Here is a 71,878-nt window from a genome sequence, read left to right on the forward strand (position 1 = left end):
GGTCTCAGGAATTGCTCAGTAGATAGCCCTTCCGACCTCCCTAGCCACTCCCTCCATGCTCCTCCCCTCCAGCCTCTCTCTCCATCTTCCATCCCATACTCCCGGTCAAGGAGAAATGGTGCTTGTTTTGGTCCAGAGCCAGCCACAGAGTGCAGAGCTGCATTTCTGAATTCTTAGAATTGGCAGGCTAAGGTTTGAGGGGTAGGGACTTCAGTCTCATGAGGCTGTGCTAACAAGGACAAGTACAACTTGGAGGGGAATGCTAGAGGAGGCTGAGGCTGTCAGGAGAGTCACAGTTGAGTCACAGTCATTTACTCACTAAATGTCACCTATTGAAGAGGCGCCAAGCAGTTTGCCCCGCTCTGGAATTACGAAGATCACATGTTCCTTGCATACATCTGGCAGCAGTGGGAAAACCTCAGAAGTTCCTGTGGGATGTCTGATTTCTATTGCAAGAGGCAGGCCCTCCTGGACACTCGCTGGGGCGTGTGAGTTGAGTGACACTTCGCATAGGTTACTCAACCTCTGCTGGGCCTCAGTTTCTGCATCTGTCAACTGGAAGATAATAATCCTACCACCTCATAGGTTTCCTTGGTGAGGGTTTAAAGCACATAGAACAATGCCTGGCTGTGTCTCGTGGCTCATGCCTGTAATCCCAGCACTTTGGGAGGCCGAGGCAGGCGGATCACCTGAGGCCAGGAGTTTGAGACCAGCCTGGCCAACATGGCGTAACCCCGTCTCTAATAAAAATACAAAAATTAGCCAGGCATGGAGGCAGGTGCCTGTAATAACAGCTACTCAGGAGGCTGAGGCACGAGAATCACTCAAACCCAGGAGGTGGAGGTTGCAGTGAGCCAAGACTGTGCCACAGACTTCCAGTCTGGGTGACAGAGGGAGACTCTGTCTCAAAAACAAAACAAACAAACAAACAAACAACAACACCAAAGAAACAGTCAGGAGTCGGCATGGAGATCTGAAACAGACAGAGATTTTTTAGTCTGCAGTCTGATGCACTAGATCCAAGCCGTTATTTGACATGTCACCCAACAGGTGAATGACCGTATTTTTCTGACTAGTCCCCTCCCTCCCTTCTCCTCCTCTCCATTTTCTTCCCTTTCCCTTTTCCTTACCTCTCCTTTTCTTCTTTCAAGCTGTCTCACTCAGCTCAGGTCCAGCTCAGACTGAAGTACAGTGCCATGATCATAGCTCACTGCAGCCTCCAACTCCTGGGCTCCAGCAATCCTCCCATGTCAGCCTCCTGAATAGCTAGGACTACAGGCATGAGCAACCATGCCCGGCAAATTGTTTTTAATTTTTAATTTTTTATAGAGAAAGAGGTCTCGCTCTGTCACCCATACTAGAGTGCAGTGGTACAGGTCATGGCTTACTGTACCCTCAAACTTTTGGGCTCAAGCAATCCGCCTGCCTCAATCTCCCCAGTAGGTAGGACTACAAGCCAGTGCCACATGTCCAGCTCATTTTTTAATTTTTTAATTCATAGAGGTGGGGTCCTGCTATGTTTCCCAGGCTAATCTAGACCTAGGAAACTCAAGCAATCCTCCATGTCTCAGCTTCCCAAGAGCTGGGATTACAGGCATGAGAAACCATGTCCAGCCATAACTAGTATTTCTTCAGTGTTGAAACCACAGCTGTGACATTGCCATCTTATATAAGCAGGGTTGACCCACCCCACTGAAAATGTGTCTCTCTTTCTGCTGCCTACTCCCCTTCCACCAAGGCCACGGAACCCTCAGCCAGTAACCCTGCAGCCTCCTCTCCCTCATCTTTCTCCCTCTGGGTGAGAACAAAACTCCAGAGAGCTATCAACCTGTACAGAGTCAGCAGTCAACCCCCTCAATTAAATTTCTCAAATATTTAGTGACCAAGAGGCCAGCCTTTGTGGGAGGATAGAGATGAGTGAAATCTAGCACAAATCATCCCTGTTCTCTCTTAGAAGCTCTCGATCTAGTGAGGAAAAGTGATGTCAACAAAAAATGACATTAGCTGCGATAGAAAGCAGTGTGGACTACAGCCGGGACGCCTCCGGATGTGGACTCAGTGACAGCTCTGCAGAGATAGTGAGCATCAGTGAGGTCTTGAAGGTGAGTGTGTGGGAAGGGCGTGCTAGACAGAAAATGCAGAGGAACAAAGATGCAATGTTGTTGGAGTGCTGTCTGGGTCTAAAAGAAAGACCGAGGTGTGTGTGCCTGGGTGTGTGTGCACCCGTGTGTGTTCGTGCCTGCAGGTATGCCTGCTTGCATACGGAGTAGATCGGAAGTGTTTTTGTGATGAGTGTGCAGAGCAGGGGGTGGGAGGACTGTGACTGCAGCCTAAGGCTTGGAAGTGGGTGACTAGACTCAAGACTTTGCACGTGTGAGATGTTTTGGAATTCCAACTGTTCGTTTTTTGAGATGGAGTCTCACTTTGTCACCCAGGGTGGAGTTCACTGGTGCGTTCTCAACTCACTGCAACCTCCACTTCCCGGGTTCAAGGGATTCTCCTGCCTCAGCCTCCTGAGTAGCTGGGATCACAGTCATGTGCCACTATACCCGGCAAATTTTTGTATTTTTAGTAGAGACGGGGTTTCACCGTGTTGGCCAGGTTGGTCTCAAACTCCTGACCTCAGGTGATCTACCCGCCTTGGCCTCCACAGTGCTGGGATTATAGGCGTGAACCACCGTGACTGGCTGGATTCTGAGTTTGTTTTGGGGGCTACAGGAGTCCTGTGCCCTAAAATGAAGCAACCAGGTCAGGTCACTTGTTTCAGGAGGTCATTTCGGAGACATTACAGAGGATGATTTGGAGTTTGCCAAAAGACAAGGACAGGAACTGGTGTTATTTTCTGAACCCCTATTATGTGCTAATATCACACTAGGCAGTTTATCATAAGTTATATTTGTTATAAGAAACTTATCTGTGTTTAAGAGAAGAAACTGAAGCTTACAGAGTTAAATAGCCTGCCCAGTGACACAGAGTAAGGAAAGGAATGTAGAGGAGAAAAAGGGATTCCAGAGAAACTTTCAAGATAAAATATTATAGGACTTGGTGACTGATCAGATGTAAAGGCTGAGGAAAATGTGAGAAAGAAGAGTTGAGAAATAAAAATTTCTTTTTTTCCAGAGAGCAATATAGCAGTAGCTACAGGGGAAAGCGGGCAATCTAACCTAACTTAGGATAGAGACTGAGCATGCTTTGGGTGGGGGAAGGAACGAGATTGAGAAAGAACTCAATTCAGTTATAGAGACCAGAGTACAGATGGGGTGATTTGCTTTGGAAGGAGACAGGAGAATGTCTTCTCTGAGAGAGAAGGGAAAGGACTGAGAACAGAGGAAGAGAGATGTCTCTGGTAGGGTGGGAAGCCGAGGAGCTGAGGTCTGGCGGCTTTGACTCCCTCTGTAAAGCAGAGGGAACGCATCGCAAGGACAGAGCGTGGGGAGACAGCAGTTGCTGATGAGCTGCAGTCTGAGCAGAGGGACTTGGACAGTACAAAGAGGAGCGGTGTCATTTTGTTGGAGCTGGGATTGTGTGCTGCTCCTCTCTGGAGTCCACCTCTCAATGGGCACTGAGAACACTGATGTTCCCAGACACACTTGTCCCTGCCTAGGTCAGCACAAGGAGAGTGCCAATGATTTTACTCTCCAGCTCTTTATGTTTTAATTCTATGCAGATCCTGGCTCAAGGTGTCTAGGTCACTCTCAGGAGTAGACCAGGTTACTGGTTTCCTTGTGTACAGCCCACTTCTACCTTCTGTCAGTCACACATTAAGCATCTTTTGGGTGATCCCCTCAGCGGAGGAATCCATTCGCTCAGGGGACTCTTGCAGATTTTTACCAGTTCACTCCAGGCTTGGCTGTGGTGGGAATCTCACCTCTAAACTGTGAGGATCTCTTTCTATAGTGTCCAAAATAAGACCATAAAGGAGATAAAAAGAAACTAGAACTTGCCGGACAAAGGAAATTTAATCAAAAGTGTTACCAGTATGAACATGGCATAGAATCCACTGTTACCAGTATGAACATGGAATATAATCCATTAAATTCTCCACTTAAAACACAAAAAAATTAACTGGATTAAAAAAATTGTATCTTGTTCACGAGAGAGGATACAGAAATGTTAAAAATAAAAGAACAGAAAAAGATATCTGTATCTAAAGCAACTACATATGATGTAGCTATAGTAAGTAATACCAGAGAAAATAGTTTTTGAGGCCCGAAGCATTACCAGGGATAAAGAGAGTAATTTTGTATTGACAGAAAGTTCAATTCACCAAAAACAGCAATTCTAAATTTGGTATACCTAATAACATAGCCTCAAAACATAATAAGTGAAAATATATGAAACTGAAAGAGAGAAATGGACAAACCTCTGCTGGATCTTTCATGTGAGAGATCTTAAAAACCCTTGTGAATTTGTAAACAAGCCCACATAATATCAAAAGGACACAGACGATTTGGACAACATGACTAACAAAACTGACCTGTTTAACATGTAAAGAATCTTGCACTTATATGCAGAATATGGATTTTTTCCAAGCGCACGTGGAACACTGACAAATATGAATTGTATACTGAACCACAAAGCCAGTCTTAACAAATTCCAAAGTACTGAAATCATAAAGAGCATGTTTTCTGACCAAAATAAAATTAAGCTAGAAATTAATAACATCAAATAACAAATCCAACAAATATTAGAAAATCTTCATGTTTAGAAACTAAAAATTCTACTTCTAAATAACCCATGGGTCAAATAATAAATCGTAATAGGAATTAGAAAATATTTTGAACTAAATGATGAAAATACTAGATATTGAAATTTATCAGTTGCAGCTCTACAGTACTTAGATGGCAATTTACAGCCTTAATGCATCTCTAGTATTATAGAAAGAAAAGGTTAAAATGAACAAACTAAGCATCTCTCCCAAAAGGCATGAAAGTAGTAGTAAAATGAATCCAAGGAAAAAATAAGGGAGAAAATAATACATTAATTAATGAAAGCACAAATTAATTAAGTAGAAAACACACAAGAGAGGGTCAATGAAGCTAAAGTTGTTCTTGGAAACAAACAATAAAAGTAATAACCCAGACAAGATTGACAAAGTAACACTAATAACCAATATCAGGAAAGAAAAGAATGCATTATTATAGTTCCCCCCAAATTAAAAAGATTGTAAGATGATATGATCAATTTTATGCCAATGAAATATAATATTTACATGGCATGGAAAAGTTTCTAGAAAAATAAAACTTACATGAAGAGAGGAATTCTTTGTCTGCTTGATGGTCTCAGCTCTCTCTCCCTTCTCATTGATCCACTTTAGTTTAGCAGTACTAAGCTGGTTTGAAGGGAAAAAATACAATTTTTTAGCTGATACAGGTGCCATTATGCCAACCTCATAAACACTTGGTGGCAATATTCCACATTCTCCTGTCTACCAGCAAGGCTGATTCTTTTGCCAAGAAGCTTTTACTGTTAAATATTTCCTCCAAATATCTGATGTGGCACAGAGAAAGAATGTCTCTTCTGGAGTACTTGCTACCATGTGTCTAACTTGTCCAGCTCAAGAACGTGTTTCCTTGAAATAAAGAGAGTTTGGGAAGTTGCAGACATTCCGATGCATTGTTTGTAACTTTTCCCAAATAAATCTTACTTTATGCTTATACTAGTGGTATTTGTCCTCAACATCTGGCTTAATTTTATCAAAATTGACACAAGAAGAACTAAAAATCACGACTAATCATGGAATGATTAAGGAACTTGAATTCATAATGAAACATTTTGCCATTAAAAGAGTAACAAAAAACTTCCAGGCACAGATAGTTTAAACACTTGTTATACCAAACACTTCAGAAAGAAATGATGTAAGTCTTACACAGACACTTCTGGAGAATAGAAAATTAAAAACAGCGTACCTTTCCCAACTCATTTTATGAGGCTAGTTAAACTTACTATAAAAAATAACAAAGACAATGTAAGAAAACAGGCCAATCTCACATATTAACATAGAATAGACTTTAAAAACCATAAGCAAAACTATTAATACATCAAGGTCAGCATTACATAAGAAAGAATAACACATAATAACCAAATTAAGATCATTTCAGAATGTAAGATTGACTTAACATTAGAAAAATCTATTACTGTAATTCACCACACTATAGGACATAGTAAATGCTGTTAGTGTCCCACTGATATTCCTTCAGAACTTATCAGTTCTGTGCATGCAGGCCCCAATTTCAACTGTCAGCACCTGTAACTATGTCTGACGGCATTATCAGGCTGCCCAAACATATAACAGGCTAAAAGTACCAAATAATTAGCAACCAACCTTCGAAAGCAACCCTCTACCCATGACTGATGGAAGCAGATGGAGAAATACACAAGCTGCCTTGTTCTTTTGGAGAGGACAACCCTAAAGCATGTTATACATTCTTACAAAGTCCCTAACAGTATTAAGCTCCAGTTGCCTATAAAGGTGCCTATAATGGTAACTTGTCTAATATCCCACTGTGAAAGCTGTCAGAATGAAAATGGAGTCACTTGTGTTAAAACCGGACAAACGGAGCCAGGGAAGGCCACAAAGGTAGAGTTTTTATATATGAATTCCTGATAACAAGAACTATCACAAAAGACTCTGTAAAAACCACAACCTTGCACAAAGGCCACTGTAACCTTACACACTCACAAAAAATACTTCTGCAAGGACATTTGCCCAGCAAAAGCCTGACCAGCCTTGGACTGTTGCCACCTTTGTTACTGATTGCTGTAGCCAGGAATTATTTCTTCAAAACAATTTATATAATCCTTCTCATTTTGCCTTTACCTTGCCACGACCTCCTCAAAAACACACAGTTTACTGTGACACCTGTATTCCCATTGCCAATGCTTGTTCCCTAAATAAATATAATTTCCTCTCAGAGGGCTTCTCTCTGTTATGTAGGCTGACACCACCTTTTATTGGCTTCTTTCCTTTCTCTGTCTGCCTTACCATTCCTGACTGGTGTTTCCTGAACTTATCTCCCAAATAAACTACTTGCTCTTAAATTCTAGTTTCAGGGTCTACTTCTAAAGAAAGCCAAGCTAAGACAACAGATTAAAGGAAAAAAATCACGTCATTAAAATAGATGAAGAAAAACATCCAATCAAATTCAACACGTCTTCATGATGTGTCTACCTAAAACATAAAAAGAAATCTTACTTAATGGTGGGATGGTGAAAGCTTTCAACTGAAAACTGAAAGCAAGACAAAAGTGTTCTTAAATAAAGGAGAAATGGAAACTGAATTGAGGAGCAAAAGACTTATCAAAAATCACCAAATATATTTTTAAAATAAATCAACTAAGACATTCCAGAAATGAAAAGTATCAATGTCTTCCTTTTTATTTACTTTTAATTGAAATACAACTCACAGTAAGGTACACACATCTTCAACATACAGCTCAATTAATTTGCACACATGCATACCTATGTACCCACCTCCCAAATCAAGATATAGAAAATTTCTAGCACCTCAGAGGGTCCCGTGGTTCCCCTTCCCAATTACCCTCTCTCCCGAAAAGGTAACACTATTCTATCACCATGGACTAGTCTTGCCTGTTCTTGATTTTATATACTGGAATTGTACATAGTTATTCCTTTGAAACTGCCTTCTTTCACTCAGTCTTATGTCTATAGGATTTATCTGTGTTTTTCCACGGTAGTGGTACTCTGTCCTTTTTAAAACTCTGTTTAGGATTCCGTTATATGACTAGATCATGACTTATTTACCTATCCTACTGTTCATGGGCATTTGTTTCCAGTGTGGGACTATTAAAAGAAATGCTGCCATGAACATTCTTGCATGGACATACACACTCTCTGATGTCTGTATCAAGGAATATAACTGCTGAGGAAGAGGGTGTTTTTACTTTTACTTTTAGCCAATAATGCCAGATGGTTTTCTAAACTGGATACAGCAAATGACACTACCACTAGCAGGGGATAGGAGTTACTATGGCTCCACATACCATCACTGAGTAACATCAGTCTCTTTCATTTTAACCATCCTAGCAACAATTCTAGCGATAGTTCACTGTGGTTTAACTTGCACCTTTCTAGACTCACGAGGTTTGAGCATCTTTTAATAAGCTTATTGGCTGCTTGGATGCCCAATTGTATGATGTAACTGCTCAAATCTCTTCATCATTTTTCTACTGAGTTGTGTATTTTTAAATTGTCTTGTGCAATTCTTTATATATTTTGGGTATAAACCCTTCATCAGTTATGTGCAATAGATACCTTCTCCTGCCGTATGGGTTTTTATTCCCTTACTTGCGTTTATTGGCTCTAATGAATGTCAGCTGATTTCCCTGCAAACTTTTTAACTGTTCAGTAAACAGTATACAGAAGTTACTACGTGCCAGTCCTGTTTTCAGTGCTTTACGTAGATTAACTCATTCTATCTACACAACAATCCATCACGTAGACACTCTTATTACCCCCATTTCACAGATAGCACAGTTGAAGAAAGGGAAGGGCAGTAATCTGCGCAAGGTCTTCTAGTGGGGTAGGCCTTGAAGCCAGGCTGTCTGGCTTCAGAATCCACAGCTATTGGTATCCACGCCGCACTGTTTCTCCCAGGCTTATTGTGCTTGTCCAAACTCTATCAATGGGCATTCTTTGAAGTATAGTTCCTGATGCAGTCTGGGGAGGATTTTCCTTTGGCCAGGAGCCTAAAGCACTACACATCCAACTCCAACTTGAAATAAGTTGCCTGTAGTTTTTCAGACCCAAAAAAGACTGTGAATTCAGGGCCCATTAAACCCCAGCCACTCAGCCCGCGGCTAGAGATTCTCGGGACTGGTTTTCTTTCTTCCTGTATTCTCTTCACTCCTTCCAAAAGAGCTCAGCGCTTATCCTGTCTTTGTGCAAGGCAGTCTCTTTCCTGATTCCTCACCATGTGTGGGGCCTAACATTTCTTCCTAGAAATGCCCGTTCATCACTGTACTACTGACACCTGGCCTCCCGAATCCAGACACGTCCCAGCCCTCCTGGACTCAGGTTGCTGCCCAGCCCTGCCAGCAGAGCATTCCGTGCTCCCGTAGTCTCATCATTCCTTTGCATCTTCCTTCGCAGTCCACCCTACTGCCAAAAAGGAAAAGCAAGAGGATTTTAACACTATCATAGAAATGGCAGTGGAAGTCAGTGTTTCCGCAGGCTCTTGGGCCTGCAGTAGAGAGGAGTGGCTGGCTGTTGACTGCCTTCTGAGAAGGTTGCCAGGACTACAAGGCAAAGGCCTGTGGGTAAAGGAGAAAATTCCAGTAGCAGGGAAAGGCAGTTTGCAGAAGAGAGTTTACCAGCTCCTGTGACAAGAGAAGTGGGGCCTTGGCACGGCTGAGGAGATGAAAAGGTGCTAACCCAAGTGTTACTCCAAGTGTTCTTTCTAGGTGGGATGGAGTTCTGTCTATCATCAGAAAAGGTCTCACGGGAGGCTGGAAGCAGTGGCTCATGTCTGTCACCCCAGCACTCTGGGAGGCCAGGGAAGAAGGGTCACTTGAGGCCAGGAGTTTCAGACCAGCCTGGGCAACATAGTGAGACTTCGTCTCTACAAAAAAAAAAAAAAAAAAAAATATTAGCTGGGTATGATGGCACTCACCTGGGGTCCCAACACTTAGGAGGTTGAGGTGGGAGGATTGCTTCAGCCCAGGAGTTAGAGGCTGCAGTAAGCTATGATTGTTTCATTGCACTGCAGCCTGGATGACAGAAAAATACCCTGTCGCTTAAGGAAAAAAAATGAGACCAAGTGGGGTTGTTCTCTACCAACACTTTTTGGTCATGAAACTATGGTAACATTGGCCCTACTAATGCTTTTGGGGATTCTGAAATCTACTCAGCTACCTACTTCTCACTATTTCTTAGAGTTGCTCCTTCTCTATCATTCTCCATCTGTATTAACTGAAGAAGTAAAAGTTGGAAGAATCATCTTTTGTCCTAGACTGCAGTTGTGTTGAATCTGCCCTGAATGGAGTACTGGGCTAGGAGAGCCAGGCCCAACTCTGTCATTAAGTATGTTAGGACAGACATCTCAGTCACACAGTTTCTCTTGTACATGCCCACCATAAGAGGTACTGGAGGTTGACTCTGAAGGCCATTCTAGCAGCCACTGGCAGCGCTTTTCCAGGTTGCTGCCCGCAACCAAGGACTCAAGGCAGGGAAGACACAAGATCCAGAGTATTTTACAAGGGGGCACTGCCTCTTCTTATGCACAAGGTCAATGAGTTTTCACTGAGGTAGGCCTGGCAGCTCCTAGGAGCTTCCATTGTGAAGTGGCAACACATAGGTCATCTGGGTATGACTGCAGAAGTCAAAGATATTAATTGACCCTCATAACAGCAGGAGGGGGTATAGCTCAGGGGTGGAGCACTGGACTGCAGACCAAGAGGCCCCCAGTTCAATTCCAGACACCCCCTCCGCATTTTCTATTTTGACATTTGTAGAAAGTAAAAAGTTTTGTTTTCAAAGTTTCTCTTCTTATTAAATAATAAATCATAAGTGTTAAAAGTAATAGTTTCTTTTAAAAACTAACTTCTTTCAAGCCTCTTTGCTTTGTGCCAATAACTCTTTATTAAGCCTTATCTTATGTAGCTGTTACATATAAAAGAATAAGTATATTCTGTTTTGTACTTTAACCAAGATATTTGTGCTAAACATGCTTACAAGCACGTTCTAGCTCACATCCTATGTCCCTTCCTCATTAAAGAATGTTATTACTTTTCTAAATCTTTTCATAAGCAACTTCCTCTTTTCCTTTCTTCTCCATTACTTTTACCTATTTAAAAAGGTTTTAAATTGTTAGCCAATCAAGTTTAGTTTAAATTATAAAGTCTAGCTGCAGCCAATAGAGACAAAACACAGTAGTAACGACAAGCTACATAAAAGATAAAAATCGTTTCCCTCCATTGTTCAAGTGTATTCTGACCATTATTCCATCTGCGAAGAGCACCCACCCTTTCTACAGAAAGTAAAATTGCCTTGCTGAGAAAACTTTTTGTCTAAATGCAAATTTTTCCTTGCAGTACCAGAAACCAAACATTTTATTTCTAAATAAACATTTTACTTATAACACAATGGTGGCCCGTACAAGGATACATTCTCCTCCTCTCTCATGAAGACGTGCCCCACTGCCTCATTGCAGGGGCCTCAGGGGTAAGGAATCAAGTCACACCCGGTGCAATGAATAAACCTAGACACTCAGCAAGGCAGAAAGAAACCAGCCGGCGACCTAGAGTAAAAGATCTTCACATATCACGTGGACCAGGTAACCTCATGCATGAGCCAAGGAAGGAAACACCAGAAGAGCTGGTAAAGTATTTCATTGGTGGTCAAGACCAAGGAAAGAAAAGCCGCAGGGCAGTGAAGCATTCCCTGGTTAAGATATACCACGGAAAGAGAAACCACACGGGCAATAAAGCATTCCTTAGTTAGGACTAAGGAAAGAAAAGCTGCAGGATGTGAGTGAAGTATTCCTTAGTCGGGGTGTCTTGGAGGTTAAAAAGAGGTGAAAAATCTCCATCAGGGGGAGATTGAACCTCACACAAACCTCTGGTAGTAGGAAAACATATTCAGAACTTCCCTTTCCCATCTTCTCAGGGGAAGAAAGAGGCTAAGCTCCACTCCCGCTGGCCACTCCATAGTGGGAGGGGAAGGAGAGGGGAGAACAGCAGCGTGGGTGGCTGGCAGAGGCATGAAAAGACCAGCAGAGAGAGAAAGAGAAGAGCAGAGACAGAAAGCAAAAATCTTTTGGCAAAATTTTAAAGTTTTCTAGAAGAGGTGAAAGAAGGAAGACAGGGAACTCAGAAATGCAAAGAGAAAGAAAGCAAAGTCAGTACTTTAAAGGAGAAGGTCAAAGTAAGTATGTAAGGGCTGTGGATGTGAAGGTAAGGAGAAAAGACAAAGGCACCCTCTAGCCCAGCGTTAATGACTTGTGCAATTTATGCCAGGCATCTGCTGAGCCTCTGGGCCAGCGGCGGCCCGGGCCCAGACTGCGGCCATGAAAATCCCACCCAGCCCAAAAGACTAAGTAGAAAAGAAAAAGGAAATGAGATGACAGAGAAAGAGAGAGAGAGAGAGCAAATGAGAAAGAGAGAGACAGAGGGAGAGAATAAGTGATAGAGAGGCTGAAAGAGAAGAGATTAGAGAAAGACACAGAAGGTGTGACTGGGGAAAGAAATAGTGTAAAAAGAAGTCAGAAAGTTGAGGCATGTGAAAGATGGTCTATGAAAGTCGTAAAAAATGTTATAATAGGGAATTCATGCAAGAAATATTGTATAATTTAAAATTATGCATCCTAAATGTAAAACTATTAAAGAAACAGTTTATGTGCAAAGTATGTAAGGAAAGTAAAACATACTTTTACTAAAAGAATTATAAAGAGGCAAAAAAATATGGATTTTTACCTACATTAAAAGGTTAAAAAAATAGGTGCTAATGAAAATTCAAAAAGAAAATAAATATTATTAAACCAAAGAGAAACATTATCCAAACCCCTTATAAAGGAAATCTTGCTCCATCTACATCAAAAAACCCATTAAGGGCCCTCCAGCACAAAGTTAATAACAAGTTTCCACCTCCAGCGGCTCCTAGAGAGGCTGCAGCACAAGTTGATGAGGGGACCTAACCTTGAACAGACACTTCCTGTACAGGGGAGGGGGCCAAGTGGCTGTTAGACAGCGCAGCCCCGCCCAAGGCCAGGGGCCAGACAGCGAGGACTCAGGCAGGAGCAAAATCTGAAGGTGGCTGGGTGACTCACAAAGCCCCTCATACCCAAAGCTGCAACGCACAGGAGCAGTGAAGGCCACAGGGAGGTCGAGACCTTAAGAGGGGGCAGGGCTGTTGCACCCCCTAGGCAGCGCTGAGCAGGGATGGAGCAAGGGGTGTCACCGTGGGGTCTTGGGCCCCAAGATACGCAGAGTTCTGACAAAATAAGGAGCCCCAGAGAGTCCCTCAGAGACAACATAAGTAAAAATAAAAAAAGAAAATTTCTCAGCAAAAAGGCACTAGAGATGATAAAATCAAAGAGACACCTATAAATTGCCTTACTTATATTCCACTGCTAATGTCCCCACATTTAAAACAAAACAAAACAAAAAAATCAGTTGTTCAGAAATTATATACTTAGTTTATCTTCTATGTTTCCCTTCCCTCAGAACTAAAAGTCTTTTAACACAAGTACCACCCCTAAAATTTCTGGTAAACCTGCACCAGCCTGGAGACCATGTCATCATCAAAAGATAAAAAGAAAAAATAAAAACAAAAAAACTCAAGCCAGCCTGGGGAGGACCCTACCTCATGCTGCTAACCACTGAGACTGCCATTTGCACAGCAGAAAAAAGATGGACACAACACACCCAAGTCAAGAAAGCATCATCACTGTCGGAATCATGAGCCATTGTTCCAAGGTCAAGCCCTATCAAATTAAAGCTAAGAAAAACTCAATCTATCTTTTCTTTTTCCTTTCTTCCCTTTACTCCCCATCTTATTATTAATGTAACTAGATCTAACTCACCTCAAGTTATCACTTTTGATGCCGGTTTAGTTATACCTTATAGAGATTTACATAACCAAAAGACAGCTTACTACTTCAAAAAAAATATCTTCGTCCCTCTTGGACTTCCTCGGATTGGGAAGACATAATGAGTTCCTGTAAGGATTTATAGTATAAGAGCCAACAGTTCAAAAAAAAAAAAATCCTAGAGAAAATTTTGAAATGCACTTTATTGCTAGTTCAACTTCTCCATCATCACTCCTCCCAAACACAGTGACAAAACCAAAGTCTCTATAGTAAAAGAAAATCTAAATCAAACCACAGCAATTAAAACAGGGTATCAAGATATAAATGCCTAGCTAAAATAGACTAAATATTCTATCTGCACTCTAAATAAAAGCAATTGTCATGCTTGTGTGCATAGTAGGCCAAAGGCCCAGGTTGTCCTCTTTCCACTCAGATGGTCCTCTACAACAAGACATGGACTGCATGGTGGCTCCTTTTCAAAATCCTGCAGCTTGGGATAGTGAACTGTGCCAAACTCTCTCTCTGCTATTTCCTGAAGTGCAGTACCCTGTGGGTCAGCCGCCGAGGGCCATCCAGTCTCCATCTTCCAAGACCAATTTTACCTCGTGTCTCCAACAACAAGAGAATAATTTGGCGTTCCTCAGAGACTAAACAGGATGCAGTGAGGTCAAGCACTTCCAAGAGCTGACTCATCAGTATGCCCTTATTCATCCCGAGGCAGATGTACAGCAGTATTGTAGAACACCTTTACTAGACACCCTGCCAAATAATTAGAGCAGTACTTGTGCTAGTTCAATTAACTATTCTTTTACCCTGGCATTTCATCAACCAAAAAAACTTTCTTTTAAAAACTCAAGCAAAACAGCTAAGCCAAGACATGTTAAGAAAGTTTAAAGAGAAAAAAAAAAACTATAAAATCAAGAGGTGCGAACTGTAGAAAGTAAAAAGTTTCCTCTTCAAAGTTTCCCTCCTTATTAAAGAATAAATCATAAGTGTTAAAAATAATAGTTTCTTTTAAAAACTAACTTCCTTCAAGCCTCCTTGTTTTGTGCTAATAACTCTTTATTAAGCCTAATCCTATGTAGCGGTTAGATAAAAAGGAATGAGTACATTCTATGTTCTTGTACTTTAACCAAGATATTTGTGCTAAGCATGCTTACAAGCATGTTCCAGCTTGCAGCCTATGCCCCTTCCTTATTTAAGAATGTTACTTTTCTAATATTTCATAAGCAACTTCCTCTTTTCCTTTCTTCTCCATTACTTTTACCTATTTAAAAAAGTTTTAAATCGTAAGCCAATCAAGTTCAGTTTAAATTATAAAGTCTAGCTCTAGCCAATAGAGACAAAACACAGTAGCAAAGACAAGCTACGTAAAAGATAAAAACTGCTTCCCTCCATTGTTCAAGTGTGCTCTGGCCATTATTCCATCTGCAAAGAGGACCCTTTCTACAAGTAAAATTGCCTTACTGAGAATACCTTTTGTCTGAATGCAAATTTTTCCTTGCAGTACCAAAATATGAACATTCTATTTCTAAATAAACATTTTACTTTATAACAACATTTTAAATGGGTGCCTACATTTTAACTTCTTATTAGACACTAGGGTAAAGGTTTCATTTTTTTCTGAAATCAGCAAATGCTGAGGGTAGAAAGTGGTGGTTCTTAACCCCAGATATAAATTAGAATCACTTGAAGAGTCCATAAAAGTGCGATTTCCCAGGCCTCACCACAGATCAATTAAATCAGAACATCTAGGGTGGGGCCCAGGCATGGTAAAAGCTCCGCAGGAGGCTCTAGACTGTAGCTAAGGGCAAGACCTCACTTTAGCAGAGCTTCCAAGAAGTCTCCTTAACCCAAGGCTCCTTCTTCCCACTCTGCCTCTTCTTAATCATCCTTAGGTGAACCCCAAATATCTAGAGAAAGGTCTCAGTTAATTAGGAAAGTGTATTTTGCCAAGGCTGCAGATGCGTGTCTGTGACACTGCCTCAGGGGGTCCTGACAACCTGTTCCAAAGATGGTAGGGGCACAGCACAACATATAAAATGTTTTATACATTTTAGGGACACATGAGCTATCAATCAATATGTGTAAGATGTACACTCGTTCGTTCGGAAAGGTAGGACAATGCCAGGCGAAGGTGGGACAACTGGAAGCTGGGAGGGGGCTTCCAGGTCATAGGTAGAGAAGAGACAAAAGGTTGCATTCTTTTGCATTTCCGATGAGCTTCTCTAAAAGAGGCAGTCTGAAACAAACAGATTTATCTCATAATCAGAGAGGTGACTTTGAATAAAATGGGAGGCAGGTTTGCCCTAAACAGTTTCCAGCTGGACTTTCCCTTTAGCTGAGTGATTTGGGGCCCCCAAGATTGATTTTCCTTTAACACTTATGTGGACAGCACTTAAAACTGGACCAGAACAGTATCTTCCAGGAACAAATGCTGTTTCACCATTTCCTAGTTGTCTTAATTTTTCCTCTTCTTGATCTAGACATTCTCTCTGGGTTGGGGTGGTATTGGTCTTCTATTTCCAAGACAAACCACCAGGATCTACAGCTCAACGAATAAGCCCTTATAAGGCCAAGAGAGTTTGCAGAAGATGAAATGTCAACATGTTAAAGTATAAGTTCTACGTTGTGTTCAGATGTTCCAATTATCAAAGGCAATTTTACGTCATAGTTAAGCTTTAAAAGCAAACTTCTGCAGAAGGGATCACTGAATTATATCAACCATCTCAAAAACTAGAGGATGTCATAGTATTCTATGCTCTAGAGAACAAACAGCTTTTTTTTTTGATACAAATCTTAAAATTCATGGAGGTTCAGCTATACAGCATAGAATTCAGAAGCACAATTCATGATTTTTAGTATCCCTTATACTAATCATGTTTCATGAACCTTTTTAAAAACTACCTAAAATACATTTAATAATTCTTCAGATTTATGTAAACAATGTAAGTTTATACTTTAGATAGGCTAAAACCAAGTTCTTGTAATAAAACTACTTGAAAGCAGGAAAGTCTTACTATCTTTACATTGAATGGCAGGAAAACACATCAGAGAAGCAGACATTGAAGACAGAGCCTGGTCAAATGTAGTGTCACTTGAGGCACTAATGTGATCATTTAGCAAATGGTGCTTTGCTCTACTCCCCTGAGTTGAAAATATTCTGTATCCTGTGACTTTCCTTATTAGTATAAGATGTAGTGGCCTGAAAAACAGAACTTCTTTTATTTTCAGTGATGTGTTTCATAATTTCTTATTCATTAAAGCGGATTCCTTTTAAGAAGAGATGTGAACTTTTTATTTAGTATTTTTTTTCCCTCCAAAAAGTGGCATTGGTAACTCAAAGGATAAATGCTACAGGGGATGGACACCCCATTCCCCACGGTGAGCTTATTTCACATAAAATGCCTGTTTCCCAATAGCTCATGTACCCTATCAATATATATACTATGTACCTACAAACACTTACATTTTTAAGAAGTACCTTTTGCTGTTCCAGTTTCACACTTAGCACGTTGGCCTAGAACTTGGGTACTTGCCCCTTTCCTGTCCCTACCCTCCAATGCCTTCTGTTAGTAGAAATGGTCTCTTGGGGCAGCCTCCTTCCCATATCCTCATTACTGTTTCAGTTCCTCCACCCAAGCCCGCCAGCCCTCCGGCTACTCTATAAACAGTCTTCTTCCACCTTAACCTTTCCCTGCAAGTCTGCCTTTTTATCCATCCTTGTACACTCGAAGGTCAGCTTTCCCCTAAAGCCATCCCTCCCCTTCAACTTCCAGAACAGAGGGTGGGGTCACCTTCTCAGCTTCATTCTCTATGCTGTCTCTAAGCCCCAGCTCCTCTGCCATCCCTCCACGCTTCTCCTCTCTCAAAGCCATCTCCGTCCACTACTCTCTCACCATTAATGTCTTCTCTGATATTCTACACAGAAACATTGGACATTTTTAGAACCAGACTAACAATCCTATTTTCCTCTCCACCCTCTCCTTTTGTCCTCAGGAATGTCAAACACCATGGCAATGTGCTTCCAATGCTAAGGCCTCCCAATGCTAAGAGATTTCCTTCTTCACGGCTCTACAAATGTTCACAAACTCTACTCACTGCAGCTCTCAAGGTGTGTGGTGAGACAGAGATTCAGCATTTTCTACCAGTGTCTTCTACCCTGCTTCTTGTTTATCAGCTGAGCACACAGCTTCCTGGAAGGAAAACTGCATTTCCCAGACCCTCTTGGAGCTGTGAGGCCACAGGCACAAGGCTGGTCAATGAGATGCAGGTGAAAGTGATGGGTGTACTTACAGGAAAGACTTGTCTTTTCCATCTCCCTGCTGCCTGGAAGGTCGATGAGATGCTGATGTGGGTGACGGCATGCTGGGATGAAAGCCAAGCCAGCCAGGCAGCTAGAAAAAACTCGGGTTCTTGACCCTATGGAAAGCCATGCCTGGACCACCTAGCTGTGGACTTTTAAATGGTAGATAAGGAAGCTTCTGGTTTGTTTGCTGCTTCTGGTTTTACTTTAATCATTCAGTATTCATAGCCAAATGTGATCATCACTCAAACTATTCTCTTTCAAGATCTTAGAATCAGAAAAGTCCTTTAATGACACCTCTTCTGATGTTTACCTTTTCTCCTTACTGTGCCTCTCTGCTAATGAGCAATAATTCTATTCCTTTCTAATTCACCTCTTCTCCATTTCCCACCATGCCTGGTTCACACTTTGCCCTTCTTCCCAAGTAATGATTCCCAGCCTACCTCCTTGATTCTCTTTGGATGACCTGTTTTCTACCTGACTGAGAAGACCAAGATATAGAGTCCCCTCAGCATCCTCTGCTTCTCTGCATCTTCACCTTCTCCTTATCCCCTCCAGGGTAGGAGACAAAGCCTGGTTTTATCCAATTCCCTGCCAATGGATATTTAGATGGTCTCCAGTGTTTTGCTGTGAGGAATTAAAAAACCGCTATCATGAATCTCCATATACATGTGTCTGAAGTATCTATTCCTATAATATGCAATTATAGGAATATTTTCGAAGGATAAATTCCTGCAAGTGGTACTCTGTAGAGAATCATCTTTTTTTTTTTTTTTTTTTTTTTTTTTAGGTTCAGGGGTACATGTGCAGGTTTGTCACATAGGTAAACTCATGTCATGGAGGTTTGGTGTACAGATTATTTCATCAGCTACGTACTATGCATACGTATTATTTTCCAATCTTCTCTCCTTCCACCATCCACCCTCAAGTAGGTGCCAGTGTGTGGTGTTCCCCTCTCTGTGTCCATGTGTTGTCATCATTTATTTCCCACTTGTGAGAACATGCATTATTTGATTTTCTGTTCTTGTGTTAGTTGCTAAGGTTAACGCCCTGCAGGTCCATCCATGTTGCTCCAAAGGAAATGATCTCATTCTTTTTTATGGCTACATAGTATTCCCTGAATATGTGCCACATTTTTAAAAGACTTAAGTATTATTTTTTGAGTATCTTTTTCTTTGTTTTTTTTTTTTACAAAAGCAATTTGCTTTTTACTTGACAAATTATCATGAACAGTATTCTACGTCAAACACAAGTCTCCAGACACAGGCTCTGGTCTCCCTTCAGTGCCGGGGAGGGTGGTATCACCTAGTTACAGTTCTGTCCCCAGCCTAGCACACCTCACATGATGCTCAACAATTGATACTGTCTAAGAGAATTATCTGGATGACTTGAAGGGTCTCTCCATTTACAAAGGTCAACAAGGCCACCAGGGTGTTCTCAGCCAGGTACACACAGAAGTGATGGAGAAAGAAGTATCAATGAAAGGAGTGAACCCAGAATTCAGAGAAACAGAACCGGCTTAGACATCCAATCCAGCAGAGCTGGGTCTTGCTTTTGCTGTGCTGACACATCAAAAGGGTGTTAATTACAATATCTGTCTACGACTGGGGGTATAGCTCAGGGGTAGAGCATTTGACTGCAGATCAAGAGGTCCCTGGTTCAAATCCAAGTGCCCCCTACACCATTCTACTTTTAATCACCAAAGTAGGTCCTAGGTCATAAGCTCCTCCCAACCCACTCTGGGCAAAAAATGACACAGCCTATCTAATCTCTGACCCATGGCATCTATGAAGTGCAGACTCAATAACCCTCAGGTGATTTTATGGGCTTTAAAGTTTGTAGGGCACACCTGTCTCCTGCAGCCCGCTGGGTACCACTCCAGCACTTTTGTAGAGTTCTCCAGAATCTCCCCAGGCACATCCATGTGATCCACAAGAGAGGGCTGGGCCATGTCTCTAAGTCCTGCTGCATTCTCCACAGCACCCAGCTTCCACTGTGGCACAGGAGTACCTGAACCAGCCACAGTCTCATGCCCACCTCCGATGGGCATGAGAAATCTAATGAGCTTAGATTTTTGAGCTTAGAGTGCTGCACCCTGGACTTTGGCTCTGTGCCCTCAGGTTCTGGATTTCCCATCTGGGGCTGCTGCAGACTCACACCCTGGCCTACCCAGACCAAGGACTGGGGGAGAGCAGGATTCTGGGAGGCTCTGGGAGACTGTGGGCAGGGAGCGAGATGATGGAGGAAGTCAGCTGGGACTTCCCAGAGGACTGACCTGATCCCATCAGCTTCTTCTCTCTCCTCCATGCAGACAGATACAGATCACGGGCTCCTCAAGGAAAAGGAAGCTGGAGTCAGATTCCAAAATCAGTAAATAAAAATAAGAATAGGTAAAGGGTACCCTGATTGGAAACTTTTGGTCTGTCCTCTAAGGCTCATCTCATTATTATGTGATGAAAACCTTGCAGTCTGTAGTCTTTTGGGTGAGAGGAGCACACCATGGGTAGTAACTGTGGTCTCTCAAGCCCCCTCTGATGGTGGTGGTAGCTGAACAAAGCAAGATGCAGGATGTGGTCCTTTCTGGAATATTCTGATGTTCCCAAAAATACCAAACCTCCAGGAGCTTCACAGATGCAGCAGAGCCACCAATCGTCCCAAATTATGTGGATATTTCCCACTCCTCAATGCAGTTTCCAGCCAATGGCTGAAGGGCCTATTAGGGGAAATGTGGCAGGAAGATTCACAGTCCATGACTGGGTATTGTGGCAGAGTTCTTTTCTCAAGCTTGGCTTTCTCGTCATCAGAGCAGGCAGGTTCTTTGAGCAGATTCAGACCGGGGTCAGAGGCCAGGAACCTCCATTGTGCCAGTTATGGTGGTAGCTCAGACCTACACATCCAGGGGACCACAATGGCTCCCCATTCTCAGGCCTAAAATCCTCACCACTGATGAGTCACAGCCAAGATCTGTGTGGCACAGACCATGGAATAACATTTCGCGGTAAAGTATCACAGTGCTTGGCCTCTGATACCCTAGGATCCTCCTAGCCTCACTGAAATCAGGGGCTCCCTTTCCGCTATCATCCCTCCCACCAGCATTTCTGTCTACAGGGAACAGCTACTATAATTCTTTTTACGAATGTAGAAGCTCCACACACCTACGTATTTTTCAAGCCAGGGCAAGTCACGTGTGATAAATCCACTCCAGCTTACCTACCCCCTGAAGCCTATAGATTCTTTCTACATTATAGCAAGAAATCCCTAGTACCTCAAATGCATTTATAATTGGCCTCCTGTGGCCGGGCGCAGTGGCTCACGCCTGTAATCCCAGCACTTTGGGAGGCCGAGGCGGGCAGATCACGAGGTCATAAGATAGAGACCATCCCAGGTAACACGGTGAAATTCCGTCTCTACTAAAAATACAAAAAATTAGCTGGGCGTGGTGGCGGGTGCCTGTAGTCCCAGCTACTCAGGAGGCTGAGGCAGAAGAAAGGTGGGAATCCGGGAGGCGGAGCTTCAGTCCACGTGGAATGGATCATACAGGGTGACACGTGAGCTATTTGCTTTGTTTAAACTGGTAGGACCAGTCATCCTGCCCAGAGGTCACTTACAATCTGGGAACTAGAAATTGGTCCTGATGGGACTGCAGGCAAAAGTTACTCAACTTTTCTACAGCCTGATATGGGCTTCTGGATTTCTATCCCCTCAAACTGCGTAGATTTTTATTACCTTCAAGTTTAATGAGGCCAGATTCCCAATCCACATTCCCTTCATGTTTCTGTAATCATTTATTATACATCCCTGGTACCAGCAAGGGCACTATGATTTCTAAAGAAGACGTCATATAAGGTGAGTGGAGACACAGAGGGCGATTGCTGACAGGATGGCGAGGAACTCATACAGTTCAGAGAAGCCCCCAGAGCCAGGCTCATCAAATAGGCAGGACCTCAGCCCACCCTGGCTAGGGAGCCACCACTGCTACCACAACAGACACTGGCTGCAGCCTCTGGCCCTACTGCCATTGCCAGAGCTCTGCCATCTCCAGAATGAATTCCAAATTCACCCTGCTTCTATGTAGGATTTAGTCTGCATTCATGGTATTGTTTAGGGGAATATAATTAGCCAAACTGAAGCCATTCCCAATGGTGCTGGTTAATTTTATGTGTTGGCAGGGCACAGTGGCTCATGCCTGTAATTCCAGCAGTTTGGTAGGCTGAGGCATGTGGATCGCTTAAGCCTAGAAGTTTGAGACCAGCCTGGGCAACACGGCAGAATCCCATCTCTACAAAAAATATAAAAATTAGCTGGGCATGGTGGTGCGCCCCTGCGGTCCCAGCTACTCCGGAGGTTGTGGTGGGAGGATCCCTTGAGCCCAGTAGATGAAGGCTGTGGTGAGTGAAGATAGCGCCACTGCACTCCAGCTTGGGTGGCAGAGGGAGGCTCTGTCTGCCTCAACAAATTTTCTTCTTTAAATGTGTCAACTTGGCTAGGCCATGGTGGCCAGATGTTTGTCCATACCAATCTGGATGTTGCTGTGAAAGTATTTTTTAGGTATGATTAACATTCAATCTACAGACTTTGAGTAAAGCAGATTACCCTCCAAAATGTGGGTGGGCATCATCTGATCAGATGAAAACCTAATGAGGAAATGTCTGCTGTCCCCCAAGAAAGGAATTTTGTCTCCACGCTGTCTTCAGGCTGGAGCTGCAACCTCAACTCTTCCCTGCTTCTCCAGATTGCTGCCATGCCCTGCAGACACGACACTTGCCAGCCCCCACAATGGCATGATCCAGTTTCTTAAAATCTATGTGCACACACACACACAGCCCCTATTGGTTCTGTTTTCTCTGAGGAACGCTGATTCACACACCAACATTCAGGGAGAGGACATATCTGACCTCGTACTTCCCTTAACCAGAGACAGGATCCTGTCTTCCACCAAGACTTACACAATTGTGAATTCCCCAAATGAAGAGGCTTGGGATGTGTAAGAAAAAAAGAGTTCTCCCCAGACCTGGCACTGACTTGCCTTCAAGAAATTGGGTTTCTCTAGAGCTTCTGGGGTCAGGGGAGGCTTTCTAGTGAAGACCTGACCTGCTTCCTATCTCTCCTGCTTTGCAGAATGAATCCATGTGCTGAAGAAAAGCTAAGAGTAGAATATCCTATTGTGATCAGTGAGCGAAAAGATATTGGGAGAAAAGCTGAGTGTTAGGAGAGAAGGTGAGGCAGGGCTTGCATGTCTGGCTAGACTTGCTGGCTCCTTGCTTCTAGCACTCCATTATCCTGTTTCTCTTCACTTGATAACACTGTTTCCTTTCAACCCCCACATCCTCTCCACCTGTTTGTTTGAGCACCAATAAATAGCGCCGGCTCCCAGAGCTCTGGGCTTTCCCAGCCTCCACACTAGTGATGGCCCACTAGTCCCACTTTCTCTCTCAAACTGTCTTTTTCTCATTCCTTTGACTCCGCCACTTTGTTGCCCTCATGACCTGGTATTGGGTCTGATCACCCCAAAAGAAAATAGGGAGGGGGCACCTGGATTTGAACCAGGGACCTCTTGATCTGCAGTCAAATGCTCTACCGCTGAGCTATACCCCCATTTAATTGCCTGTCTCCAGTAAGAACTATAAACCTGTATGGCCACACCCTGTCACCGTCATGAGATGTGTACTTGCTTTGTCACGATACACCCCCTTCCTACTCCACACCTGCTTGCCAGCTCTACTTAACCACCAGCATCCTTCCTCCTCCAGTGTCTGACTGAAGACAGGGACATTACAATCACTGAGGTTTACAGCCAGGACATCCTTCAAACTTGCCGAGAAGGGTAGGACTCAAAGAACTGGTTGCTCAACAGACCCTTTAAAGGTGAGGCTGGGCTGGGCAGAGCTGGGTAAAAGCAAAAGTTCTTGAGCCCCACTGGAGGACTCCTAAGCCAGACTCTCTGGGAAAGGACCTAGGGACCATGTGTGCTTCTAACCAACTCCCTGCAGCATTCTGACTCATGGTTTGGAGCTACTGGTTTAATGTGCTCCCTTACATGGTACAGATCTAGAAAAAATGACAGTATTTAAAATCATGCCCAAACAAAACATACCTGATTAATGACCAAGTCATGACAAGAATCCACATTCATGATAAAGGGCCTCCTTGCACTCAACACTCTGAGGCAGGAGTTGAACTGCCTTTTCCTTTACTCTTCTTTCCTCTTATCCTCCATTCGCTGAATCCCATGTGTCAGATAAAAGTTAGTAACCAGAAGATAGGATCCAATCCATGAAAAAGTGGTGAAGTGGAGAATCGGAGAAATCTGTGGTCACTGGGAAATGACACAGGACAGAGTGACTGAAAACATGTGGGCAGAGTGAAAGGAAGGGTCAACAAGTGACACTGTCTTGAACCAGGGACTACTTGATATGCAGCCAGATGCTCTGCCCCCAAAATGTGCCCTCTTATCTGTTTAGACTTTCCTGATTGACACTGTTTCACCTATGTTCCCAGGCCCAAGGATCTAATATACACTGTAATTTCTCATCATTTTCAGTGAACCACTGGCAACTGACTTCATTCAGACAGACCTCTATCTGGCTGTGAACTTACCCTGTCCTTCCCCATGGACCTATCAGACAACTTCTAGAAATCTTTCCTGCCTAGAATCCTGCAGCCTCCTCCTCAGTCCCTGTGTGGGGCAACAATTTGGAGAATTGCTGTTTAGAGCTGGAAGCTTCCTCTCTCCTCTCCTACTTCAGTTTTATCTTCTCTAACCTACTTCCCATACTCTCTCCACTTCACTTCACCCTCTGCACAGTGGGGTTACTTTGGGCCTTGTCCTACATTTTTTCGACTGTCTTCTTTTCTTCCTTCTCCTCACTTATTATTCCTTGCCTTTAAAAGGGAGACACTTTAGCAGAGGGGACCCAGTCCATGTTGGCCCCAAACCATTAGCTCAGCACAACTAGCAAAGCCAGGACCAGGCACGAAATCTATTTGAGCCCTGAAGCTCAGGCCTCCAGTATCCTGAATTAGGACCAGGATCTCTCCCCCATCAGGTTGGCAGAAATGTAATTATAGAAACTGGGCAAAGACTTAAGGAAACAGGTTCTTCATAGCTGCTGCTGGGAGCACCCGGTGGCCCTGGGGTACGCCTGGGGACAGCAATATGGCAACAGCAGAGACGATATCAAGCAAGCCTATGATATGGTGAGGCCATTGCTGGGTCTGTTTCCTGAAGTAGCATCCCCACAGGGGCACAAAGAGGCCCAAGAATGATCACTACAGTATCGCTTGTGAGCGTGAAAAATCAGAAAAAGCTTAAGCGCCAATCAGTGGAGGAATGGAAAATAAGTTACAATATAGTTGCTTCTGGAATATTAAGCATCTGTTAAAAGGAATGAACTTGATCTACATGTATCATGGATACGTCTGAAATAATAATAATGAGTGATAAATATAACGACATCTATGTAATGTTTCAAAACACAAAAATCCATATATTGTTCACAACTACCAATGCACACAGTAGACATTTTAAAATCTGGATAGAGGGCGGGTGCGGTGGCTCATGCCTCTAATCCAGCACTTTGGGAGGCCGAGGCGGGTGGATTACAAGGTTAGGAGATCAAGACCATCCTGGCTAACACGGTGAAACCCTGTCACTACTAAAAATACAAAAAATTAGCCAGGTGTGGTGGCATGCGCCTGTAGTCTCAGCTACTCCAAAGGCTGAGGCAGGAGGATCGCTTGAACTTGAGAGGCAGAGGTTGCAGTGAGCCAAGATTGTACCATTGCACTCCAGCCTGGGCGACAAAGTGAGACTCTGGCTCAAAAAAAAAAAAAAAAAAAAAAAAGGATGGAAAGGATAAACATAGACAATTCAGGACAAGTGGCTGCCCTAGGGAGGCCTAGGGGACCTAAATGGTATGAAAAATCCATTATTTCACAAACACACATCACACACATACACATACACACACACGTTTTAAATTACAAAGCATGGCATACATCCAGCAAGCAGTTATTGAATTCCTACTCTATGCTGGGCAATATTCCAGGTGCCTAGAATGAATATACGAAGAAAACACTTAAAAAGTTTTTGTACTTTTGAAACTGACATTCTAATGAGGGAGACCTGACATAAGATAAATGTATAAATAGGAAAGATATATATTACACGATGCTGTCTGACACGGAAGACCCAAAGCATGAAAGGAGGCCCGGAGTCCTGGGTGGGGAGGGGCTGTAGTACCGATGACAGGAAAGGCCTGAAGGTGGCATTTGCCTGAGGAGCACTCCCAGCAGAGGGCGCTGCGAAGGCCCTGGCACAGGGCGGAAGGGACAGCAACAGGGATGGTACAGCTGGGCAGAGAGTGAGAGGAAAGTGGAGGAGGTGAGCCGATGGTGCGGGTCAGACGGAAAGCCAGGACTGGGTCTAAAAGGGATCACTCTGCTGGGCTGAGATGAGACTCGGGGATCACGGCAGGGGCAGAAGGGCTGGTGACAACCTCAGCAAGAGACAATAAGCCTGGGTGTCAGAGTGGAGGGGACGAGGTGTGGACAGACTCTGGGCAAACTTTGCAGGGAGGGCCAGTAGGGTTTCTGGTGGAGTGGATGGGGATGTGGAGGAGGAGGTCAGAGAGGACTTCTCGGGTTTTGACTGCAAATGGAAGGATGGAGCTGCCATTTACTGGGATGGGGAGAATGTGGGAGGAGCAGGCTATTCAGAGAAGACAGGAGCTCAGCTCTGGGAATGTTTAGGGGGAGATCTATGAGACACTCAGGTAGAGATGAGGGCCAAGCAGCTAGATGTGTGGAATTTGGGGCAAAAATCCAGGTTCGAGGCACACATTCCTAGATGGTACGTGTGGCCCCAAGACCCTGGGAGACAATGGGAGTGAGGAAATGCAAGCAGTAGAGAGGGAGTGTGAGAACCAAGGGCGCTCTGGGGCTGAAAGGCTCCACGGGGCAACAGGAACCAGGGAAGAAAGAGCAGTGAAGGTGGGTGGCAGGTGCAAAGAAAGTGAGCAACATGGCAAGTGTTACGAACAGGCCAAGTAAGAAGACAGACCATTCAGCACCACGGAGGGCCCTGGTAACCGAGGTTGGAGAGGTTTTGGTGGAAGGGGTAAAAGAGTGGGAGGGAAGGGGCAGGAGACAGCAAGTGCAGATGTCCCCGAGGTCAAGGCAGGATTGCTTGTGTTGCCCTTGAGAAGGTGGCATGGAATGGGATGCAGAGCCAGGTGGAAGGGGGGCTTTGGCTGGAGAGTCGACAGTTTAGCAGTCACAGGAGTGAAGGCAGAGAAGGGGGCACAGGTGCAGGCAGACGGCATGGGGAGGGCTGTGCAAGTGAGTGGTGTATTTCTCTTTAATTAAAAAAAAAAGAGGGATTAAAATATAAAACCATTCTCAGCTGTGGGCCATACAGAAACAGATGAGGTAAATTTGGCCCTCAGCCAGTTGGCCGGCCCCTGGGCTAGGGAAACACAGTGTGACCGCATGGCAGAGCACCCACTGAAGTCACTGGTCGTGGATGTCATATGACACCAGCAGCCAGCTTACCTGGTTCTCTGCAGCCACGTGCAGCTGTTTGGCTGCAGGTGCAGAATACCGATAGATTTCATTAGGTGGATACAATGAACAAAACAGGGGCAAGGGCACTGAGGCTGTGTGCAAGGGGGGACCACAATGGTGGGCATGGAGGGAAATGAGGGGTGAGGCCAGTGAAAAGGCAGCAGGGTTGATGGCTTGCAGGTCTTGAAAGACTGGAAACTGCTGGAATCAGGACACAAGACAGGGAACTGAAGGGACGGCAGGAAGCGGCCAGGGAGTGGTGTGCTGGAGATGGAGATGGAGGTGTGGTGCAGTCACTGTTATCACAGTCATGGATGGCTGTGGGATGGGTGGAGGGGGCACAGGACCATCCACAAGGAGGCTGCCATGGCCAAGAGTAAGGGCAGGGAGTGACGAGAAGAGAGGGAAGGTCTGCAGAAACAGCAAAAAAGACGAGGCCTGAGACCCAAAGGCAGGGTCTCTAGAGAGGGAGTGAGGCTGGGAGAGACGCAATCGTGAGAGGTGAGGACCCTGTCCCCGGCGGGCCTGGGCTCAGAGGCAGGCAGGGAAGAGGATGACAAGCACTCAGAGGGCTGCAGTCCCCTGGAGCTCAGTCCAAGCAGGGAACACTCAAGACCTGGCAGGTCTGCTGAGCTCCAAGTCCCACAGGCTCGGTGGAGGGATGTGCAGGAGGTGAGGTCTCATAAGGGGATGGGCCAGGCCAAATGTGGCGAGGGATGAGCTGTGATTCCCAGCTCCTTGGATAAACGGGACAGGGATAAAGGCCACACAGGATCCCTGCCGACAGGCTCAAGGTGGACAATGGAGTTTGTCTCCTCATCTTGTCTACTGGTTGGTAGAGGCCATGGATGCTGCTGAACATCATATTATGTAGCCAAAGAGTGTTACGGGGTCTTACCAGCAACCAGCATATTTCCAGGCCCCTCTTTACTCTCGTTTAATGATGCTGTGGAAGTGAGGGAAGCCTCCACACACGGTGTAAATACAACGAAACCCACCCACCCAGAACCTCCTACCCAGGCTAGGAAGCTGGACGCACATGGGTTGTAACCCTCTTTTCCAGCCCAATAGTATGTGTTCTCAGCCGTCTTTCTGTCCTCTAGCATTCAGCACTGTCCTTGACACCTAGAAGATTCTCAAAATGCACCAGTGGAACTAAACCGTTGTTGCGGGAAGTCAGGGACCACAAACAGAGGGACCAGCTGAAGCCACGGCAGAAGAACACAAATTGTGAAGATTTCATGGACATTTATTAGTTCCCCAAATTAATACTTTTATAATTTCTTACGCCTGTGTTTACTGCAATCTCTGAACATAAATTGTGAAGATTTCATGGATACTTATCACTTCCCCAATCAATACCCTTGTGATTTCCTATGCCTGTCTTTAATCTCTTAATCCCCTCATCTTCGTAAGCTGAGGAGGATGTACGTCACCTCAGGACCATGTGATGATTATGTTAACTGCACAAATTGCTTGTAGAGCATGTGTGTTTGAACAATATGAAACCTGGGCACCTTGAAAAAGGAACAGGATAACAACAATGTTCAGGGAACAAGGGAGATTGGACTCTGACTGCCGGTGAGCCGGACAGAACAGAGCCATATTTCTCTTCTTTCAAAAGCAAATAGGGGAACTATCGCTGAACTCTTTTTCTCAGCAAGGAACATCCCTGAGAAAGAGAATGCACCCTGAGGGTAGGTCTATAAACGGCCCCCTTGGAGGCTGCCGTCTTTCATGGTCCAAGCCCAAGCCGCAAGTGCTCCCAGGCTTATTAGGACGAGGAAATTCCCGCCTAAGAAATTTTGGTCAGACAGGTTGTCTGCTCTCAAACCCTATCTCCTGATAAGATGTTATCAATGACAATGTGTGCGGAAACTTCATTAGCAATTTTAATTTTGCCCCATCCTGTGGTCCTGTGATCTCGCCCTGCCTCCACTTGCTTTGTGATAGTTTATTACCTTATGAAGCATGTGATCTCTGTGGCCCACACACTATTCGTGCACTCCCTCCCCTTTTGAAAATTGCTAATAAAAACTTGCTGGTTTTATGGCTCAGGGAGCATCACGGAATCTGTCGACATGTGATGTCTTCCCCGGACATCCAGCTTTAAAATTTCTCTCTTTTGTACTCTTTTCCTTTATTTCTCAGACCAGTCAAGACACTTATGGAAATAGAAAAGAACCCACATTAACTATCAGGGGTAGGTTCCCCCGAAAAACCATGAACGTCCTGATGATGACTGGCAAGTGGCCAGCTCGGAACATGCTTCTGCCCTTAGGAAAGTGCAAATCTGACTGAGATGAGATGATGAACATGGGGGATGCGTTTAATTTCACACAAGTGGAGCACAGGAGGGCCTCTAAGGAACACCATCTTTCTCAGTGTCAGACGAAAGGGAAAACCAAGGCAGGTGGGATGGTCAAGGGCGGGTCTTCTGGAGGAATCAGGGGTCGAGCCTTGCAGAGATGTGGTCTCCGTGGTCAAATGACCCAGCAGGTCTTCACTTTAGGAATTTGGTTTTTCTCCTGTGTCCACCTGTCCTTCCCTTAACTTTCAAAGGTGCTGACTGGCTCCAAGGAAATCTGAGACACTGATATCTGGTAACCAGATTCACCTTAAATAAATGTGTGCTTCTAATCATACTGAACCATAAGGCTGACCAAGGTGTGTATGTTCTACAACTGCTCCTGGCTTAAATTAAGGTTGAGGTCGGACGCGGTGGCTTATATCTGCAATTACAGCACTTTGGGTGGCCGAGGTGGGCAGATGACCTAACATCAGGAGTTCAAGACCTGCCTGGCCAACATTGGGGGTGAAACCCTGTCTCTACAAAAATACAAAAATTAGCTGGGCATGATGGCGGGTACCCATAATCCCAGTTACTCGGGAAGCTGAGGCAGAAGAAATGCCTGAATCCAGAAGGTTGCAGTGAGCTGAGATCGTGCCATTGCACACCAGCCTGGGAGACAGAGCAGGATTCCCTCTCAAAAATAAATAATAAATAAATAAATTAGACATTGGTTCTCAGAAGCAAGGCCGACTCTTTGCAAAGCTTTGAATTAATCTTGTTTTCAATACACAGTTGCCCCTTGAACAACATGGGTTTGAACTACGCAGGCACACTTATAAGTTAATTTTCTTCTGCCTCTGCCACGCCTGGGACAGCAAGACCAACCCCTCCTCTTCCTCCAGTCTACTCAATCTGAAGATGACACTGAGGAGGATGACCTTTATGATGCTCCACTTCCATTTAATGAGTAGTAAATATATTTTCTTTTCCTTATGATTTTCCTAATAACATTTTTTCTCTAGCTTACTGTAAGTATACAATACACAATACAAGAGCATACATAGTATGTGCTATTCCCTGTTCATAGTATCAAGACTTCTGTTCAATAGGAGACTATCCAGTAGTTAACTTTTTGGAGAGTAAAAAGTTAGATGTAGATCTTCAGCTGCTTGGGATTGGGGGCTGGCGCCCCTGGCCCCTGCATTGTTCAAGGGTCCACTATGCTCCTGCCTTCCCTCTCGGTGTCCTCCTCTCCCTCCCCTCATCTTGTGCCCGGCCTCCATCTCTTCCTAAAAGATTAGGTTTGCCGCCTGTTTCCCTAATAGAAAGTATTCATTTCTAGAGCATTAGTTGAATAAGTTAGAGGTTAAAACTCAACTATAAAAAACTCAGACATAAAACCTGTAACCTTCATGTTTCTCCTCGGCTCTCTCTGGAAAGATCACACCCTTCCTGGCCTTTCCATCTCTGTTTCCTGCACATCACCTGAGGCCTCCTTGGCCTTCTCCCAGCCCTTACCTGGACTCGGGTCCGCAGGAACATCTGGAATCTTGGGGCCAGGGCGGCGCCAGTGGCAGGGCTCCTTCCCTTGTTCAATCTGGGAGAGGACCTCAGGCTTGGAGATGGCGTAGTCTGAGGAAAGACAGAAGGTTAGTTTTTGCCATGTTCCAGTCAGAGCTGGGAACAGTCAGCCCAGGAAACCAACAATGGTCTAGAAACGAAATCTCTTGATTGTTATAGAGCAGTAGCTCTCAACCACAGGCAATTTTGCTCCCTGGGGACATTTGGCAAAGTCTGGAGACAATTCTGGTTGTCGTGCCCAGGGCTGGGGGAGAGGTGACTGGCATCTGGAGAGTAGAGGCCAGGGTTGCTGCCGAACATCCTACGATGCAGAGGATGGCCCCCAACACATAAAATCACCTGGTCCCAAATGTCAACAGTGCTGGGGTGAAGAAACTGCCGCAGAGCGTGCATATTAAATAGCAGTGCACTTGTGCTGACAAAACAACCTCATGTCTGCACTTGCTCCTGTCCTCTCTAACAGGCCTCGCTGCCCTTGGCTCCAGGGTCACAGAGAGGAAATTAGAAGAGGAAATCAGCCCAGGAAGAAACACTGTCCAGGCCCTTCCTGGGCAGGATCAAACAAGGAGAGCAGAGAGTAGTAGCCCAAAAAAATGAGGGAAGAGTAGTTTTGAGGCATGAAGAAAATGTCTGCTGCAAGAAGCACCATTGGCCCATGTTCTCCACTGACCTCGAGGCATGTCACCGTAAGGGCCACGCATGTCTGTAGGAGAAGGCTGAATTAGAAAGAGTCTTTCTCAAATGTGAGTCGATTACACATAGGCTCTGAGAGCAGGAGGGGTCTTCCCTGCTCCAAGTCAGCACCAATAGAAAGGTCCACATCTGAGGCCTGTGTAGGAGGGAAGCCACCACCTTTCCCAGCCTGGTGTTCTGGGACCCTGCGCACAGGGCGAAGGGAGCTTTTAACTCCATCACCCAGGGCTCATCTTTCACAGGAGGTAACAACTCTCAAGGTCAACGTTTCTGGTGATTTACATATCACTGTCATGAGAACAACCACGTGGAGAGAGAAGTACAGGGACTTCCAAAATCCCATAATGAGTGTCAGGCCTTACCCAAAGAGACCAGCGTCTTGCAGTTGCCCCTCACCACGTGCCTGTATAGCTCCTTCTGCCAGTCCTCCAGCTTGCCCCACTCCTGCTCAGAGAACTACAGAGCCACATCATCAAAGGCCACGGGCACCTGAAACCACAAGTGTCACACTCGCTCACCCACATGCTCACAGTCTCGGCCCCGTGGCCTCCCCAACCCCAGGGTGCCCCAGGGCTACCTTGGGGGACTCCCCCTTGCTGCCCAGGGGCAGCCACAGGATGCAGAAGTTCCCGTTGCGCAGCAGGTTCTCCATGTTCTCCAGCCGCCTCTGCAGCAGCCCGTACTCCTGCAGCAGGGTTCCCAGCACGGCCCATTTGCCCTCCAGCTGGTTCCCGAACTCCTCGGCTGTCTTCTCGCAGTCGGCCAGCTTCTTCTCGGCCATCCCAGTTCGACTTTCTAGGGAAAGCAGGCGAGCAGCCTGCCATTCAATCTTCCTCTCCATGGCATGAATGTTGGCTGCCATTGTCCACGGAGGAATCTTTCAGAAACACAAGAGAAACCGGCATCATTCATTCCATCCATTGTCTTCACTGAGCCCCTCTTTCCCTAGGCATGGGGGAGCTGGGCTGGGAGCCCATATGTGTGGACAAGTGGGGCTATCCTGTACCACATGCCAGGTCTCAGGCTGGCAATCACCTGTTTGGGTATGTTAGGTCTATGTCTGGGTGGGTGCCTTTACTCCAGGCCTCTGCAGCACAATGCAGACCCTTCTCACGGTGCTTACCCCCCTACACAGTAATTTCCTACCCACGCCTATACTGTGGGCTCCCTGAACATGGTATTGCATCTTTTCATACCACAGTCCTTGACCCAAGCCTGGCACTCAGTGCAATTTTGCTACGTACACAGTGACTTAGCATTGCTCGGTATTTTAGTGGGGAAATAGTAAACTGCAGATGTACTATAGCCCAGCCTGCACCTCCCCTCATGATTACACAGGAACTGTCTATTGACGATAATGCAGCAAAACAAACAAACAAACAAAACACAAAAAAACACAGCCGATTCACTGAAATGGCACAAACAAGAGTACTACTTATTTTTTGTCCCCTTTTAATATACATAAAAATCTAATAGCCAGTTCCTCTTCCCCCAGGATAGTCTCATTTTGTCCCCTTCCCATCTGCCCCCCCCCCCCACAAGCTAAAATTCCCATGACTGCAAATCTCCATCAGTCCAGAGATTTTTGACACTGCATGAGCCATACAAGATTCTTTCTCTTTCCCAAGTCCCACCCGCTCAACATAAAAATGATGGCCTCGATCATTTTTGTACCTGTACCAGGAGTGGTGACATACAGTCGGGTGATGAAAATGGACATATGTCACAAAGTTACACTTATATATGGGCAAAAACCATCTTAATGAGAGATGAGGGGCCTCCCTGTCCTTGGAAACATTCACATGGCATATCAGTGACCGGCAGCTGGGGACAAGAAGAACGAGCACATATTGCCTTGGGTGGGGAGCTGGACTATTTGAGCCACCCACTTCTGAAAATGGGACCTACAGGGCAGAGAGGAGCTCCTGGTACCCATGCCCAAGGATCAACGCCTCCTTACAACAATCTGCAAAATAATTCCTCAACAAAAGGTTGGCGATTATTTGCAAAATGAGTAAGTGGCTACTAGAAACCAGTGCGGATTCACTTAGAGAAAGTCACTGAGAACTAGAACGTGGGTGGACACCTCAAAAAATAGAGACAAAAGGAGAGTTTGAGCAAAGGTAGAAAAAAAAACTTGTCCAGCACAGTGCTAAAGGGCCTGTCTGGCTGTTTGAAGGAAAGCAGGACCTAAAGAAGGTAGGACTCTAAGGGGTCTTCAAGGCTGGAAGGTTCTGGACAAGCTGAACTGTTTCTAAGCGAAAACCCCAATGTGGGTGGGAGTCTTGCTCTCAAGGAGTAGGCGGCCCTGCAAGTACCCAGGTGAGCTGGCTTGGTGCTGGGTTTGAGTCCGCCCTCCACCTAAGGCCACTGTTCCTTCCCTCACCTCTCCTTTCTTAGATCAGTCCCTGTCACGTAAAGTCAAACGCCAAGAGTTTACTCCAGAAGCTTCCTTTCAACTGGTCACCAGCTCCCCATCCACTGAAATCCTCCCCATCCTCCACGTGCATTATTACGGTCTTTGTGTGGCATGAAAGGGACCTCTGCATAAACTACTTTATTAAGAAAATATTAGTCTTTTACAGATGGACAACAAGGTGCATGGTTTTCTTACAATTCTGATGGGGCCAGGAAGCCCTGTGTAAGGCCTTCACACTATGTGGTGGGAGGTGGCGACTGTGCGCTGCTCGCTCCAGCCCAGATTCTTACTGTCTGGTGGCTGGAATATGTGGGGCTGTCCTTAGACTCCTGCCACGGGAGCCGAAACTCTTTGCTTGAGAGGAGCTGATGGTAAGAGGAGCTGGATCCCTCACTCACTGCCCACCCGCAGGATGAAGTCCAGCCATGCAGGCCCCTTCCTAGTCTCTCTCTGCAGACTCCTTTCCCACTGCCTCAAACCAAAACCATCTTCTCCAGGCTCATGGACTCTTTTCTGTTCGTCAACACGCCCTGCACTGTCCCGTCTCTCTGCGCCTTTGCCCAGGCACTCCTCCCTCCCTGAAAGCACCACGGGTCTAGCTGGGCCTGAAATCCTAGCCTTCCCTAAAATCCGGGTCAAATCAGAGGCACAGAGCATCAGGCCAGGAGGGGTGGACAGCGGTACCAGGCGGCCCCCTGACGCTCCTTCCCCCGGAGCCCACCGCAAGCTTCCACCTGGGCGCCAGCACTCACCCCTTTCTGTTTTGCACAATTATTGCCCGCGTACCTGTCTGCTTGGTCCTTGAACACACAGCCACTCTGTGTCTTTTCACACTTCCAGGTGTGCCAGCCTGGGCAAGTTAACTTCTCTAGGCCCCAGGTTTTTCTTTTGCATGACAGAGATTAACACCAGTACCCATCCCACTGGCTTGCTGTGAGGACAGAAAGACAGACTATCGCCTCAACAGGGCTTGGTGCAGTACCTGGCTCTATATCCCCTTCCGCGCCGACCCCGGGGAGCTGGGCAAGTAAGGGGTGTCGGTGTATGCGGATTCGAAGCCACACAACTCCCAGGTACCACTAAGCCGCTGGGAGGAGCTGGGGGAGGGACCCACAGGCAAAGCGCCAGGCAGAGAAAGGAGCCTCGGGTGGAGAGACGCAGACTTAGGGTACAGCGGCTGGGGCGGGCGCAGGAAGCCCCGGAGAGGCCAAGGAACTTGGCGTGGGGCGGCCCGGGGCGGAGACAACCGTTCCGCCAGCGCTGGGGCTCGGCCCGCAGTGGGGGTCCCGGCTGGCAGGCGCAGTAGGCCCCGGCGGACCCCGCGCTCCGGTTCCCCGGAGCCCCAGGCGCGTTAGTACGGTCCGACTGCCGGAGCCCCCGTGTGCCGGGCCCGGGTCGCCCGGGGCACCCAGGCCACAAGTCCGTGCGCGCGCTGATCGCCCTTACCGGAGCCGCGGCCACCTCCTCCGTGGCCCTGCGCTGTCCGTCGCGGCCCGAAGAAAGTCGCCGCGGTGCTGCGCGCGGCCCCACGCAGGCCCGGCCTCCCAGTGCTCTCCGCAGACTGCGCCCGCCCGGCCTTGCCCCCGCCGCCGCTCCTCCCTGGCTACCCCTGCCTGGAGCCGCCCGCAGTCGCACCAACAACTTTAGCGCCCGGCAGGTCCACGCTGTATCCTGGGAGCCGGCGCGGCCGACTAAGGCACGTGAGGCTTCCTGGAGGCAGGCAGCCGCGCAGCCCCACCTGCAGCTCCGGAGGCGAACTGCAGGCGCGAAGCCCGCCTGGCCCGCGACCCGGCGCTGACCCCGCGACCCCTGGCCGACCCCTCACCCATCCCCCGACTGCCGAGTGCGCGCGCGCAGTCACTGCGCTGGCCCCGGTGCACTGGCAGGGCCCTCCCCGGTGACCTTGGGCAGTGTGGCCCCCTCGCCCAGCTGGGCCCTGGCGCGCCCGAACAGGCACTTCTGCCGCCTGAGGTCCGGGGCCTGGAGGTTTGGGCTGTTTTCGGGGGGCAACTATAACTCACCCCCCATCTGTGTTTGAAGTGGAATAAATACTTCGAACAATAGGAATATACCGGTAGACGCCACTTAACATTTTCTACCATGTGTTTACTACAGTAAATATTTTTTAATGGCATGAGCAATGGAACGCAATACCATCATTGAACATTTTGGGGAAGAACTTGGTATGGACAGATGTTCATGATACTTTAAGAGAAAAAGAGATATTTAAGAGAAAGAGATAATTAAGAGAAAAAGCCTGTCCAGAACGATCCTGTCTTTGTTTTGAAATTAACACTTTAAAACAATATATGACATGATATGTAGCGTTATATATACTCTATATATAGCGTTATATATACTATATGTAGTTATATATACTCTATATACGTTATATATATCTATAGTTTTGAAAGTTTGGAAGCATACATATGTCAACATAGACTAAGCAGTTTTCTTTAATAGACCACAGGCCTTTTCCCAATTCATGTTTTTATTTTTCAATAACAAGGACAGTATTTTTAAACAAGGAGAGAAAAATAAAAATTTAAAAGTCCTTAAGAGGCTGGGGATGGAGGACGCCTTGGACGGGCGCCCCCACGTGGTTACAGAGGCGCATTGCCTTTCAGATTCCTGGGCTGAGCGGGGCTCTTTCCAGCTGGGGAAACTGCTCCATGTGGTGCGGAGTCTACGGGGCTTGCCAGGCTTAGGGACTGGGATCTGAACATTCTCTGCTAGTTTCTCCTTTTTTTCTTTTTTGAGACGGAGTTTCACTCTTGTTACCCAGGCTGGAGTGCAATGGCGCGATCTTGGCTCACTGCAACCTCCGCCTCCAGGGTTCAAGCCATTCTCCTGCCTCAGCCTCCTGAGTAGCTGGAATTACACCACCACGCCAGGCTAATTTTGTAGTTTTTTTTAGTAGAGACGGGGTTTCTCCATGTTGGTCAGGCTGGTCGCGAACTCAGGACCTCAGGTGATCCGCCCGCCTCGGCCTCCCAAAGTGCTGGGATTACAGGCATGAGCCACCGCGCCCGGCTGTTCTCCCCTAGTTTCTCTTCATCAGTGTGGGCTGAATGTACAGCCCGGGCATCATCTGGGTTGCATTCTTGTTTGTGTATAAAAATGGAATTGCCCCAGGAGTCGTGTGGGGGAAGACCTTACTCATAGTGTTGCCAATGCTCCTGCATCCGACTTTCTTCTTCAGGTCACAGGCACTACCCAGCTATTCTCTGATGCCTCTCATCTCTGGGTGATTGTCCCTCAAATGAGGGGGTTTAGACATTTCCTGCCTGGAGCCCTTGGCATCGTTTGTCTTTTGGAGTAAATCCCACAGAGGGTAAAATCACCCTACTCACCCCATGAGCTGTAGGAGAATGTCCCCGGACCTGCCCCTAGGGTTTTTCCTGTTTTTTTCTTTTTCCCTTCAGCTCTTCCACGTGATTCCTTCCCCTCTCAAGTGACACATCTCCTCTGCTAGGGGTGGACCCATGTTTTATGGGTCTGAAGCTTGTGTAATCTGGAAGAACATTATTAAGAAAAAGCCTCATAAAATTACAAATGTAGAAGGAGGCACAGAGCTGGTGCAGGGGAGGCACTCTGAAGCTTCTTTAGCTTCATTGTAAGGTCCTGGATTAAAAAAAAAAAAAATCCAGCAGAGGCATCAAACATACCCAAGCATTGTCTAGGCTGGGACATGTGCACCAGGGATATTGTAGGGGGAACTGGGAGTCAGGAGACCCAGCAGTTCTGTCATTAACCAGTCGAGATCCTTGGGCAAGTCAGTCAGCCCTTGCCTCATATGTAAAGTGAGGAGATTGGCCTAGACCATTCTGCAAACATCCCTGAGTCCAGCCTTCCTTTCACCACTTGTTACGGGACCCAGTAGAAGACCACTGCTTCCACTCTCACTGTGGCCTTTTTGCGGGTCACCCTGCATGATAATTTACCTCTGTTATCAAGACAACAATGTGCTGATCAGTCCCTGCCCTGTTGCCTGGAAGATCCTACTCCCGGATTACCTTGGAAAAGGGGCTTATTCTTGTTAGAGGAGACAGAGGTGTTACCTCCATGGCAATATGGCCCCTAGGGGAACTAGTGCTTTCATGGTGTGTCCCATGGTGTGTCCTGGAGGACATGAGCAGTGGGGCAAAGTGCAGTCTGGACTTAAGTGACCATCTGTGTGTCTCTTGAAGGAATTTAACATCATCATAGAAATCACTGTGGAATTCAGTGTTTCCCAGGTCCTCAGATCAGGAGTGGAGAGGAGTGGCTGCCTTAGCTGCCTTCTGAGAAGGCTGCCAGGGCTACAAGGCAAAAAGCCTGTGGGTAAAGGAGGAAATTCCAGTAGGAGGGAAAGACAGTTCACAGATGGGACAGTTTACCAGCTCCTGTGACAACAGAAGAGGCAGGGCCTTGGCATAGATGAGGAGGTGAAAACGAGCTAACCCAAGTGTTACTCCAAGTGTTCCTTCTAAGAGGGACAGGGCTCTGCCTGCCATCAGAAAGGTCATGAGGGAGGCTGGACGCAGTGGCTCATCCCAGCACTTTGGGAGGTTAAGGCAGGAGGATCGCTTGAGGCCCCGAGTTTCAGACCAGCCTGGGCAACATAGTGAGACGTCTGCTCTACAAAAAAAAAATAATAATAAAAATAAAAAGTATTAGCTGGGTATGGTGGCACACACCTGTGGTCCCAGTTAGTTGAGAGGCTGAGGCAGGAGGATTGCCTGAGCCCAAGAGTTGGAGGCTGCAGTGAGCTATGATTGTTTCACTGCACTCCAGCCTGGGTAACAGTGCAATACTCTGTCACTTAAAAAAACAATGAAAAAGTCAAGTGGGGTTGTTCTCCTGCAACATTTTTTGGTCCTTGAAACTAGGTTAACATTGGCCATTTTAAGGCTTTTGGGGATTCCAAAATCCACTCAGCTACTGCCGTCTCACTATTTCTTGGAGTTGCTCCTTCTCCATCATTCTCCATGTATATTAACTGAAGAAGTGGAGCTGGAAGAATCATCTTTGTCCTAGATTGCAGTTGTGTTGAAAGTGCCCTGAATGGAATACCGGGCCCAGAGAGTCAGACCCAACTCTGTCATTAAGTGTGTTAGAACAGACACGTCAGTCACACGAAGTTTCTTTTGTGGGTGTCCACCGTGACAGGAACTGGAGGGTGACTCTGAAGGCCATTCTAGCAGTGCTTTTCCAGGCTGCCACCCCCACGCAGGAACTCAAGGCAGGGAAGACACAGGATCCGGGGTATCTGAGGAGGAGAGACTGCCTCCTGTTATACACAAGGTCAGTGAGTTTTCACTCAGGTGGGTCTGGCAGCTCCTATGAGCTTCCATCGTGAAGTGGCATCTCATAGGTTCCTGGTGATCTGGGTATGACTATAAAAGTCAAAGATATTAATTAACCCACACAATAGCAGGATAGGGTATAGCTCAGGGGTAGAGTATTGGACTACAGATCCAACAGGACACCAGTTCAAATCCAGATAACCCCTCTGGCTTTTCAATTTTGACATTTTAAATAGGTGCCTATATTTTAACTTCTTTTCTATTAGACAGTAGAGTAAAGATTTCACTTTTTCTGGAACCACCAAATGGTGAGGGTAGAATGTGGTGGTTTTATACATTTTAGGGAGACATGAGATATCAATCAATATGCGTAAGATGTACATTGGTTCAGTCCGGAAAGGTGGGACAACTTGAGGTGAAGGCAGGACAACTTGAGGTGAAGGCAGGACAACTGAAAGGAGGGAGGGGGCTTCCAGGTCACAGGTAGATAACAGACAAATTGTTGCACTCTTTTGAGCTTCTGAGGAGCCTCTCCAAAGGTGGCAATCAGATATGCATTTATCTCAGTGAGCAGAGGGGCGACTTTGAATAAAATGGGAGGCAGGTTTGCCCTAAGCAGTTCCCCGCTGGACTTTTCCCTTCACGTTAGTGATTTGGGGGCCCCAAGATTTATTTTCCTTTCACACTTAAGTGTACAGTACTTGAAACTGGACCTGTGGCTGGGTGCGGTGGCTCACACCTGTAATCCCACCACTTTGGGAAGCCGAGGTAGGTGGATCACGAGGTCAAGAGTTCGAGACCAGCCTGGACAACATGGTGAAACCCCATCTCTACTAAGAATACAAAAATTAGCTGGGCATGGTGGTGCATGCCTGTAATGCCAGGTACTGTGGAGGCTGAGGCAAGAGAATCTCTTGAATCTGGGAGGTGGAGGTTGCAGTAAGCCGAGATCACGCCACTGCACTCCAGCCTGGGCAACAGAGCAAGACTCCATCTTGGGGAGAAAAAAAAAAAAAAAAACAAAAACTGGACCAGAACAGCATCTTCACGAACAAAGGCTGTTTCAGCATTTCCTAGTTGTCTTAATTTTTCCCCTTCTCGATCCAGGCATTCCCCCTGGGATGGGGTGGTATTGGTCTTCTAATTCCAAGACAAACCACGAGGATTTATAGCTCAGTGAGTGAGCCCTTATAAGGCCAAGAGAGTTTGCAGAGGATGAAATGTCAACAGGTTAAAATATAAGTAAAGTTCCATGTTGTGTTTAAATTTTGTAACTATCAAAGGCAATTTTATGTCATATTTAAGCTTTAAAAGCAAACTTCTGCAGAAGGGATTATATCAACCATCTCAAAAGCTCAAGGATGTGATAGCATTCTATGTTTTAGAGAACAAACAGCTTTTTTGGTACAAAATCTCAAAATTCATGGAGGTTCAGCTATACAGCATAGAATTCAGAAGCACAATTCGTGATTTTTAGTATCCCTTACACTAATCACCTTTTTTTTTTTTTTTTTTTTTGAGACGGAGTCTCGCTCTGTCGCCCAGGCTGGAGTGCAGTGGCACGATCTCGGCTCACTGCAAGCTCCGCCTCCTGGGTTCACGCCATTCTCCTGCCTCAGCCTCCCGAGTAGCTGGGACTACAGGCGCCCACAACCGCGCCCGGCTAATTTTTTGTATTTTTAGTAGAGACGGGGTTTCACCGTGGTCTCGATCTCCTGACCTTGTGATCCGCCCGCCTCGGCCTCCCAAAGTGCTGGGATTACAGGCGTGAGCCACCGCGCCCGGCACACTAATCACCTTTTATGAATCTTTTTCAGAACTACCTAAAATACGTTTACTAATTCTTTTGATTTCTATGAACAACAGAAGTTTCCACTTTAGATAGGTTAAAAACAGGTTCTTGTAATAAAACTATGTGACAGCAACAAAGTCTTATTATCTTTACATTGGATGGCAAGAAAACACAACAGAGAAGCAAGTACTGAAGACAGAGCCTGGTCAAGTGTAGTGTCACTTGAGGCTCTGTCTAATTTGATCGTTTAGCAAATGGCACTTTGCTCTACTCCCCTGAGCTGAAAATATTCTGTATCCTGTGACCTTTCTTCTTAGTATAAGATGTAGGGGCCTGAATAATAACACTTCTTTTATCTTTGGTGTCATGCTTCATAATTTCCTTTTCATTAAAGCAGATTCCTTTTGTTAACAAGATATTCGAATTTTTTATTTAGTACTTTTTTTTCCCTCCAAAAAGTGGCATTGGTAACTCAAACAAGAAATGCTAGAGGGGTTGGACACCCCATTCCCCATAGTGAGCTTATTTCACATTGCAGGCCTGTTTCACAACAGTTCATATACACTGTAAATATATATACTACTTTCTACCCACAAAAACTTAAATTTTTTAAGAAGTGGTTTTTGCTGTTCTAGTTTCACAAACACTTAGAGCTTTGGCCTAGAACTTGGGTACTTGCCCCTTTCCCGTCCCTGCCATCCAATGCCTTCTGATAGTGAAAATGGTCTCTCCGGACAGCCTCCTTCCTGTATCCCCATTACTGTTTCAGCTCCTCCACCCAAGCCCGCCAGCCCTCCAGCTATTCTGTAAACAGTCTCCTTCCTCCTTAGCCTTGCTCTGCGAGTCTGTCTTTTCATCCCTCCTTTTACACCTGAAGGCCGGCTTTCCCCTGAAGCCATCCCTCCCCTTCAACCTCCAGAACTGAGAGGGTGGGTTCTCCTTCTCAGCCTCGTTCTCCACGTTGCCCCCAAACCCCAGCTCCTCCACCATCCCTCCCTGCTTCTCCTCTCTCAAAGCCATTTCCTTCCACCACGCTCTCCTCTCCATGTTTGTGTCTTCTCCACAAACTTAGTGGAAATTTTTAGAACCAGGCTAACAATCATATTTTCCTCACCTCCTCCTGCTTTCATCCTCAGGAATGGCAAACTCCACAGCAAAGTGCTTCCAATGCTAAGGCCTCACCAGATTTTCATCTTCCTGGCTCTAGGAATGTTCACAAACTCCGCTCACTGCGGCTCTCAAGGTGTGCGGTAAGGCAGAGGTTCAGAGTTTTCCACCAGTGTCTTCTACGTTGCTTCTTGGTTATCAGCTGAGCACACAGCTTCCCAGAAGGAAAACTGCACTTCCCAGACCCCCTGGAGCTGTGAGGCCACAGGCACAAGGCTGGTCAATGAGATGCAGGTGAAAGTGATGGGTGTACTTACATGGAGAGGCTTGTCTTTCCTCCTTCCTACTGGCGGGGAGGTCGATGAGATGCTAATGTGGGTGATGGCATACTGGAATGAAAGCCAAGCTGGCCAGACAGCCAGAAAGAAGAACTCGGGTTCTTGACCCTATGGAAAGCCATCCCTGGACCACCTACCTGTGGACTTCTATGTGGGAGAAAAGGAAGCTTCTGGTTTGTTTGCTTGTTTTTGTTTTGCTTCCATCCTTTGTTATTTTGCGTGTTCAGCATTCATAGCCAAACCTGATCATCACTTAAACCATTCCCTTTCAAGATCTTAGAATCAAAAAAGTCCTTTTATGACATGTTTTCTGATGTTTACATGTTCTTACTGTTACCGAAAATGTTTCATTATCCTCATTTTGACCTTAATCTTGTCCACCTCTCTCTGTTCCCATGACCCCAGGGCCACCTTGGGGCTCAGCTATCTGCCTGCCCATTATTGACCCCATGTTTGGCCTCTCAGTCACGATTCCGGCTCCTTTGAGAGCTTGGCCTGTGGTCTGTCTACCTCCCTCATGAGCCCTTCTGCTTCTGGGGATACACACGCCTTTGGCCTTTTCCACCTTTTCTCTGGGGGAGCCAGTCTTTGCTGGAGTAAATTGTAGAGCCAGGCAAATGGTCCCACTGGAAATCTACACCAGTTTGACCTCAACCAGTGCCTCTCTCTAATGAGCAATGATTCTATTCCTTTCTAATTCACCTCTTCTCCATTTCCCACAGTGCTTGCTTCATGCTTTGCCCTTCTTGCCAAGTAATGATTCCCACCCTACCTCCTTGATTCTCTTTGGAAGACTTTGTTTTCTACCTGGCTGAGAAGACCAAGGCCATGGAGGCCCCCCAGCATCCTCTGCTGCTCTGCATCTTCACCTCCTCATCCCCTCCAGGCTAAGAGGAAAAGCCTGCCTGCTCCTCTCTAGAGCACATCCTGTGTTCTTCATCCACCCCTTGGCTTTCCCTGAGATCTCATTCCATCAATATATCCTCTCTTTTTGTTGACACATTTGAGCACATTCATATATGTATTGGCCATTCACGATATACAGGGAACCCTACAGGCACATATTTGCAGCAGTTATGGCAAACTGTGTGTGCTTTGATAGACATACAGGTGCCATGGGAGCATGTGGCCGGGGTCCCGCCCATCAGGAGGGTCAGGAGGGCTTCCCAGGAGAACACCCACCCAATCACTGAGATTGTGCTTGTCACAGTCCTTGGTTGTTGGGGTCCATGCCGGGGGTGGTGGAGAATGAAAGAACACACAAAAGACAAAGACACACAGAGAACATGGCGGCCACGCTCAGAGCCTCCGCCTCACTTTATTTATACCCCATAAACCCCACGTCAGCCGAAAGAATGCAATGTAAAACAAACTTTCTTTTTCCAGATGTAACCTTTTACTCAGTTTCTTGTTTCTATGTTCTTTTTTATCTGCCTGCCTTCTTGGTGCCTACGGGAGTTCATTAAAAGTTCAATTGGAGATACTGTCCTTGAGCCCTATCTATTCTCAGCATACTGTTTTCAAAGGCCCCTGCATTTCCCCCTTTTTGTTTTGTTTTGCCTCAGTCTTAAAAAGGTAGCCTATATTTGTTTCTGTGGTTTTTTTTGTTTTTGGAGGCGACGGAGGGAGCATCGGATCACCAAAAGAAGTAGACCCAATTCGAGTGCCCAAAACAATATATTTTTGGAGATTGTAGAAATCTATGTTTTCATTTGGGTCTATGGGTTAAAGGCAGTAAGGCGTTGACCCAGCTCTTGCAGGGTTATGGTTTCGGACAACACATGTAAGTGTTGTCGAAATGCTTCGGAAATGTTCTGAGTGAGCTCTGGGATGTCTAAACTAATATTTTTATGGCCTATTAATAATTTTCGGATTATGGTCTAATTTTGAGAGATGTTAAAAGGCACAGGTGTTACACAAAATTGAGTGGAGTTCCAATCACATTGTAATGTCATCTGAGTACTGAGTACAGTGAGCTGATCTCCAAGCCATGTCAATGCTTGCTCTATGTTGTCCAATCTTTCAGCAAGTTGAGAATAAATGTTTTGTTGTTGAAGCCATAACCGGTGAGATTGTTCGTGCCATTGCTGCACAAATTCAGCATTTTGTATACTTTGATGTAGAGCGAGCCCTGCTACGGCCACAGTGGAGGCGATGGTGACAAGGCTCATCACCGAGGCAATTATAAGTCTAAGGGCATGGCGGGTTCACTGGAGAGAAGTCTAAGTATAAGTTTCAAGAGGTGATGCTCCCCACGGTCATGTAAGGTTAACAGGTAGCTAAATTTCTTTATGAGTCCTGAGGATATAAATATCTCTAGTAAAGTTGTGCCACCAAGAATGATTGAGGCAAGACAAAAATGTACACGTATCTGTACAATTAACAATTCCCGTATTATTATCACATGTTAAATTTCCCGCTAATAATAGGTAGGGCTTACGGACACAAGTAATAATATATTGGGAGGTATTCCAATATAACTGAATATGAAAGGAGTTATTTGGGTTAGAAAGATTAAGGGACATATTCCCCACAAAAGTGTTAATGGCATCGCCTGCAGCTAACAACTTCCAAAGATGACTCTGTACTTCAGGCCTCTTTTATGCCATATTAAGGTTTCATTACTGTTAGCAGCAATACTTTTATTTACCCAGTGTCATTTCAAAGGTATGTGACTAAATTTTATTTGAAAATCACCGTGCACACTCTAATCAGTTATTTACATTCCATTGTATTCTAATAAAATTTGGGGTTTAGTTCCCCGACATTGTTGTCACTCCAGCACCTCAATATTAGGAGAAACCTCTAGAATAGGACAAAAAAGTAAAGAACTAGGAATAGTTTCATTACTATATATAGTATGATTATATTAAAAACTTTTAGTTACAATAATAACAGTATTAGCAGCCACATGACTATGATTATAACAAACAGCCCAGGCTTCATGCGATTTTCGGAGACAATGAGAACTATTTCCCATACATATTGGAACTCTTTCCACTCCAAATTGATATGTGTTGTTTATAATTCTCGTTTTTCGTTCTATATTGTCCTTGTCTATATAGGGGGATGGCATCCAAGTAGTGTCATTGGTGAAAACCTTAATTTCCGCCTCTCCCCAGGCGACTCCCTGATACAAGGGCGGAAAGGGAATATAAGTCCAATATTCATACAAAGCCTCACTAAGAGAAATAAGTCTCCTGCCAAGGCACATCCAACAAAGGAAGAAATGCATGCTGAATCCAGTTTTCTTTTCAACAGGGTTTCAATCATCTTGTAGGAAACCACTCAGGTCTGCTCCCTGTAAGGACAAGAGCATAGCCCCGTCCCTGTTTTAGAACTTGCCCTTGAACATACTTACCTTCTTCATTAGGATACCAAAGCTTTAAACTGTCAGCGGGGACTATCACCGAGGGAGGTGAGGAAAGATGGGTTACGGCAGCGGAATCTTGCAATTGTCTCCATTGATTCAAAAAAATTAAGGTGCCCGGGCGTGGTGGCTCAAGCCTGTAATCCCAGCACTTTGGGAGGCCGAGACGGGCGGATCATGAGGTCAGGAGATCGAGACCATCCTGGCTAACACAGTGAAACCCCGTCTCTACTAAAAAATACAAAAAAAGTAGCTGAGTGAGGTGGCGGGCGCCTATAGTCCCAGCTACTCGAGAGGCTGAGGCAGGAGAATGGCGTGAACCTGGGAGGCGGAGCTTGCAGTGAGCTGAGATCCGGCCACTGCACTCCAGCCTGGGCGACAGAGCGAGACTCCGTCTCAAAAAAAAAAAAAAAAATTAAGGTAAAAAGAACCTTCAAAATCTGGTTTCAAAATCTGGTTTCTGGGGGGCTCATTTTCCCCCTTTTTGTTTTAGTAGTTGAGTTTTTAAAGTTAAATTTGCACGCTTAATGATGGCTTGACTTTGACTGTTGTCCGGGATATTGGTGATATGTTGAATATTGTATTGCTGTAAGAAAACTTGTAATTTATGAGAGACATAGGCAGGGGCATTATCAGTTTTAAGTATAAGAGGAATGCCCATGATGGCGAAACAAGCTAAGAGATGTGTAATAACAGAATTAGCTTTTTCAGATGGCAATGGAGTGGCCATTTGAAAATGAGAAAAGGTATCAATGGTATGATGAACATATTTTAATCGTCTAAAAGAAGGGACACCTTGTGGATTAACCCCAGGATGGAAGGATGGAATGTTTAAAGGAGCACAGGAAAGACAAGCTCGAATAAGAGAACGAGCTTGTTTTGTTTTGTAGCATGTAGGTGGCCGATTAAAAGTGAATCAATCTGAGTATTATCATGAACTAACGGTCTAGGAAATTGAGAATGAGAACGAAGATGAGTGATGAATAAAGGAGCTCGACGTTGGCTCAAAGTAGAAGATAACAAGGAAAAGAGTTTTTGAAGAGAAGAAGTAGTACAAAGAGGTAAAGTGGCCTGAGAAATGTAAGAAGTAACATAAACGGCGTATTGAGAATCACTAACAATGTTATAACTAGTAGTAGGGAAATCAAGTAAGACCATGAGAATAGTAAATAGTTTTTTTTGTTGTATTGAGGGATAAGGATAAACTGTAACTCGAGATTGATGAACACTCTAATATCTAGTCTTATCATTGTTATTAGCGTCAGTAAAAAAGGTAGGACCTTGAACAGGAAATATAGAAATTGGTGAGAAAGGCAACACAGAATGTTGCCTAAAAAATGAAAAGATTGGACACTTAGGATATTGGGTAGAAAATTGTCTAACAAAAGAAGCGCAAGCAACTTGCCAAGAATCAGAAGTTGTAAGAAGATAAGTGATCTGATTATGAGTGAATTGAGGGATAATTAAGGAAGGATCTCTTCTTCAAAGTTGTCGACAGTGATGTCGTTTTTTGATGATCAGTTTAGCTAAACGATCGATATAAGTAGTCAAGCATTTAGATATTTTATTGGACAAAATGATCTATTTTAGTGGTCGACTAGTTTGATGAATCATTCTTGTGGGAGAAGGTAAAGTATGAAATAAACAGAAGGAAGGGCCTTTTGAAGTTGTTTTTTAACAAGCTGGAGTTTCTGTAAAGCCAAAGGAGTTAAATGGCGTGAGTTGTTTAAGTGACTGTCTCTTTCTAGAATAGAAAAAAGATGTTATAACTGATATGTTGGTATTTCTAAAACTGGACGCATTTAATTAATGTCTCTTAGAAGCTTTTGAAAATCATTTAATGTTTTTAAATGATTACGTCGAATTTGAATTTTTTGGGGTTGAATATTTTGTGCCCCCAAGGTATAACCTAAATATTGAATAAGAAAATTTAGTTAAATTTTTTTTGTGGCAATATTAAGTGAGTAGAAAGAAAGCTGAGTTTGTAATGATACAAAAGCATCTTGTTGTTTTTCTCTGGTTTTAACTTTGTGGGATAAGGGCAGGATTAGGAAGACCGGGCTGTAAACTTTTTTTAGGTTGAATGTAAACATTTATAGTTTTAAGAACAAGACAAAGACGGGAATTCTATGCAGAAGTATGTGGCTTTAGATTTCTCTCGGCCATTTGTTTTTTGACTTACTTTTTTAAAATTTTAAGTATTTTTTTAGATAATGGCCACTGTTTTATTTAAAGAGGAGTGGTCGTTTTACACTTTAATTATAAAACTTGAGGCTGGTGAACAGTGGCTATGAGTTTAAAGGATTGTAGCTCATTTTGAACATTATATTTTTGACAGCTGAGAAAATATGAAGAATGTTTAAAAAAGCACCAAATTGTTATGAAAGATTTTGTCTTTAAAGATTAATATTGATAGGAATAATATAAAAAAACATTTGACCTTGTTGACTTTTAGGACCGACACAGGTTAAAGGTTTTACGTTTTGATAAACCACAGAAGCAGCACTTAAGCCAGTGAGTATAACTGAAACTTGTCTTTTTTTTTATTGTATAGGCCAATAATTTAAACAAATGATAGACATATTTATCTCTGTATTAATTAACTCTTTTAAAACTATTTCATTAATGTGCAATGAACATAAGGGCTTTTGATTAGAAACTAAAGTTTCTTAAAAAACAGTTTTTTTTGTGCTATCAAACCCTCTTTATTGAGAATACGTTTTTCTGTTTTTAGGCGTATAAATTGTGAACTTGTACCATAATAAGAATTTTATTAGTAACATCAAGATTAATGATTTCTGAAATCATCATTAACTTTTATATAGTACTATTGTTTTGACCTAACAAAAGTCCTATATGTCTTTTTGGCAAAGGGCCACACACTCTAATAGCTAATTTATATACTCCTCTATTAGGAGACAAAGTATAAGGCTGAGTAATAGCTAAGTCAGCAGTGGCGCTCTGCTTAGTTGTCGCATAAAGCTGAGAAACTGGGGTGAGGTGTGGGATCCTTAAGGAGGACTTGAATTTATTTCTTAATGTTGTAGGCCATTGCTCACTGAATATTGTAGTAGACTTGTATTGTAATTGTTGGGGCCCCAAGCCTGTGGGCCCCAGCTCCCGTTTCTCAGGAGAGAAGACAGTAAATTTTCACTTTTATCAGTTTTGGAACGACATTTATTTGTCTAATGTCGACCTTTATCACAACATTTGTACACCTCTGAAGGCAGCTTTCTGCCTCGAGGGATAAAAGTGTTCAATTTTTATGACATTCTTTTTTGAAATGTCTAGGTTTACCACACTGAAAGTAAACACCTTGTTTGTTATTTTCTTTTAAGGCTTTAGACAAAGCTCTAGCAAATAACTGAGCATTATAAATAGTCCCTCCAATACTAACACAAGTTTTAATATATTTATCTAAATTGGCCCCATTGGCCTTTAACGATTTTAACAATTTTTAACAGTCAGCATAAGCATTTTTAAAAGACAATGTTTGTAACAAAATTTTTGAAGCAAGGCCAGCACCCACAATTTTGAAGACAGCATCCTGAAGACGGGCTACGAAATCTGGATATAGTTCATTTGTGTCCTGTAAAATTTTCACAGAGGAAAGGGAACATTTTCCTGTTATCTCCACCTTATTTTAGGCCCTTAAAAACAAAGTCTTGATTTGAGTAAAGGCAACATCATCCAGACCAGCCTGAGCATTAAGAGTAGCATATTGGCCTGTGCCTGTGAGTTGTTCCTCAGTGGGTCCAGGGGGATCACACATAATATTTTTCCTAGCCTGTACATGTGCCTTGTTCATTTACCAGCTGTGCAATTGTAACCACTGAGAACGATCAAGAAAAGTCTTCTCTAAAGTCTTTCAGTCTATAGGAATTATTAAATTTTTTGATGAAAAAATATCAAGAAGACCAAGGATAAAAGGAGATTGAGGTCTATAGTTAGAAATGGCAGCTTTCATTTCTTTTTAAAAATTTAATTTGTAAGGCATTAAATTGGACATTATTGCCACCATTTGGAAACTAAGCATTAGGAGCAAAAGAAGCACAAATAATTGGCAACAGATCTAGCTCCTTAAAAATTTTTTTTAATTAAAAGTATATATAATAGTACTCATATCTCCAAATATAACGAATCCCAACATATTAATAAGAAAAGGCAAATAACAGAACAAAGAAATGACAATAAACCTATATGTCTAACATCATTACTCACTAGGAAATATGTATATTAATACCAAATTGAGAATCATTACATACACAATACAATGGTTAAAATTTAAAAACACAGAAAATATCAAGAGGTAGTTAAGGTGTTAAGCAACTCGAATACTCAACTTCTGTTTGGAGTGTAAATTGGTGGAACCTATGCACCCCTATAATATAACAATTTCCTAGCTGGGGTTATTAATACTATATTAATATTAATAGTTAATATTAATGTGCTTATTTATTGACTATTGAAATACTCATAATATTTTAACAAACAACAAGATATACATATACACTGGTTTTGACATATTAAACAGGTGTTTAGTATAAATTTAAAGTATGTCTGATGTGAACAGGGCTTCAACTTTGCCAAACAAAGGTAAAGATAAGGAAGCCGGGGGGTTGGAGGCTCTGGAAAATCCTCTTTTAACAGGGCAGAAGGAAAAGAAACAGGGAAAGCTCGCAAAGGTGAATTAGAAGAATATATCTGTAATATTTGTTGAAGCATTTTCATAATACACTGCATGTCAGAATTTCCCTTAGAAGAAGGAAAAGCTGGCTTTTTCTCTTCTCCCCCTTTTGCTACCCCCCCATCCTCTGTTATCCTGGCACAAATGGGCTCCATTTCAGATTTATTTTTTTCCCAAATCCTCAGATACCTTTCCTCCTGTGGCTACATCACCACACTCTGAATCAGTCTCAAGTAACTCTAATGTCTGAGTGATAGAGTAACACAAGGTCCACAATTTTAGAGGCATAATATCCCCTAACTGGAGAGCTCTAAGCAGCGTTTTTACTACCTGTAACCATTCTCTGCGATTCAGCTGCACTTTAGTCTGATACTGAAACCAGTAACAATGTTGTTCAACATGGGCAAACAATCACTTCAAAGTCTTTTTCTTTCACTTCTACTCCTATAGACAGCAACAGTCCTTGAAACAGCCGTAAATATTCTGAGGCCAGAGAGATGGAATTCCCCATAATGAAAGCTTAAGAAGGTTCCCCTTAACAATATCTGGGCCTTACCCGCCCCTGGGGGTTCCCCTTCTTGTTCTCCCCTACTCACCCTTGCTGACCCTGCTCGCTGCGCCACTTGTTGGGGTCCGTGCCGGGGGTGGTGGAGAATGAAAGAACACACAAAAGACAAAGACACACAGAGAACATGGCGGCCGCGCTCAGAGCCTCCGCCTCACTTTATTTATACCCCACAAACCCCACGTCAGTCGAAAGAATGCAATGCAAAACAAACTTTCTTTTTCCAGATGTAACCTTTTACTCAGTTTCTTGTTTCTATGTTCTTTCTTATCTGCCTGCCTTCTTGGCGCCTACGGGAGTTCATTAAAAGTTCAATTGGAGATACTGTCCTTGAGCCCTATCTATTCTCAACATACTGTTTTCAAAGGCCCCTACACTTGGTGACCATGTGTCATGGGTGATTCTCATCTTTAACTCAAGCCCTCAGTAGCATTTTTTTTTCAATTAACATTGGGGCTGTCACTGTTTTTCTGTTGTTTTCTTTGTACTTCTCTGCCACTTTTCCTCAATCTCTTTTGCTGGTTTCTCCTTAACATCCCCATTTTTAAACATTTGAGGGCCCTAGTCTTAGTTCCTAGACTATTTTTCTTTTCACTCACACTTCCTCAGTGATCTCATTCCATCCCGCGGCTTTAATGGGATGACGACCCTCAAATTTATATCTTCAGCTAACTCCTCTCCTTCAAACTCCAGCTTCATTTTTGACATCTCCATTAGACCATTTAACAGACAGATTCAATTTAATACATCACAGATTGAACTCCTGACTTCCACCACCCCCTCAAATTTCATTTCTGCTGCAATGAGAATGGCCATCTCAGAGAATGGCCACCCCATCCCGCTGGGTGCTCAGGACAGAAAACCTTGGCATTATCCTTGACTTTTCCTTTTTTCTCACACCCTGCTCTCAAATCATCAGCAAATCCTGTTCACACTGCTTCAAAATCTATCCAAAATCTGACCACTTCTCATTGCCTCCACCATCAGACAAAGCTACAATCATCTCTCATCCAGGTTATGGCGACGACTTCCTGACCTTGTGTGCCTGCTTCCACACATGTGCCCTAGTGCCCTCAGGCCAGCCAGAGGACAAACTCAGCTTATGTCATTCCTCTGCAAGAAATCCTCCAATCGCTCCCATCTAATCCAGAGTGACAGCCCATGTCCGTACACAGCCTATCCCAACAGCAAGTGAAACAGACATGGGTTCTTGAAACTAGAGGAGTAGATCAAGATGTACAAATGTTCACAGAAGTTAAAAATGGAAAATATAAGAAATACTAGATGGTAAGATGCAGGGATATTATAAGACTATTACTGGGATATCAAAGCGACTGCAGGAGGTAAGGACGTTTTTCTTGAGGAAGTGTTGTTTCAGTCATGGCGTACTGGTAAGGTAAAATATTCGTGGTAGTTATTATGCATAAGTAGTGTGTATCCCATTGGGGCTGATGTGAAAAATTCTCTCTCTTGGGTAGTGAGGCCATCCTGCTGGCTTCTTTCAGGGCACCTACTGTCCATTTTAGCCATAGAAGCTGGTGCTGGAGTTTACCTCCTTTGCCCAGCTAAGGCTTCTGCACAGTGAGATAAGGCAGGTAGTGACTCCAGCCCCAGGAAACTCTCACTGATCCCTGTGGTCTCCTCGGGCTGCCTCTGTCTGTGCCTTGTGTGTATTTCACTCTCCAAACCCCTGTTAGGACTCCCTGAGAGAAGATTATTCTAGAGATTCTATTATCTAGACAGTCTACATAGTCCTAGACATGCCCTAGTCTGCCATGCTGGGACACCTGGAGCCAGTCTTCACACCATGCTCACCAGAGGAGACAAGTTCTCTTTTATGAAGGTGGAATTTGCCATCACAAAAGAGGCTTGCTGGTCCACTCTCTCCTTCCTTGCTGAGGGCAATATTGCATAGTTTCTGGAAGGTGGGGCAGGGAAATTTGAGAGGAAAATTTGCCCAACTGCCTTCTTTTCATCTATCCTCTTACTTCCTTGGCCCCTTAGGTCTTCTTACTACCTCTGGTTTTGTGAAGAGCCACCCCCTGGGCAAGGTCGGTCATGCCTGGAGTTCCCATGCCATGTGCAATTGTCTATATGCTGGTAAAAGTATTTCAACTATTGCTAACCCTCTAGTCTCCTTACAGTTAGCACATTGGTCTGAGTAATTTATGTAATTTCCCTATTGGAAGCTTAGGGCAATTTCTGGGGGCATTCTAATGTAGGAGGAAGAGGGACTCTGGGCTAGGGCGGCCACAGCGTGCAGTCGATTCCTTGTTGACGTTTGCTCCAGCATGAGCTGCACACCGGCTGGCTGCTTCCACAGGCACACTCAATGCAGGAAGCTATCTCCCAAGGACTGTCACTGACTCTTTTTAGGGCTGTCACAGTGAGACCCAGACTGAGAAGACAGGAGCTCGTCCAGTACTTGGGGTTGTAGGACCATTTCAGGCAGAGGGGCCTTCAGATTCCTCCTTCTCCATACAGGGGCATTGGAATCATACAAGAGCTGCATTCATTGCTCTCTTTCTTGCTCTTCAGGAGGGCTTCCTAGCAACTGCCCTGCTGCCCCCACCCCAACTCAGCCATCTCCCTCATACAGGAAAGATGACTTGTCTATTTCTCTTGCCATACATGTGGTTTCATCACTGAGTGGGGGACTTACCCCTTCCTTGATTGTCTTCCCCCAGGTATGACTAGAAGGACCTTTCTCTGCCTTAAACAATGCTGTCACCATCACTTTGACCTTATTGTAAGCCCCAGCTGACTTGGGAGGGCAGCACTGGCATTTTTATTTTCACTGATTCCTGCACAGTTTATAAACCTCCTTGGGCATGGCACTACCCAACTATACTAGGTCCTCACCATCCAAGAGGCCTCTGGGGAGGCTGTAGGTCAGGGTGGAGAAGGCAGGTGTGGAAGAGGGTGCCATGGGACTCAACTCAAGTGTGGCTGAGGGGACGGGGGTCAGGGCCTGGGTGCTGGGCACAGGACACAGGCAGCAGGGATGCCCCTGGCCCACTGTGGGTGCCTTTTGCCCTCAGACTCACCACCCCCATCGTGATGTCCCAATCTGGTGGACAGTGGACAACTGCTGTGTTAAAAAAGAGTGACAGCATCAGAGGGGAGGTGCTGAACACCAGTGCTGCCTGGAAGGAACGGCACAGAGGAACTGGATGAGAGAAAACCTGGGAGGATCTGAAGGAGGAGGAGGAATTAGGACAATGCCAGCTGCAGGAGGCAGAGAAGACTCCTGGGGAATGTTTTACCAATTTCTCTCTTTTAGTTTTAACCACCCAGACGGCTCAGTACCTGGAAGGCTGGAAACATGGACATTTGAGTTATCACGTGTGTAAATCGGAAAAAAGAAGATTCCCCCACCCACTCCCTAGTCTCTTCACCTGCTCCCGGGGGTTACCATTAACTATTGGTCTATTATCATTCTTTTTTATGGCCACATGGTATTCCATGGTGTATATGTGCCACATCTTTGTAATACTGAGTATTATTAGTTAAGTAACTTTCTTTTACAAAAGCAATTTGCTTATCGCCTGGCAAATTATCATGAACAGTATTTTATGTCAAATACAAGCCCCAGACACAGGCACTGGGCCTCCTGTCAGTGCATGGGAAGGTGGCATCACCTGATTAGAGTTCTGTCCCCTAGCACGCCTCACATGATGCTCAACAACTGCTACTGTCTAAGAGAATTATCTGGATGACTTGAAGGGTCTCTCCAGTTATAAAGGTCAACAAGGCCACCAGGGTGTCCTCAACCAGGTCCACACAGAAGTGATAGGAAAAGAAGTGTTAGTGACAGGAGGGAGGCCAGAGTTCAGAGAAACAGAACTGGCCTGGACATCCCAACCTGCAGGGCTTAGTCTTGTTCTTGGTGTGTCGACACATGAAAAGGGTGTTAATTACACCAGTTCCCCAGGCCTGGGGGTATAGCTCAGAGGTAGAGCATTTGACTGCAGATCAAGAGGTCCCTGGTTCAAATCCAGGTGCCCCCTACCCTCTTTTAATCCCCAAAGTGGGTCCTGGATCACATGTTCCTCCCAATCCACCCTGGGGAAAAATGACACAGCCTACCTAATCTCTGACCCACGGCATATCTGAAGGGCAGACTCAATAGTCCTCATGTGATTTTATGGACTTTCAAGTTTGTAAGGCACAGACCCCTGCCTCCTGTAGCCCTCTGAGTACCACTGTCCCACTTTCCAGAGTTGTTCAGAATCCCCCCATTAAGATCCATGTGATCCCCAAGAGAGGGCTGAGCCATGTCTCTAAGTCCTGCTGTATCCTCCCAACAGCACCCAGCTTGGGCTGTGACACAGGAGAACGTGAACCAGTGGCAACATCACGCCCACCTCCAATGGGCATGAGAAATCAAATGAGCATATATTTCTGGGCTCATTGTGCTGCACCCTGGACTTTGGCTGTTTGTCCCCAGGTTCTCGATTTCCCACCTGGGGCTGCTGCAGACTCATACCCTGGCCCACCCAGACCATGAACTGGGGGCGAGAAAGATTCTGGAAGGCTCTGGGAGACTATGGGCAAGGAGTGGGATGATGGAGGAAGTTAGCTGGGACTTCCCAAGGACTGACCGGACCCCATCAGCCTCTTCTCTCTCCTCCATGCAGACAGATACAGATCATGGGCTCCAGCAAGGGAAAGGAAGCTGGAATCAGATTCCAAAATCAGTAAGTAAAAATAAGAATAGGCAGAGGGCACCCCGATTGGAACCTTTTGGTCAGTCCTCTAAGGCTCATCTCATTATTATCTGAAGAAAATCTTGTAGTCTGTCGCTGAGGATGTCAGCGCAAAAGCCATGGCTGCTCCATGGAGGGCCTCTGGATTGACCTAAAGCTGCTTCCCCTGCTGGCCTGTCCACTGCAGCACTGGGCATGTGTGGTCATGAGAGCACATTTGCTTGCAGGAAAATAAAGGCTCATAGGCTCCACTCAGACCTCCTGAATCAGAATGCTGGGAGTGGGGCCAAGGTGCTGTTTTTAACAAGCTCCTCAGATGATCCCAATGGAAAGTCAGATTGGGAACCGCCACTTTAGCTTGGTGCGCCATGTTATAGGCTTGAAGAGAGGTCATAATTAAGAAACATGCCGGAGCACACACGTCTGAGTAATAAAAGGGTTGTGACCAAATTCCACATGGCTGGTCTTGGGCTCTTTCTATTCACCCAACCCTGGGCAAGACATGACCAGGCCTGCTGCCCCCTCTGCTCCCACTCCCCATCTGCTGAGCCCTCGACAGGCCCAACGAGATGCCCTGTCCCCAGAAATTACCCAACTGACTTCCAGTTGAAAGTCTAGCACTAAGAGGCACTAAATTTGCACCATGGACCTCTTAACCTGCAGGCAAATGCTCTTCCTCTGAGCCAGAAACCCACCTCAGATGAGTTCCCAAAGGACACTGCTTAAGGATGTGGCCTGCCCAGGGGAGGGATCCTCCTGAAACCCGCAATAGTTTCTGTTTACTCCAGGTCAGGTCCCATGTCCTGGCAGACCTATCTCACACCAGCCAACCCTCTCTGGCCATTGGCTCTGTCCCTCTCCCACTGACCCCTCATTTGAGTCCCAGAGCCTCCTCTGTACTGTGTGGTCCGTTCTCCTCCTTCTGTCTCAAGCTGAGTGCATGACCTTTGACATTGCTTCTTGCTGGAATGATCATCCACTACATCTCTCCTTCCTTTGCCTCTTTATTATTGCACATTTATTCTAAAATCAACCCCCCTCCACCCCACACTCACCCTCACCCTTTAGACCATGGCTAGATTTTGCTGCTGTGGCTGCTGCTTCCTCCTCTTCCTCCTCCTCCTCCTCTTCTTCTTCTTCTTTTTATGGAGCTTGTTCTGTAGCCCAGGATGGAGTACAATGGTGTGATCTCTGCTCACTGCAACCTCCGCCTCCTAGGCTCAAACTATTCTCCTGCCTTCGCCTCCCAAGTAGCTGAGATTACAGGCATGCACCACCACGTCTGGCTAATTTTTGTATTTTTAGTAGAGACAGGGTTTTGCCATGTTGGCCAGGCTGGTCTTGAACTCCTGATCTCAGGTGATCTGCCTACCTCGGCCTCCCAAAGTGCTGGGATTACAGACGTGAGCCACCCTACCTGGCCCTTTTTTTCTATTTTCTACGTTTTCCTCCTCTTTTATCCCAAGGCCAAATTCAAGGCCTTGGACTGCAGGGCTGACCCTAGGGGAGGTGGAAGCTGCCCTCCTGGTGAGCAGCCCAGTTGTCTCAGAAGGCGTCACTCAGCAGGTCAGCACACATGAGGGACAGGGAGTGGGCGTAAGCCTGCCTGTCTGGGGATCCAAAGCCCACGCCTAAAGGGGCTTCTGGACTGGGAGGAGGAATCCCTCCCTCCAGTGGCTGAGCCACGGCCCCAGGCACGTCAGAACACAGGCAAACCGGGCACCTTCCCTGACAAGACACATCCACAGGGAAACATGGTGTCTGTCCCTTGCTATAGTCAAAAGCCACGTAGATTCCAGACTTGTGGCACAGGGGTCCCGATGGGTGGGAAAGCCCCTAGATATTTTCTGTTACTACACTGAGTAGGCAGCTTTGGCATTTGGTGGGCAGGGGCCAGGGCTGCTGGGCGTTCTGTGAGACGCTTCATCAGCTGGGAGAGGAGGCTGCTTTTGCTGTCATGGAGATTTGGCAGAGTCTGGAGTTTGTTTGGATTTTTGTTGTGAAGTCTCCACATCTTCTCGTAAATTCTCTCTACAGTTCTTAGATTGCTGTTCTTTCCTGAAAAATGCCCCAACCTTCACACGAGAGCCCAGGGAGGCTGTGCATTTAACTGAATGTAGCAACTGCAGGATCCAATTTTGCCTCTGGTTTTCTGCTATGTCACGCGGGAGCCTTAGAGAAGATTCTCTCAGCATAATGCTGGAAGCTCTAGGAGCCCTTCCATGAGTTGCATGGAGAAGCCGGGCCTTTGCTCTAGCCTAGTAGTTCTCCATGCATTAGTATCGGCCCCCTACCTACAGCTTCTCCTGTTTTATGGCAGCTGGGTCTCTTGCCCTCAGTGGGCTCCATTTCAGCCAATCACAGGCACCAGTGTATGTAGCTCTTCTGCTGTTGTGAGCCCTGGTCTGCTGGATTCCCATCCAGGAAGAACCAGCTGGATTTTTATTGACTTCAGTACAACCAGATCTGACAATTAACTCCAGTGTCCTCCCACATACCCATTTCTCAAGGATCGCTTGCTTGCAGATCACACCTGGTACCAATTTCTGTTCTAGTCACAGACACAGGCACAAAACTAGAACCTGACTTTGTCTAATGGAAACAGATGAAACCATCGCTGACAGTACCAGGAGCTCAAAGCACTGACGGGAAGGTGTGAACTTAGAATCACAGCAAAGTCATGGCAGAGAGTGTGCTGGCCAGGGGTCACTGCAGCCCTGCCGGATGCTGGCTGCAGCCACCAGCCCTGGTGCTAGACCAGAGCTCTGCCGTCGTGGGATGCAGTTTATCAGCCCCACCTTGCACATAGTCCACATTCAACATCTGAGCAGGCCCTTACCACCCGAGGTCGAGGCAGGAATATTTGGCACACCTATTTGATGCAGCATGTTGCAGAGCTATGCTTTCCTCCAAGACTCACATTATTTTGGGTTCCTAAAGTCATATAATAATACAAACATTCACCTCAAGCCACAAGAGAGGGACTGAGTCAGCACCAGAGGGCTGGGTGGCAGCGCCCATTGCCTTCCTCATAAGTTTTCAGAACAGCTGGCTCAGAGGATAAAAGCATAAGAGCCAGGGGACAGCTGGATTTGAGCCAGGGACCTCTTGGTCTGTAGTCAGATACTCTACTCCTGAGCTACACTTTCTCTCTGCTGTAACTTAGGTTTAGCATATTGACCACTGTGGCCTCACCCACAGACTCCAGCACACTGTAACTTCCATTTGCTGCTCTTAGTCTACCCCGGGCACCCAGCAGATTGATCTCACTACACACTGCCCCTTTGGGCCATGAGCTCACCCTGTCCTGTGCTTCCTGTGAACTCCAGAAGTCTCCTCTGCCCTGACCTGAGGTTTCCCTCCCTCAGTACCCATCTGGGGTTACCACCACTTCCCTCACCCCAGGACCACTGGATGCACTTTCGGGTTTCTCTACCATGTACTCCTCTGCGGTCTTCTTCCCTCACCCTATGGCCAAGACTTGGCAGAGTCTGCAGAGACTTGCTTGACACTGCGGGAGACATTTGTCCAGAAAGGCTGCCATCTCCATGCTAGGCCGGGATGCAGCCCCGTCTCTCACAGGAGGCCCCACACTGGCAGGTCAGCACAGCTGGGGAGGCACCAAGCCTGGATACCTGGAGGACTTAAAGACTAGGCTCTAAGGGCCTCTGAACTAGGACTAAGGACCCTCTCTTTGTCCTGCCCAAGCCCCTGGCCTCCCTGGCAGCAGGACAGACTACACTGAAGAATGTGCACCTTTTCTCTGGCAGGCACACCTGTAGTGATGGATGCCACTCCCAGACCATCCGCGCACCTAAGACACCTGATGGATGCCAGGATCACAGCCACCCCAGGGGCTACTGATGATGTGGCAAAGATCTGTTAGGAATGGATTCAATAATTCTTATTACATAGACAAGCTCCCTGTGAGAAAGAAAGAGTGACAGAGAGAGAGAGAAAGAAAAAGAAAGAAGAGAGGAGAGAAAACGAAAGAAAAGATGAAAGAAAGAAGAGAAAAAGAGAAAGAAAAAAAGAAAGAAGAAAGGGAGAGAGAAAGAAAAAAGAAAGAAGGAAGAAAAGAAAAAAAAATACTACTTTTCTTGAAAATCTCATGTCAGTATCTCCTGGCCTCTTGTTGAGTACATTATAGATTCTCAACAAATGCTTGTTGACTTAAAAATACATAGAACATTTAGGAAACACAAATAAAAATCAGGAAGAAAACAAATAATCCTATAATCTCACCAGTAAAATAACTCCTGTTCAGAGTTTGGTATCTATTCTTCCAAACTTAAAACGCACAGCCCTGGGCAGAGGACTGAAGTGCTTGCTGCTGCAGGGTTGACCCAGGCCCAGCTTCTTGGTGCTTTCCCGTCAGCTCCCTTTCTATTTGGAGCTGTCTTTCTCCCTTACCAGTGTCCCCTGTCCTGTTCTGTAAGCATAAGAATTTTGAATTTAACAGCAGGCATATCCCTGAATTCATCTTCCTTTTATATCAAAATTATTGTAATTCTTTAAAAGGTGGTGGGTACTCTCATACGGGGCTGCTGGGATGAACTGCAATTGGAGTATCTTTTCTGGAAGGCTGCTTGGCAATAAAAATGTTTAAATATCTGCATTTGCTTTGTCTCATATGAGTGTGCAAAAACGTACATACATGGCTGGTCATTGCAGTGCTCTTTGTGAAAATGAAAACTGCATAGATACACATTCTGTGTAGGTGCTGAGAACTCCATGAGAAGACCATTTGAATGGACACTGTGTGTGGCTCTGCAGGCTATGAAGGCAGCCATTGCCACCCAACATGTGGTGGTCAAGGGCAACTTCTAGCCTCTTCCCCTTCATCCTCAATTTGAATTAGAGAATTCATTTTAGCTGTAGCGTCTTTCACTGGTTGACAAAGATATGCAATTAAAATGGTTTTCAAAGATGCCAGAGCTCCAGGAAATAAAGTGCTTCTAAATAACGTATTGAAGGGGTTTTCTCCTAACCATTGTGTTAGTGGAAGCTACGGGGCTGGGAGGGAGGGAATGTCACATGAATTTAGTACATTTCACCTTTCCAGTCTTTTCAAGTCTAGAGTTGGCCAGGCACAGTGGCTCATGACTGTAATCCCAACACTTTGGGAGGCTGAGACGGGCAAATCACGATGTCAGGAGTTCGAGACCAGCCTGGCCAACAGGGTGAAACCCTGTCTCTACTAAAAAATACAAAAATTAGCTGGGCATGGTGGCATGCACCTGTAGTCCCAGCTACTTGGGAGGCTGAGGCAGGAGGATCGCTTGAACCTGGGAGGCGGAGGTTGTAGTGAGCCAAGATCGCACCACTGCACTCCAGCCTGGGCGACAGAGCGAGACTCCGTCCAAAAAAAAAAAAAAAAAAGAAAAGTGTAGAGTTACTGTTCAGGGCATCTCAATTTCATCTGTCTTTGAACAATTTTGATTTCTGATTTTAATCAGCAAGTTGAGCAAATAATAAAATAATCCCCAGCTGCTCCGAGTAGGACATCCAATGCAGAATTCAATAGCACTAAATGCAGTAGAATTTAACTGTTTCCACCCTCCTTAGACAACTGCTGTGAGAAATCACTTCTGCACACATTCCCCAGATTTTCGGTGCTCTAAGTCAGAATAGTCTGGTGATTATTTTTATGTTGAAGCTTCCACCTTCAAGGTGTGACTTTGTAATTGACTCTGCGGGTATGCTAAGATTTTCTCAAATTGTGGATCGAAATAAAAATGGAGGGTGTGGTGAGGGAAGAGGCGGAGCGGCGCTGGAACAAGGGCAGCAGGAGAAGCAGGGTTGTCTATGGCTGGCAGAGGAGGTGCAGAAGGACTTCATGTTAGGTATAGTTTGGGTTCTACAAATCTTCCATGGATCCCCGTGACCGTTCCTGGGGGTCTCATTCTTTCCAGATCAAAGCCCTAGATGTTCCTATTTTTAATTAATTAGTTAATTTGAGACAGAGTCTTGCTCTGTCACCCAGGCTGGAGTGCAGTGGCACGATCTCGGCTCACTGCAACCTCTGCCTCCTGCGTTCAAGCGATTCTCCTGCCTCAGCCTCCTGAATAGCTGGGATTACAGGTATCCATCATCACACTCAGCTAATTTTTGTATTTTTACTAGAAACGGGATTTCACCATGTTGTTCAGGCTAATCTCAAACTCCTGACCTTAAGGATCTGCCTTGGCCTCCTAAAGTGCTGGGATTACAGGCATGAGCCATCAGGCCGGCCCAGAGTCCTAGATTTTCACACTAGGAAGGCTGTAATTGAGCAATCTTGCAGAATCAAACACTGCCTTTGGCTCTCTGCTAAGCCTCATGGCGGCTAAAAAGGAGAGATTTTGGTTCTTTTCATTGAACTTTTTGTTGTTTCTTTCTCTATGCTATCCCAGTACATCAGCTACACTGCCAGCTTCCAGTTCAATGACAAGAAGCAAACGTGTATCCGGAAGCCTGGTCCCTAGTGGGCACTTCATTCCAGATGACCACCAGCAGTAATATTCTTAGTTATTTTGCCAGTGTGGGCTGTAGGTTATACCATATTCCCAGGCCCAAAGATTAACTAGACTGCCTCCAAATTTAGCCTCAGCCAGTCTGGATAATCAATACCATTTTCATAATTATCTGTTGCCTGAAACCCACTCCCAACACCAACTTATGTAGCAGGTAGAAAATCCGGGTACACGGCTGGGCACAGTGGCTCACACTTGTAATCCCAGCACTTTGGGAGGCCGAGGCAGGCGGATCACAAGATCAGGAGATCGAGACCATCCTGCCTAACACGGTGAAACCCTGTCTCTACTAAAAATACAAAAAATTAGCCGGGCGTGGTGGCGGGCGCCTGTAGTCCCAGCTACTGCTACTTGGGAGGCTGAGGCAGGAGAATGGCGGGAACCCGGGAGGCAGAGCTTGCAGTGAGCCGAGATTGTGCCACTGCACTCCAGCCTGGGCAACAAGAGTGAGACTCCATCTCAAAGGAAAAAAAAAAAGAAAAAAGAAAAAGAAAATTCGGGTACAAAACCAGAAGCTAGCTTTGACTACCTGAAACAGATAAGGTGACAGTTGTCAGGCAATTCATAACACTGAAGGAAAGCCTGCAGCAAGAGGCTGAGGAGTTGGGCAGGATCTCAGGGGCACTCGGCAGCCAGGCTTCAGCCGGAGCCACACGAGCACAACGGGCTGTGACGAGAGACTTCACGCTGTTCTGAGCATTAAGGTGTAGGGAAAAAAAGAAAATGACTTCATACTGGATCCATGCCGAGCTACGGCAAAATAAACTCTAAACTCCTCATTTCTGTGTGTCACTCATTTGATTACCAAACTCTGAGTGGCGAATTCCCCTACCCAAGCTTGCTGGAGATGTCAGACAGCACCTCCACCTGCTGGAGACCCTCAATGCACCCAAGACCAGCTGTGCCAGTACAGCCAGGTGGCTGCTTCTGCTGCACACCGCCCCCCAGCCCAACAGCTGGAGGGGCTTCTCTTGCCCTAGGCCCTGTACACAGCCTTTCGCGTGGGAGCAGCACACCATGGGTAGTAACTGCGCTCTCTTGAGCCCCTCTGATGGTCGCAAACAGGGCAAAGTGCAGGATGTGGTCTTTTCTGGGATATTCTGATGTTACCCAAATTACTGGATCTCCAGGAGCTTCACAGATGCAGCAGAGCCACCAATCGTCCCAAATTATGTGGATATTTCCCACTCCTCAGTGCAGTTTCCAGCCAATGGCTGAAGGGCCTATTAGGGGAAATGTGGCAGGAAGATTCACAGTCCATGACTGGGTATTGTGGCAGAGTTCTTTTCTCAAGCTTGGCTTTCTCGTCATCAGGGGAGGCAGGATCTTTGAGCAGATTCAGACCTGGGGAATGGGTCAGGAGCCAGGAACCTCCATTGTGCGGGCTATGGTGGTAGTTCAGGTCTACACATCCAGGGGACCACGATGGGCTTCCCATTCTCAGGCCTAAAAACCTCACTACTGATGAGTCACAGCCAAGACCTGTATGGCACAGACCACAGAATAACACCCAAACTTCACTTTGGGCTAAAGTATCACACTGCTTGGACTCTGACACCCCAGGATCCTCCCAGCCCCACTGAAATCAGGGGCTCCCTTTCCGCTATCATCCCTCCCACCAGTATCTCTGTCCACAGAGAATGGCTACCAAAATTATTTTCTTTCTTTTTTTTTTTTTTTTTTTTGAGACGGAGTCTCGCTCTGCCGCCCGGGCTGGAGTGCAGTGGCCGAGATCCGGCTCACTGCAAGCTCCGCCTCCCGGGTTCACGCCATTCTCCTGCCTCAGCCTCCCGAGTAGCTGGGACTACAGGCGCCGCCACCTCGCCCGGCTAGTTTTTTGTATTTTTTGGTAGAGACGGGGTTTCACCGTGTTAGCCAGGATGGTCTCGATCTCCTGACCTCGTGATCCGCCCGTCTCGGCCTCCCAAAGTGCTGGGATTACAGGCTTGAGCCACCGCGCCCGGCCCAAAATTATTTTCAAGAATGTAGAAGTGCAGCCAGGCGCAGTGGCTCACGCCTGTAATCCCAGCACTTGGGAGGCCGAGGTAGGCGGATCACGAGGTCAGGAGATCAAGACCATCCTGGCTAACACGGTGAAACCCCGTCTCTACTAAAAAATACAAAAAATTAGCTGGGCGAGGTGGCGGGTGCCTGTAGTCCCAGCTACTCGGGAGGCTGAGGGAGGAGAATGGCATGAACCCAGGAGGCAGAGCTTGCAGTGAGCCAAGATTGTGCCACTGCACTCCAGCCTGGGCAACAGAGTGAGACTCCACCTCAATAAAAAAAAAAAAAAAAGACTGTAGAAGTGCCACACATCTCTATTTTTCAAGCCAGGGCAAGTCACATGTGATAAATCCACTCCAGCTTACCTGCCCCCTGAAGCCTATGGATTCTTTCTACATTATAGCAAGAAATCCCTAGCATCTCAAATGCATTTAGGATTCGCCTCCTGTGAATCCAGGCTTAGGTCCACCAACTGAGCAAACAATTTTATCCCAGCTGCTCCAGCTATGGTGTTTTCAATAGAATTTTAATTGGGCATACTCCCAATAAAAAATTCAGACTCATTTAAAATTATACTCTTTCTATTTTATAAAATACTCCAAGAATCCACATCCACACATGTTCTTGAGGTTTTTGCTGACAGACATTAGCCAGTTGGGAATGATTCTGGTGTGTGAGTCTTTGTCTCTCAGCAACTGGTGCCCAGGCTCAGCTGAGATCTTACTCTCATCGTAGGTCAAGGGACGGTGAGGGGTGGGGAAACTGATCTCCTGCAGTGAAAACCCTTCCGTCTGGGCTGGTCGGCTTTCAGGCAGGAACAAGGGGGCAGGCTTGGAGATTAGGTAGAGTTGGTGATTTGGGATAAATTGAGTTTTCCAAATGCTTCCATAAATCCACCTTACAATTCCTGAAGTTCCACTCTCTTCATCACTGACCTATTTTCAGCTGGGAGACTGGGGGAAGCTGCCAAGTCCATGGACATCAAAGGTTGGCACCCACAGGGATCAGCCCTGGCTCTCATGTTCAGTTGTTTCGCTTATTCGGGGGCAGGAGATCAGAGAGTTTTGTGATACAGACAGAAAAAGGCCTGTGTTTCAGTCCACGTGGAACAGATCACACAGGGTGACACATGAGCTGACTATTTGCTTTGTTTAAAGTGGTGGGACCAGCCATCCTGCCCAAAGACCACTTATAATTTGAGAAATACAAATTGGTCCTGAGGGAACTGCAGGCAAAAATTACTCAACTTTTCTACAGTCTGATATGGGCTTCTGGATTTCTAACCCCCAAATCAAGCTACCAAGGTTTTCATTACCTTCAAGTTTAATGAGGCCAGATTCCCAATTCACGTTCCCTTCATTTCCCTGAAATCACTTTTTATACATCCCTGGTACCAGCCAGGGCACTGTGATTAAAGAAGAGGCCATCGAAGGTGAGTGGAGACAGAGAGAAATCACTGACAGGATGGCAAGAAGTTCATGCGCTTCAGAGAAGCCTGCAGAGCCAGGCTTATCAAGTAAGCAGGACCTCAGCCCACCCTGGCTAGGGAGCCGCCACTGTCTCCACAATAGCTGCTGGCTGCAGTCTCTGGTCCTACGGCCATTGCCAGAGCTCTGCCATTTCCAGAATGAATTCCAAATTCGCCCTGCCTCTTATGTGCAATTTACTCAACATTCATAGTCTTGTTTAGGGGCATATAGTTGGCCAAACATTAGCCATTACCAATTGTGCTGGTTAATTTTATGTCTTGGCAGGGCACAGTGGCTCATCCCTGTAATTCCAACAGTTTGGAAGGCCGAGGTGTGCAGATTGCTTGAGGCCAAAAGTTTGAGACCGGCCTGAGAACATGGAGAAACTCCATCTCTACAAAAAATACAAAAATTAGCTGGGTGTGGTGGTGCGCACCTGTGGTCCCAGCTACTCCAGAGGCTGGGGTGGGAGGACTTCTTGAGCCCCAGGAGGCAGAGGTTGCAGTGAGCGGAGATCATGCCACTGCACTCCAGCCTGGGTGATAGAGCAAGACCCTGTCTCAAAAAAAAAAAAAATTTTTTTTTAAATGTGTCAACTTGGCTGGGCCACGGTTCCCAGATATTTGTCCAAACCAATCTAGATGCTGCTGTGAAAGTATTTTTTAGAGGTGATTAATATTAAATCCATACTTTGAGTAAAGCAGATTATCCTCCAAATTGTGGGTGGGCCTCATCCAATCAGATGAAGGACTTATGAAGAAACGTCTGCTGTCCCCTGAGAAGGAATTCTGCCCCCACGCTGTCTTCAGACTCGAGCTACAACCTCAACTCTTTCCTGCAAGTCCAGCCTGCTGCCGTGTCCTGTATCAGACTTGCCAGTCCCCACAATTGCATGATCCAACTCCTTAAAATCTCTATGTATACACACACATGCACACACGCGCACACACAACACACACACGCATGCACCCTATTGATTCTATTTTCTCTGAAGAACCCCGACTCACACACCAACATTTCGGGAGAGGAAATATCTGATCTTATTGTTTTCCCTAACCAGAGACAGGATCTTGTCTTCCACCAAGAGTTACACAATTGTGAATTCCCCAAATGAAATTAAGAGGGTTGAGATATGCAAGGAAAAAAAAAAAAGTTCACCCCAGACCTATGAGCACTGACTTAGTCTTCAAGAAATCGGATTTCTCTGGAGCTTCAGGTGTCAGGGGGAGCTTTCCAGTGAAGACCTGACCTGCCTCCTCTCTCTCCTCCTTTGCAGAATGAGTCCATGTGTTGAAGAAAAGCTAAGAGTAGAACATCCTATCATGTTCAGTGAGTGAAAAGGAAATAGGGGGCTGGGTGTGGTGGCTCATGCCTGTAATCTCATGACTTTGAGGGGGCGAAGCGGGGGGTGGATCACCTGAGGTCATGAGTTCAAGACCAGCCTGGCCAACGTGGTGAAACTCCATCTCTACTAAAAATACAAAAATTAGCCGAGCATGGTCGCGCACGTCTGTAATCCCAGTGACTCAGGAGGCTGGGGCAGGAGAATTGCTTGAACCCGGGAGGGGAGGTTACAATGAGCCGAGATTGCGCCACTGCACTCTAGCCTGGGCAACAGAGTGAGACTCTATCTCACAAAGAAAAGAAAAGTGAAATAGAGAGGGGGCACCTGGATTTGAACCAAGGAACCTCTTGATCTGCAGTCAAATGCTCTACCCCTGAGCTATACCCCCACCTGGTTATTTGCCTCTACTAACCACTATAAACCCATATGGCCACACCCCTGGCTTTCACCATCATGAGATGCATACTTGCTTTGTCACCATATGCCCCCTTCCTATTTTACACCTACTTGCCTGCCAGCTCTACTTGTAACCAGCATTCTTCCTTCTCCAATTCTATTAAAATCACAGGTTTGCAGCCAGAACATCCTTCAGACTCACCTAGAGAAGCAGGACTCAAAGAACTGGTTGCTCAACAGACCCTTTAAAGGTGAGGCTGGGTTGGGCAGAGCTGGGTAAAAGCAAAAGTTCTTGGGCCCCACTGGAGGACTCCTAAGCCAGACTCTCTGGGAAGAGGACTTGGACAACTTATGATTCTAACAAACCTCCTACACCATTCTGACATATGGTTTGAAGCTACTGGTTTAAACTGTTCCCTTCCATGGTACAGATCTGGAAAAAATGACAGTAATTAAAATTGTGCACAAACAAAACACACCTGATTAATGACCAAGTCATGACAAGAATCCACATTCATGATAAAGGGCCTCTCTGCACTCAACACTCTGAGGCAGGAGATGAACTGCCTTTTCCTTTCCTCTCCTTTCCTCTTATCCTCCATTTGCTGAATCCCACAATGTGTCAGATGGTAGTAGTAACCAGAAGAAAGGATCCAATCCATGGAAAAGTAGAGAAGTGGAGAATCAGAGAAATCTGTGGTCACTGGGACATGACACAGGACGGAGTGATTGCAAACATGTGGGCAGAGTGAAAGGAAGGGCCAATAAGTGACACTGTCTTGAACCAGGGATATGCTCTGCCCCCAAAATGTGCCCTCCTATCTGTTTAGACTTTCCTGACTGACACTGTTTCACCTATGTTCCCACATCCAAGGATCTAATATACATTATAATTTCTCATCATTTTCAGTGAACCACTGGCAACTGACTGACCTCATTCAGACAGACCCTTATCTGGCTTTGACTTACCCTGTCCTTCGCTATGGACCTATCAGAGGACTTCTAGAAATCTTTCCTGCCTAGAATCCTGTAGCCTCCTCCTCAGTCCCTGTGTGGGGCAACAATTTGCAGAATTGTTTAGAGTTGGAAGCTTCCTCTCTCTTTCTCTCCTAAGTTTTATCTTCTCTAACAAACTTCCCATACTCTCTCTCCACTTCACTTTCATCCTCTGCACAGTGGGTACTTTGGGCTTAGTCCTACATTTTTTTTTAACTTTTGGCTCTTCTTCCAGCTCATTTACTAGTCCTTGTCTTTAAAAGGGAGACACCTTACCAGAGGGGTCCCAGCCTCATGCAGGCCACAAACTAGTAGCTCAGTACAACTGGAAGAGCCAGGGCCAGGCACAAAGGCTGACTGTATGAGCCCTGAAGCTCAGGCCTCCAGTATCCTCTGTATTAGGACCAGGATCTCTGCCTCTGTGGACCTTTCCCCTGAAAGTTTCTACTATAAGGCCCAAAGACCACACAGATCCTGAGGATGAAGAGAAAGGACAATCATCTAAAAGGGTGTAGCAGATGAAGGCAAGGAACTATGGGAGTGATGCCAGCGAGGCTGAAGCCAAACATTCACTAGGATTGCAAAGGATCATCAGGGCACTATGGAGTGTTTTTCTTTTCCTTTCTTTCTTTTCTTTCTTTCTTTCTTTCTCTTCCTTCCTTCCTTGCTTCCTTCCTTCCTTCCTTCTTTCCTTTCTCTTTCTCTCTCTCTTTCTCTCTCTCTCTCTTTCTTTCTTTTTTTGCAGTTGCAAGATTTAATAGAGTGAAAACAGAGCTCCCATAAAATGGGAGGGGACCCAAAGGGGGTTGCCCTCCAAAGGGGTTTTGCCACCCCTGGCTTGAATGCCTGGGGTTTATATCCCAATCATTGTCCCTCCCCCTGTGCTCTCAGGCGATATATGATTTGACTATTTCTTTACCTCCTGCTTTTAGCCTAATTTGTATTTTAGTGAACCCTCTTTACTACCTGAATGGTCATGTGTGGGCTGAGTTACAAGCCCTGTGTTTAAAGGTAGGTATGGTCACCTTCCCCAGCTATGCTTAGGAATACTTAGCCTAGGAAATCCAGCTAGTCCTGTCTCTCACTTTTTCTAATTGTTCATTAACTAAGTCCTCTAAAACCTCCAGTTTCTCTTTACTTAGTGGCCATTGTTCTATCCAAATTGGCTTATCTGTTAACCATTTTAAAGGTATAGGTTCTGGAGGCTTAACAACAGCCGCCATCAAAAATAATATCCTAAACCTTGGTGGGAACTTTGTCTTTCCGCTTGAAGCATTTCCTTCAAACCTTGTAAATTTTTTCCTAGTCCCATACCAGGGACATACCCCATTTCATGCATCATATGTTGATTTTGAGGGCTGTATAATTGTTCTGGAATTAGAATTTGTGCTCCCCATTGTTGTAATAAATCTCTTCCCCATAAATTTATAGGTTCAGAAGTTATAATTGGTTGGATAGTCCCAGGTTGTCCATCGGGCCCTTCACAATGCAAAATATAACTACTTTGATATACTTCAGGGGCTTTACCAACTCCAACTATGTTAAATTGAGCGGGTTGAATTGGCCAGGTGGACGGCCAGTGCTGTAGAAAATTGACTGAAATGTCTGCTTCTGTATCTATGAAACCTTTAAATTTCTTTCCCTGAATAGTTATTTCACAGGTAGGACATTTATCAGTAATCTGATTCACCCAATAAGCTGCTTTGCCTTGTTTATTTGTGCTTCCTAATCCTCTTGTTTGTTTAATTTCACTTTTCCCCATTTCCACATATGGCACAATCAGGAGCTGTGCTATGCGCTCTCCTGGCTCTGCTTTCCAGGGAGCAGAAGTAGATATAACAATTTGAATTTCCCCATTGTAATCTGAATCAATGACTCCTATATGTATTTGTACTCCTTTTAAATTTACACTAGATCTTCCTAGAAGTATTCCTATCGTCCCAGCTGGCAAAGCTCCACAGACTCCTGTTGGGACCTTTTACAGGGTTCCCCAGGCAGAAGGTTCACAGATTTTGTGCAGCATAGATATACTGCGGCGCTACTGTCTGCGGTGGGGGACAGACATTGTACAAGGGTGAGGGAATGGCCTGAGCCAGAAATGCCCTGGTTTGAAACGGGGCTCGGGATGGGCCTCTCATGGCGTTTCCCAAAATCGGGTTCCCGTCTTTATTAAACTTAGAGTGACACTAGTTAGCCCAATGTTTTCCCTTTTTACATTTTGGACATATTTCAGGTGCAGCAGTTTTCTTTTTTCTTCTATCCGGCGGCCTAACTCACTGATTTTTTCTACATTCTTTTTTAGTATGACCATGCTTCCCACAGTTAAAACAAGCTCCAGGAAATGGAGTATTTCCTTTACCCACTCTCAGTCCTGCCATTGCCTGGGCTAGCAGAGTGGCCTTATGCAGATTACCTCCGATACCGTCACACGCCTTGGTATAATCAACTAAATGTGCTTTCCCTCTAATAGGTCGCAGAGCAGCCTGGCACTCAGGATTAGCATTGTCGAAAGCTAATAACAGCAACATTATATCCTCAGCAGCCAAATCTGCAACTACCTTTTAAAGAGACTCCTGTAACCGAGCTATAAAATTCGCGTATGGTTCTTTTGGTCCCTGTTTTGCAGCACTAAAGGAAGGGTACTGTTTTCCACCTGAAGTGATTTTTTTTTCCCCAAGCTCTAATGCACACTCCCCTAAGCTGTTCTATGGTGTCATCCTGCGTGACCACTTGTACATCTAACCCAGCCCAGCCGCCAACCCCTAAAAGTTGGTCTGCAGTTATATTAATTTGAGGTTGGGCCTGGGCGTTGTGAACAGTCTGAATGGAAGCTTCGTCTGCCCACCAAATTTTAAATTGTAAGAACTGAGCAGGAGCTTGACAAGCTCGAATAAG

At 45.5% G+C, this 71,878-nt stretch overlaps 1 protein-coding gene, 1 long non-coding RNA gene and 2 other non-coding genes across 4 annotated transcripts; 1 reads left to right on the plus strand and 3 right to left on the minus strand.

Moving 5' to 3' along the window:
• Positions 1–19,057: 19,057 nt before the first annotated feature.
• Positions 19,058–42,472, minus strand: LOC711531 (uncharacterized). Its single transcript, XM_077998195.1, is given in 7 exon segments — positions 19,058–20,184; positions 31,228–31,341; positions 32,346–32,472; positions 32,561–32,860; positions 35,849–36,222; positions 36,283–36,395; positions 42,354–42,472. Coding segments are annotated over 7 exon segments (1,314 nt in total). The 3' UTR covers positions 19,058–20,017.
• Positions 23,376–23,447, minus strand: TRNAC-GCA (transfer RNA cysteine (anticodon GCA)). Its single transcript has one exon. It is a non-coding gene; the product is annotated as a tRNA-Cys (tRNA).
• A 1,731-nt stretch (positions 42,473–44,203) lies between the features above and the next one.
• LOC144340016 (uncharacterized) lies at positions 44,204–51,707 on the minus strand. The gene is made up of 2 exons (XR_013415706.1): positions 51,581–51,707; positions 44,204–46,228 (listed from the first exon to the last, which is right to left on the minus strand). It is a non-coding gene; the product is annotated as an uncharacterized LOC144340016 (long non-coding RNA).
• Positions 51,708–55,487: 3,780 nt separating this feature from the next.
• TRNAC-GCA (transfer RNA cysteine (anticodon GCA)) lies at positions 55,488–55,559 on the plus strand. The gene has a single exon. It is a non-coding gene; the product is annotated as a tRNA-Cys (tRNA).
• The last annotated feature ends 16,319 nt before the right edge of the window (positions 55,560–71,878 follow it).

Source organism: Macaca mulatta, chromosome 3 (assembly GCF_049350105.2).
Source record: "Macaca mulatta isolate MMU2019108-1 chromosome 3, T2T-MMU8v2.0, whole genome shotgun sequence".
NCBI lineage: Eukaryota > Metazoa > Chordata > Mammalia > Primates > Cercopithecidae > Macaca > Macaca mulatta.